General features: G+C 46.7%; 4 protein-coding genes across 5 annotated transcripts in view; 3 read left to right on the forward strand and 1 right to left on the reverse strand.

Moving 5' to 3' along the window:
• Positions 1–3675: 3675 nt before the first annotated feature.
• terb1 (telomere repeat binding bouquet formation protein 1) lies at positions 3676–27148 on the forward strand. The gene is made up of 21 exons (XM_061246621.1): positions 3676–4094; positions 4377–4487; positions 5126–5254; positions 6025–6153; positions 6678–6738; positions 6852–6967; positions 7565–7693; positions 9316–9468; positions 10150–10281; positions 12448–12573; positions 13558–13715; positions 14720–14974; positions 15907–16160; positions 17529–17599; positions 18163–18261; positions 20017–20181; positions 21590–21670; positions 21780–21821; positions 25243–25334; positions 26346–26501; positions 26883–27148. Exons 1-21 carry the CDS (start codon positions 4061–4063, stop codon positions 26916–26918), a joined length of 2529 nt encoding a protein of 842 aa, XP_061102605.1. The 5' UTR covers positions 3676–4060; the 3' UTR covers positions 26919–27148.
• A 1673-nt stretch (positions 27149–28821) lies between these two features.
• On the reverse strand, positions 28822–34349 carry si:dkey-56m19.5 (cell surface glycoprotein 1). The gene is made up of 2 exons (XM_061244966.1): positions 34186–34349; positions 28822–31007 (listed from the first exon to the last, which is right to left on the reverse strand). The coding sequence occupies exon 2, from the start codon at positions 30997–30999 to the stop codon at positions 29425–29427; it is 1575 nt and encodes a 524-aa protein (XP_061100950.1). The 5' UTR covers positions 31000–31007; positions 34186–34349; the 3' UTR covers positions 28822–29424.
• Positions 34350–41757: 7408 nt separating this feature from the next.
• dync1li2 (dynein, cytoplasmic 1, light intermediate chain 2) lies at positions 41758–63407 on the forward strand. Of its 2 annotated transcripts, none has more exons than XM_061244968.1 (13): positions 41758–41895; positions 42679–42752; positions 43296–43412; positions 43974–44204; positions 52008–52174; positions 52620–52713; positions 53936–54071; positions 54359–54470; positions 54596–54655; positions 55723–55764; positions 56698–56815; positions 58986–59141; positions 59790–63407. In XM_061244968.1, exons 1-13 carry the CDS (start codon positions 41759–41761, stop codon positions 59897–59899), a joined length of 1554 nt encoding a protein of 517 aa, XP_061100952.1. In that variant the 5' UTR covers position 41758; the 3' UTR covers positions 59900–63407. The 2 variants fall into 2 exon arrangements, with proteins under 2 accessions (XP_061100952.1, XP_061100953.1); XM_061244969.1 differs by having other exon boundaries at positions 59795–63407.
• A 790-nt stretch (positions 63408–64197) lies between these two features.
• Positions 64198–70771, forward strand: part of cmtm4 (CKLF-like MARVEL transmembrane domain containing 4) — a 30809-nt gene continuing 24235 nt past the window's right edge. The window contains exon 1 of the mRNA XM_061245262.1: positions 64198–65174. Within this exon, the coding sequence (XP_061101246.1) occupies positions 64989–65174 (186 nt within the window). The 5' untranslated portion in view covers positions 64198–64988. The remainder of the gene's footprint in view (positions 65175–70771) is intronic.

The raw sequence follows: 70771 nt of genomic DNA on the forward strand, positions 1-70771 counted from the left end.
AGACATGTGCACACAAGTATCACATAAATCTGATTTACAATGCTATGTGCTGAATAAATGATATTTGATACATCACTCTGGATAACTGCCAAAGCAGTACTTAGACACTGCAAAATACACACTGGGCGAATAGTACATGTAATACCACCTTCAACTCTTTGCTATTATGGGCCAAATTATTTTAACAAATTTTTAGCATCTTTATGACATTAAATATTTCTGTATACTGACGTCACCATTTTTATCCCGTTCAGAATAAACCAATATACTGCAAATTAAGCAAGACAATACTTTTGTCCAAGCATTTAGAATCTCATATAATCATGTAGATACATTTCATTAATATTCATAATTGTCAGCATCACTTACTATTTATATTAAAAGCAATATTAAGATATGGCATTTGAAGTCCATCACATAGATAAATACGCAGCAAGATTACATGAAAATTGCCATTTTAAAAAGACTAAATGCAAATTACAGTTTTTCCCCTTTTCTACAAATCCCGAGAGACCATTTCTGAACAAGATATTAAAGTGCATATCCATCACACCACATCTGTCTACCTAGTATTTTTTATTTTTTTTTACAACTGACGTTAGGCTACCCTTTACGTTTATTTAGCAGACGGTCCTATCCAGAATTAATACAACTCAACAATGTAGAAATATGTGCCCTCTAAACGGTAAAGCCGATTCAGATGACGCTTATGTTTGTTTTAACCCTCATACAAATGTTGTATGTTTTACATTGTTTCATATCGTATTGTTATATCCTAAGATAAGTAATGTAGCCTACCACAAGGACCGTATTAAATAGCCCAATTTTATACACCAGTGTATTTAAGATATAACTACGTTACATGTAATTAATACAATAAGTAAAATTGTTAGCTAACCTGCTGAAAACAACAGCTCACGCTAGTTATTGAAACAGCTGGTAGCTGGTTAGACCAGCTCAACATGGTTTGACAGGCTTAAGCTAGGTTTTTAATTGAATTTGAAGCTGGTCATAGCTGGATTTTAAGATAGCTATGAAGGTAAGCAAAATGGTGTAGCTCTCTTCTGGACTTGCGTGTAGTCCAGCCATTTCATGGCGGTTAAACAAAATAAATGAATTTAAACCATTAAACATGATATGAATTACTTATAATTGCATGAGAGACCTGTGACTGAGGCTCACAGTCAACCTACTGAAAACAGTTCCCGGGTGCGAGCGGTAGCTATACGTCAAACTGAACAAGGTATAATAGCTTTGCCGCTCCCTCGTGGCGGAGACACATAATACTACAGAAAGACTAACGGACGAACTGACAGAGACCGATCCATAGTTCAGATCGCTTAACATGGGTCTGCTTTGCATGGTCTGACTACATTGTTTGTCTGCATGATGCCTCTGTTGCGTGTTTTATTGTTGTATAATTGTATTGGCTGCGCTAGCTTCAGTATCAACGCCAACCAGGGCTAAGGTAAACTATTTTTGACCTGTGCTTAGACTATTTGCAAAAATATAACTTCCCTCCTGGAAGAGATTAGTGAATTGTAAGTTTCATAGTATTTGCGTTGTGAAGTAAAGTCAGTCGGCGCAAAGGGAAAAAACACCTTGGCTATCAAACTATCAGAGATGAGTTACCTTTCACCCTAAAATAATTATTTGCCCCTCTTTGGCCACCCCATTCATACTTTCCTGCTGGCGGCTCATATGGGGTTGGATGTCCAGGTTATGGATTTGCTCACAACAGACATTTCATTATCCACTGGCAGGCTGATGAAGTGCAAAACAAATGTATGAGTTTTAAATGCCAAATGACTCATGTAATGCTCCCCAAGCAGATGATGAGATGGAGTAAAATAATGAACATCTGGTCTCATTGCCAACACACAGTTCCACAACATTTATCAATTTGAGTGTTTGTGGTGACAATATGGTGGGGTTTGAGCCACCACACCTACTGGGAATCATTTGACATTTGGAGAAAACATCTGTGTGATTCAGCTCTTTCAATAACTAACTGCAGTGGTAAAACATCAATAACATTACCTGCCTCCGACTACAGTATGCCTGTAGATATTCACAAAAAAAAAAATACATTCAGTGAGCACTTTATTAGGTATTTATTAGACTTCTACTGCTGTAGCCTATCCACTTAGACTTAGGATCTGTGTTGTGTGTTCAGAGATGCTCTTCTGCATACCACTGTTTATGTGTGGTTATTTGTGTTACTGTCACTTTCCTGTCAGCTTTGACCAGTCTGGCCATTCTCCTCTGACATCTCTCATTAACACAGCATTTCTGTCTGCAGAACTGTTGCTCACTATATTTTTTGCACCATTCTTTGCAAACTCTAGAGACTAGTGTAGGTGAAAATCCCAGGAGATCAGCAGTTTCTGAGATACTCAAACCACCCTGTCTCCCACCAACAATCATTCGGTCAAAGTCGGTCAAAGTCACTTAGATCACATTTTGTCCCCATTCTGATGGTTGATGTGAACATTACCTGAAGCTCCTGGCCCATATCTAGTGATTGTATGCATTACACTGCTCCCACACAATTGGCTGATTAGATAATCGCATGAATAAGTAGTTGAATAAAGTAAAAAATGTTCCTAATAAAGTGCTCGGGATTTGCCAAAAGTGGTAGAAGCCAAGATAAGAACCTGACTCGGTGGAGAATACCCCAGTATTCTAATATATTGCCCAGTATTCAGGTTATTCAAGCTAAGGTGCATACCTGCAGCCTTCTTCACATCCAGTCCTTTAGACTTGGCAAGACTGCCTAAATAAAATCACTCTTGCAGCAAGACTTTATTCTACTTTTACTGAATAAAACACCAATAGGCCTAGGGCTTGGTTTTGTAGCATATTCTGCCAAATGGGCTGTCAAAATCATTATCTACCTGTTTGCACCCATTAGGAGGACACTCATTCACAATCGAGTTCTTGACGTTTGCCAACTTCCAGCGATGAAATTAAAGGTCTCTGTTGTGCTGCCAAGTTAATTTGTTCATTAATTTATTACATTTCTCAACAATGTTTAAATAGAAAAGCACTGAGCTTAGTAGTAAAAGTCACGCTGACTTGATTTATATATATATCCATGTTATGATATGCATTCGGTCCTGTCTTAAAGGGCATTTTGGACTCTGGTGGTAAATCTTGTATTGACGATGTGACCTGGAACATCATATATATATATATATATATATATATATATATATATATATATATATGCCAGACATGGAGCCAGGTGTTTGGTCAACACAAAAGTCCAGCTTCAAATATGTCAAGTGTTTGTACATGAAGAAAGTAGAAAACGTGCCTATTACAAAGGCTGCACAGGTTGTTAAACTCTCATTTCCTTGTTTTATTGGTGAAATTGGCCCTCTAGACCAGTAATTTAGTCCTACATCTAATGTACAGCTAGTGTGCAGTGGCCCATTTTTAGAAACACGAATGTTTTTTTTTTCCAGGTAGTAATATAATAAAAAAATATCGATTCCTGGCACTTACGAAATATTTAACTGTGCCTTCCTATTTGCGCTGGTCAAGGAGTTGATTAATGTATTGCTCTATTGGTACCATGATGGTACCTGTATGGTACACAACTTTCCAATCACAATGTCAGATGAGTGGATCGTCAAAGATTTTGTTTCAATGACGTAAGCCGCGCATTCCCCTATTTCTCTAGGTGTGAAGCGCAAACGTTTTTAAAGGAAGTTAGTCAATGTTTTTTATTGCTGTCATCAAAATCCTGCAAATTAATCTTCGTAATGGCCTGTTCACTTTTCTGTCAAGTATAATTAGTAAATACGTGTGTGTAAGCCTTGGTCAAATTCGGTAAGCAACGTGAAAAAGGGGTGTCAGATGTCGGTGATTTAGTTAGCTTGCTAACATTTAGTTTACGTTAGCAGTAACGTTAGATGGATAACGACGTTGGCTAAAGCCCACTTGCAAAGCTTTCTTTGCTAGAACACCTGTTTCCTTCTAAGCAGACAATTAACATTCTTCGAGTTAGACTAAGTTAGCTAACTTTGCAGAGGAAACGAAACAAATCGTGTAAATGGATGGATCGGACGCAAAGATGCTAAATTGTGGTAAGTTGGCTAAGAACATCTCCAATTTACCGAGTTAGCTAGCTAGCCTAGCCTAAGTTAGTAGCTAGCTAGGAGCGAGTGCTATAGGGTTGTGTGGTTAGTTTATTATTATTTTTTTAATCAATAATATTTTTTGATATTAGCTGTCGTTTAAAAATGACTCCAGCATATAATGACATTTTAATCTCAGTGATCGCTCTCAGTTGCCATCTATCCTGTTTGCCAATTAGGTGGCCTCTTCTGACATGAAATGAGTTAAACTCTTTTTCATGTTGATTACAGCGATGAAGACCGACCTCAACTTGCTGCTTGAGTGCCTCAAGTATCAGATGAATTGTCCTGATGCACAGAAGCAAGCTCTACACACCATCTACTCCATATGTCAAGAGAAAGGTCCGTTTTTTCTTGTAGCTTTGATGTGATAACATCAGTCAACATCGTGAATCTACTGTTTGCTTAAAGAAGGCATAGTATAGCATTTTCTAGATAATTATAGTTGGCTGTACATGTAGGGTGGCGGCACGGATGGCGCAGTGGGTAGCACTGCCGCCTCACAGCAAGGAGGTCCTGGGTTCGAATCCCCGTCGGCCGGGGCCTCTCTGTGCGGAGTTTGCATGTTCTCCCCGTGTCTGCGTGGGTTTCCTCCGGGTACTCCGGTTTCCTCCCACAGTCCAAAGACATGCAGGTTAGGCTGATTGGAGAGTCTAAATTGCCCGTAGGTATGAGTGTGTGAGTGAATGGTGTGTGTGCCCTGTGATGGACTGGCGACCTGTCCAGGGTGTATTCCTGCCTTTCGCCCAATGTATGCTGGGATAGGCTCCAGCCCCCCTGCGACCCTGTTCAGGATAAGCGGGTTCAGATAATGGATGGATGGATGGATGTACATGTAGGACTATGGATACCCAATTTTTAAGGCTCTTAGCATTGTGCCACTTACTAAATTAAGTCAGCAGTCAGACCAGGGGCTTGTCTTTGTAGGAACAGCACAGTGGAAGGCCACCATGGATGTGTCTGTTTGCTTCCTTCCTCAGGAGAAGTTATAGACTATTTCCGGGAGATGGGTGGCGTGCTGTTTGTTTACAACCTCTCTAAATCCAGCCAGCACTTGGAGGTGATGGAGGCTGCCCTCTTTACTCTGGGCGGCCTGGCAGAGAACAATGGTGCGTTTGTCTGTGTCTGTGTGTGTGTGTGTGTGTGTGTGTGAGAGAGAGAGAGAGAGCGCGCGCGCGTGCGTGCGTGCGTGTGTGTGTGTGTGCGCATGTGATATGTGTTCGGTCCTGTCTTAAAGGGCATTTTGGACTCTGGACTGTTATCTGTGGTAAATCTTGTATTGACGATGTGACATGGAACATCACATATGTGAACATGAATTGTTTTCTTGAAATAAGCCCATAATGCAATAGTTAAAGTTAAAGTTTAGAGAAAGTGGGAAAGTGGACACACACACATACACAGTAATTCAGTAGAGCCTCATTGGACATAAGCACGGTATTCTTTTATCTCACCAAACTGTCAATTATAAAGTTGAATTCAAATTCTTTATATGACCAAAAGGACACTTGGTCTTTGGTTTATTTTCTCAAAAATAGTTCTTGTTAATATAGATCGCCTATATATTTTTATAATGTGAAGATGTACTTATGTACTCTTGATGGGTTGTAATTGTGCACAATTTCAATAGGTGGCACTGTTTTCCTTGTTTGAAAATATTCTCAATACTCAATCTCTCAGTCAACATGAAGTACAGTAGAGACAGTAGATCATTTTTCAATGTAGTTTATAGCTTAGAGTAATTCAAGTTTGATGCTGTCTACATGGATATGGTAATGAGAAGCTTTGACCCCTCAAGTTTTCAGATATGTAGATAAAGATTATGTAACCATATTATATCACACAAGGCAATGTGTGTGCGTGTATTTTTGTCTTGCAGTGTTTTGCCAGCAGGCTCTGTGCAGAGCGGACATCTTCACATACATGATGCATTTGCTTGTGGAGGACTCCCCGCTGACCCTGAAAAGGGTCGTGGTGTACATGGTGTTGGTCCTTGTCACCAACAACAGTAAGAATATCTGTGAATGTCAAATATAAACCTCTTTCTGCAACATCTTTCCTCGACCGTTTCGTGAACTGTAGTTCTAAACGGGGTGTTGCATGTTTGAATTCCGGCTGTGACAGTCCAATTGTAACCTCATACCCTTATATAATGTACAAAGCCTAACAAAGACATGCAAATATGCAAAATGTTACATTTGCAACACAGGTGCTTAGTATGTGTGTTTTAATGTGAGTGTTACATTTATTTTTTAATTTTTTTATGTTTGAAGATGGAACTTTGAATCTACTGTGAAGGCAGGAAGGAAATGTGTGTGCCAAGACAAGATCACCCGTGCAAGCAGCCATATGGCCGAACATGTTTTGACCTTCACCCTTCCCCTGTTGGCCTGATAATCAGCCCTGGTCTATTATCATTTCATACAGTGTTGCAGCACAAGTCCTACAGTGGAATCAGTGAAATCTCTTTTTTTTAACAACATAACCATATAATCATTATCAAGTGCACACAATTTTGCACTGCTGTTACAGGATCCGGTCAGACGCTTGCCAAGGCTACAGGCTGCATTGAAGTCCTTCTGGATTTGTTCAGGTACAGGCAGGGTTTTATCACAGTTGATGCTGCTTCAGTGTCCTGTAATCTCTATGGCAGCTGTACCCCCCCTCCCCCTCCAATAAATAAATTGTTTGTTTATTTTTGTCAAGGACAAGTTTTCCCATCTCGACTGAAGACATGAGACTGGCTAACGTCGCTCAGCTTTGCCAGCTTTGGACGTCTGTGTCGAGTGCTCTGTGCGGCTGTGTCAATAACCCGCAGAACGGTACAGTGGAACTGCAGCTATGGGCACGAACACCAGTGCAAAGCCCCCTTATGTTACAGTACTGATCTTCCTGTTTTGGGTATCCATGTGCCTGTCAGTCATCTCAGTGAGCTGTTGTTATAATCACAGGTCAGCATAATGGACCTTCACCAGTAGAACGCAGTGAAGTAATTTTTAACATGGTACCCTTTACAAATTTCCATGACACCTGAGTCTGTGGGCCTCCTTGTTAGGTAACAGCAGGAGCCTGTGTCTGTCCACACGCCCGCCCGCATGCATGCGTTTGTGTGTGTGTTCCGGTAAATTGAAGTTTTGTGTGTGAGCCTAACCGTTTTGTGTTCCACATGAACATGTGCTCCCCCCCTCAATGCTACGCTTCAGCTGCCTGAACGCTTCACACTCTTCGTGTGTGTTAATGGCCAACTCGCTTCTGACACTTATTTTAAAATTAATTTTTGCCGGTTATTATTTTAACCGATTTCCTTTAGTTTCAGCACTTAAGTCTTCAAAGACCGAAGACTCGAATTGTGATAAATCATGCTCTCTCTTTTTTTTTTTTCTCTGTTGAATCTGCTTTTCTGTAAATTTGTCAAACAGAAGAGAACCAGTTGATATGCATGACCGTCTTCCCTGAGGCGAAGACGTGGCTGGAGCGACTCGCACTGCCGAGAGTGGAGATCATGCAGCCAATCACGTCCTTAATAGGGATGATCGTGGCTAATAATCGTGAGTCTGCTGCGCTGGCTCATTCAATCACCGAATAATGAGTCCTAATCTCATGTAATCTGATCAAATCGGGAAAAATCCAGAAATTACCAGAACGTGCGGTTTCTTGGTCTTAAATCCTGGAAAGCAACAGAGTTATAAGAAGCATAAAAATACCTTGCTTCTGCACCTAAATCAAATTTTCTGTGCACTGAGTTTTTAGTATTAGATTGAATTTGTGGCCAGCAACCCACTAGCTGTGGATATGGTAGACAGAATAGTTTATTATTTTGTGGTGGTGCTAGTATTGGATCTCAATAATATCTTCAAGCCATTACTGTATGTGGGCTGTTCACTTGTTTGCATTATTAATTTATTTAGAAATGTGGTCATGATAAATAATCTTCAGTCCATCTGCGAGGAAGTGGTTGTGGAATGGTAAATTGGGATATTCAGGTGACTGAAAGCCTCACTTCTTCACGGGTAATACTCAGTGCCCCATCGGTCTCAGCTGGTACCGGAACGGTCCGGTTTCCACCCACAGTGGGTCATGTCACAACACAAAAAGGGAGTCCTTAAATCCTGACCCTATCATTTCACGCCTGATTTTAATGGCCAACTCGCTTCTGACACTTATTTTAAAATTAATTTTTGCTGGTTATTATTTTAACTGATTTCCTGAAATCCCTGAAATGACACGGCGTACGAACGGAATTAAGGCGGGAAGCGTGTGCGGGGTCTGTAGTGCCGTCCAGCCTCCGTGTGTTTCCGCGCACGTGACACACGCACCGTGCCCCATTCAGGCCTAATCTACATCAGCACAGCCGCTCAACACTATCGCTCTCCCCGCAGAGAGGCCCGAGACAAAGGATGGCTCTCTCCCTGCCCGCCGGGCCTGTGTGCCTGGCTCCTTAATGTAAAATCAATCTGCCCCAGAACACTGACTCTGCACAAGCACCAGGCCACAGATGATGGGTTATGAGACGGAGAGGGACTAAGGCCCTGCTGATGGCTGATGAATGCTGCTCATGGTTTCAGAGTGAGGGGGGGGAGGGGGGTGGGCAGGTCGGGGCTTTCCGTGTTTAAAGAAACCTGCGTTCTCCGCATTGATTCCCTGCGTTGTTCCAGCTCTAGCTGAAATGAGAGCGTTTTTCAGGGCGGCTGGCTGACGGCCTCTTAGGCATCTGTGTAGTTAGAATTCTGCTTGGCGTAGCACATTTCTTTTGGAAGTGTTCTCTTTTTGTGAGTAATGTTGTTACCAGTCAATTTGAAACCGGTTCACAAATGCATATGAAGGCCGTCCAGTGTACATAAGAAAGCCAAATAGGATTTGGAGGCGTTATCGCCATGGCATAATGACACCAAGTAAACACTAAAAGTCTATATTCCATTGTGAGAGTAATAAAAGATAAAGAAAGTGTTTGTAAGTGTTTTCTGGGATTAAATTATTTTTATCTTGCATATTAAAGATTTAGTCTGAATCTGTGATTACCTGAAGGTCATGAATGTTGGTGAAGGAGAATGCGGTTCCAGCCAATGATTACAGCAGTCTGCGGTTGTTATGGAAACTGGCCCATTCCAGCTGTCCTGGAGCTGTTGTCACCTCGTCACGTCCGTATTCGATGTGTTCTCGTGTTTCCCAGCGTCCGCCCAGGAGGGCTTTGCCTCGACGGGGGCCCTGCAGACCCTGGCCCGGGCCCTGGTGAGGTTTGCTGCGGAATCCGGCCGCAGCCCCCTGGCTCGCGACCTGGCCGTCACGGTGACCAAGACCCTGAGCGCCTGCATCACCGACAAGGGTGAGCTGACGGCTAACCGCTAACGTCCTTTCCCCTGTGTCTACCCAGCGTGGAACCGCCATTCTCCTCTTCACCGCCCGCACATACATGGAGAACCACGGCTGAAGTGTGTGCACTCCTTCAATTTACTCATTCTGCTCTCGTTTAGCACTGTCTGATGACGAGCGGCTCTCGTTTACTGCTGTCTGATGAAGAGCGGCACTCGTTTAATACTGTCTGGTGACGAGCGGCTCTCGTTTAGCGCTGTCTGGCGACGAGTGGCTCTCGTTGAGTGCTGTCTGATGACGACCGGCTCTCGTTTAGTGCTGTCTGATGACGACCGGCTCTCGTTTAGTGCTGTCTGGTGACGAGCGGCTCTCATTTAGCACTGTCTGATGACAAGGGACTCGTATAGTGCTGTCTAATGACGAGCGGCTCTCGTTTAGCGCTGTCTGGTGACGAGCGGCTCTCGTTTAGCACTGTCTGATGAGAAGCGACTCGTATAGCGCTGTCTGGTGAGTGTGCTGTATGCGGTAATTAACTGCTCTTCTATTTGGTTCGGCTCCCAGATGGGTGGAGTCAGCGAGCGTCCAGCTGCTGGAGTGGATGATCTGGGACGGCAGGGGAGGGCCTTTCATTTCCTGTCCCAGCGCCCAAGCCCCAATGATTAGGTGTGTGTGTGTGTGTGTCCCTCCCCCTCAGCTCCTCTGGCCGCAGGACTGGCTGAGTACCATCTGGTGCCTCAGCTGCTGACCCTGCTCTCCTGCCCCGGCCTGGACCTCCGGAACCGGCTGTGCATCGTCCTCACTCTGGGCCACTGCACAGAGTCCTGCGGTGAGTCCCCCCCCCACCCGTGAGCTGTGCGCCACGCTGTCTGTAAGGTACACCACGCTGTCTGTAAGGGTCTCTCTCCCCCCTCAGCTGTGAACCACGCTGTCTGTAAGGTACACCACGCTGTCTGTAAGGGTCTCTCTCCCCCTCAGCTGTACACCACGCTGTCTGTAAGGTACACCATGGTGTCTGTAAGCCCCCCCCACCCCTCAGCTGTACACCACGCTGTCTGTAAGGTACACCACGGTGTCTGTAAGCCCCCCCCACCCCTCAGCTGTACACCACGCTGTCTGTAAGGTACACCACGGTGTCTGTAAGCCCCCCCCCCACCCCTCAGCTGTGCACCACGGTGTCTGTAAGCCCCCCCCACCCCTCAGCTGTGCACCACGCTGTCTGTAACGTCCACAGGATTTACAGTACATTGAGTCTTGGGCCGTGATGTAACAGGATACCTCTGTGTTTTATTAAACGGGTTCCTCTAAGCCGTCATGGGAAAAGGCGAGGCGCTGTGATTGGCCAGCGCCGGCGCTGTGCCTTCCTGTCTGCCTCCCTGTGCATTTAATGTTTTTCGGAATGTGGAAGACGCTGTTTTTTGTGCCGTACATTTTCCCCCTCGCGTCGTTATTAATGTACACAGAGGAAAAACGTGTGATTAATAAGTGTTTTCACAAGTGCTCTGCCACCCACCCACCGACCCCACCCCAAGGTTTACTTTACACTTTTTCCCCATCAAAGTTGTGATTTAAGATTCTGGAAGCCGTTGGAGAGTTAATGTAATGTGCAGCACTGAAATGACAGGGATTCTCCGGACAACAGAAATAATCAATTAACATTTACCCACATTTTCCAGTGTGGGCGGAGCGGCAGAGTGGGTCTTGGTGCTTTGCTATGTACATGTACACAGACTGATCCTCACTTCCTCCGTCCCATAGCACAGTGTACACACAACACCCAGAGGAACTACAAACTAGGGAGTTTCATGTATATACAAGACTCCCCTTCCCACACTGCACAGTGAGACCGGGCTTTGTGACGGAGAGGCTGACCCTCTGGACTGTCGACCCCGGGGCCTTGAGTTCACCGCATTAAAGGTTTACCCAAAGTTTCTGCAAGCAACAGAGCATGGAAAATGATAAGAATGTATTTTCTGCACAGACAAAATGTTCTCTGGTAAATCAATTCTGGAGTTCAATTTAGTCTGCATTTGATCTCTCTGAAAGTCGTGTAGCCATGTTAAATTAAGGCAGTGTTTTTACCGTGAGGGGGGGTGCGGTTTGTGAGCACACAGGGAGTGTAAATAGAGCGAGTGGTCAACGGCACTTGATACCATTGTGCTGTTTGCACTGGGATAACAGAACCGTGCTGTGCATTAGCCAGCAGCTTATGGGCGGAGGGAGGTTTTGTCTTTTTGAGTGGCCTTAGCCTCTGTGCCCAGCCACTGTTCACTCCAGGTTCTGTTCCTCTGAGGGAAACAAGGTTTTTTATTTTTTATTTTTTTTTACCAGTCTCTGGTGTGCACCGTCACTGAATCAATACCCCCGCCTCTCCACTCTAATCCTGCCAGGGTCTTCTATTCTGAGCCAGTAGCAGAACATCGATCTGGATTTTACCCCGTGTGACGGTTATCTGCTAAAAGTCCTGTGAACCTGGAGTCTGGTGATCCAGGTGCATAGCATTAGCGCCTGACAGCTTTCTGCTCCGAGTCGTTTGGAGAGACCCAGTGGGGACATTTGCATCATTAAACTTTGAAGCATAAACTTGTCCAACTTAACGATTAGCTTGTGCCTTAATGTGCACCCCTTGGTTGTTCTATGATAGAATAAAGCGCTGTCCAAAGAGTTTCATCGAGTCTGCTGTGCGTCTGTGCGCTTACAAGGGCACAAAGGCGTTAGAATGCCACCTTTTTGTTCGTTCAAAAGAACGTTTATATTTAACTTCCGATTGAAGAGGGCTGTATCGTGCTCTAATTAGATGTACATAATCGTGGCGCTCTTGTGTGTTCATCGGAGGACGGCCCTAGGTGCAGCTTAAGCTAATGAGCGGTTGTGATGAGTGTTCGGCTCATAAATACCGCGCTGGAGCTGAGGACAGCACGCGCAGCGGGGGGGTGGTAACCCGGGGTTCGGGAGCGCAGTGTTAGGCCCCTGATGAGCCCCTCTCTCCCCCCAGAGGAACACCAGCTCCAGCTGCTGCGCGCGGGCGGGCTGCCACTCATCATCCAGCTGCTGACCCAGACTCAGGACGAGGAGCTGAGGAGGGCCGCCACGTTCGTACTGCACACCTGCAAGCAGATGAGTGAGGAGACTGCGTGTGTGCGCGCATTTTTGTGTGCACACGCATGTGTGCTTGTGTGTGCGTGTGTGCGTGTGTATACGTGCGTGTGTGTGCGTACGCGTGCGTGCGTGTGTGCGCGCATTTTTGTGTGCACACGCATGTGTGCTTGTGTGTGTGCGTGCGTGTGTATACATGCGTGTGTGTGTGTGTGTGTGTGCGTACGCGTGCGTGCGTGTGTGCATGCATTTTTGTGTGCACATGCATGTGTGTGCTTGTGTGTATGTGTGTACACGTGCGTATGTGTATGTGTGTGTCTGTATGTGTATCCATGTGTGTACGCTTGTATGTGTGTATGTGTGTGCATGCTTGCAGTTGTGTGTGTGCACATGCATGTGTGTCTGTCTCCGTGTGTCAGTGTGCGCGTGTCTGTGTGCTTGTGTCTGTGTGAGCGTGTCTGTATGCGCGCGTGTCTGTGTGCGTGTGTCTGTGTGTGTGTATGCTCGTGTGTGTGTGTGTGTGTGTGTGTGTGTGTGTGTGTGTGTGTGTGTGTGCGCACATGCATGTGTGTCTGTCTCTGTGTGTCTGTGTGCGCGTGTCTGTGTGCTTGTGTCTGTGTGAGCGTGTCTGTGTGTCTGTGTGCGCGTGTGTGTGTGTCTGTGCGCGCGTGTGTGCATGTGTGTGTGTGTGTGTGTGTTTGAGAGATCCATAAGACCGGTGTGGAAAGACCAGTAACAGTGGAAAGCATGAACGTGCCCCTCATGCCTGCATTCTTAGCATGCCTTCATTATCACACTCTCTCTCTGAATTTCATGCCTATCTCTTCGTGTGCTGTGGTGAAGATCGGTTAGATGAGGCCTCCAGAAACGAGCGTTCGAACAGCGCTCCAAACAAGTCTTCACACTGAAAACAAGCATTCTGATGTGTCGATAACATGGTGCTGCGGTGAACATGGCACACACCCAACAGAGCACCTTTTGAAAAAAAATAATTTTTTTCCTCTCGAAGCTTCGACCCTTGGGACAGACGGAGCGAAGCGCTCTCCCCAGGTCCACCTCCACGACCCCGCGGCCTGGGCGGAGCCCCCCGGCGATGTGCAGAGTTACAGGAGGTCAGCGTGGGAAATGCAGGCCCGGATAGAACAGCTGGAGAAGCTCCAGAGAGAGGTGGGGTTCACTAGGGCAATGTTACGGGTGTCAGTGGGGATTCACTGAGGCAATGTTACGGGTTTCTGTGGAGTTCAGCGGGGATTCAGTAGGGCAAAGTTAAGGGTGTCGGTAGGGTTCAGTGGGGATTCACTAGGGCAATGTTACGGGTGTCGAGGAGGTTGGTGGTTTTCCTGGATGGAATGTAAGAGATGAGGGAGTGGCAGGGCTTTAGCAGGATCGTGTGAGGGGCTTCCATAGAGCAGAGGACGAAGGGGGATTATTATTGGAGAGAAGAGTCGATTGTTATTGTACCACAAAGCAGAGCCAGAGCAGTCATTTCTGTTCCCCGCCATTGGTGAGAATGTGTAGAGTCTGTGGCATGGAAGCAGCACTCCGGAGATGCTTCCCGTTTTTGTTTGCGGTTTGAGTGTGTTTATTTTGTTGTGACATTCCCAGCGGGATAGCGCGGGGGGCGCAGCGCGGAGTTATCCCAGGCATGCACCACACAGAGGGGCGCCGACGCTCCCAGCTGCACCCTGCCCCCCCCACACTCTGCGCCCTGCCCCCCCCACACTCTGCGCCCTGCCCCCCCCACACTCTGCACCCTGCCCCCCCCACACTCTGCGCCCTGCCCCCCCCACACTCTGCGCCCTGCCCCCCCCACACTCTGCGCCCTGCCCCCCCCCACACTCTGCGCCGACTGGCTTTTGCAAGCAAGCAGAGGTCATGGCTGAGAGTCTCTCAGCCCAATAGTGGAAGAGGGGTTGGGGTATAACAGGGCCTCTCTCTCTCTCTCTCTCTCTCTCTCTCTCACTCTGTGTCTCTGTGTCACTCTCTCTCCTCTCTCTCTGTCTCTCTCTCTGTCTCTCCTCTCTCTGTCTCTCTCTCCTCTCTCTCTGTGTCTCTCCTCTCTCTGTGTTTCTTCTCTTCTCTCTGTGTGTCTCTCTCCTCTCTGTCTCTCTCTCTCTCTGTGTGTCTCTGTGTCTCTCTCTCTCTCTCTCCCTCCCTCTCTCTCTCTGTAGAGTGCGTTGGGAGGTGTGAGTGAGGGGGAGAGGGAAGGGGTGAATTCCTCAGATAAGTGCCGCGGGCCGGGGAGGGATGAGACGCCGCCAGCCTCCCGCTCCTCCCGCACGTTCTGGGAGGGGGCTGGTGCGGTCCGGAGGCACGCAGGCCGGTCTGAGGCCCGCACGCTGGAGCGCACCCCGGCCCGGCCCAGAACCCGGCCTCCCAGACAGGAGCCCCACGGAGACTGCGGGGGCCCAGCCAGGCCACTGACGGTAAGGACACGCGCTCCAACAACAAAAAGCCTTTATCATCCCTGCGCCAGACAGGCCAGTCTCAACCACCCCTCCCCCCCGGCGCACAAAGCCCAAGTCACTTGTTTTAGCTTCCGCTTTACGCCGTTCTCGGTTCGCTTTTGGAGTCCCACCGTGGACGGTGTTTTTCAGTGTTGTTAAACTGCTGACGTTGACTTTAGGCTTCTTCCCTCTCTGGCAGTCACGGTGGTTAGCTCTCCATAACAGTGCCTGTTCTGTCACTGAGGATAGCCGGGCGCTCTCAGGACTGTGCCCAGATCCCCAGCGGAAAGGGTTAATGAGTCACACTGCTCCTGGCCTGCTGCTGTTTAGAGGACCTATGCCACTGTAAGGCACTGTAAGCCCCTGCTAATTTAGCAACGCTAACTGAAAGCAACATGCCTGTGCGTGTGTCTGTGTGTGTGCGTGTGTGTGTGTGTGTGTGTGTGTGTGTGTGTGTATGTGTATGTGCGTGCGTGTGTGTGTTTGTGTGCATGTGTGTGTACTTGCGTGTGTGTGTGTGTATATGTGTATGTGTGCGTATGTGTGTGCGTGTGTGCCTGTGTGTGCACGTGTGTGTGTGCGTGTGCGTGTGTGTGTGTGTGTGTGTGTGTGTGTGTGTGCGCGTGTGTGTGTGTGTGTGTGTGTGCGTGTGTGCGTGTGTGTGTGTATGTGTGTGTGCATGTGTGTGTGCATGTGTGTGTGTGTGCGTGTGCGCGTGTGTGTGTGTGTGTGTGTGTGCGTGTGTGCGTGTGTGTGTGCATGTGTGTGTGCATGTGTGTGTGCATGTGTGCGTGTGTGTGTGCGTATGCGTGTGCTCGTGTGTGTGTGTGTGTGTGTGCGCGCGTATGTGTGCGCGTGCGCGTGTGTGTGTGTGTGTGTGTGTGTGTGTGTGTGTGTGCGTGTGTGTTCAGGGCTCGGTCAGGAGGCAGATCTTCCAGGCCAGCGCTGCACCACAGAATCCAGCCGCACAGCAGTCGGCCCCGTCCAGCCGCAGTACCGCCGCACAGCCACCAGGTGGAGCGTCTCGGCCAGGCCGTCCCGTGCGGCTGGGGGGCAGCGCGCGTTCTGCATGCGGCAGGATGTCCCTCCGCTCGACCCCTCCAGCCACGGGGCGTCCCGGGGAGCTGCAGGGGGCGGCCCACCCTCCAGCCGCGCTCCCGGAGAGGTACCGTCCCAGACTGGAACACGCCTCCGCGCTGAACACACACACCGCGCCGCGGGCAGAGCAGTACCGCTGCACACGGAGGCGCACACACACTCACACACTCTCCGCTCCTCTGTTTGTGCTGAGCCTTTGAAAAAACAGGTTGTCTCAGCACACAAGAATGTCTTGCATTCCCAGAGCCTGTCGGCGTCCACTGTACAGCCCCGGGGAATGCGGGCCAATGTCGGCGCACAACGCACACGCTTGTTATTAGGGGCTCGGAGCCCGTCTAAGCTCACTGACCACGGGATCAGAATTAGACTCTAATGAAGTCTACCAGTTTACCAGGGCAGAGACGGAGGTTACAGCTGAGACCCCCCCCCCCCACTACCCCTTAAACCGCTCACCCCTCAAAAACCCCCCCCAGCCATCAAACACCCCCCCCCACCCCCCTACCCCTCAACCCCCTCACCCCTCAAACCCCCCCCCCCCCCCCAACCCTCCAACTTTTCAGGGTACAGCCGTCCACAAAGGAAACGGCCTGTTGTTGTGTATCAGGCCGGAATGCGAGCTACTCCAGGCAGGCTCACACACCAGTTGAAAAGGGCATTCTGGGTAGAGCCTGCCAGTCCGACTCGCTTTTTAAAGAAATTTATGGTGCAGCCTCTTCTTTTTCTTCCTCTTTTTTTTTTTTTTACTCCTCGAGAGTAGTCCCACACGTTTTGGAATGTGGTTTCGGGGGGAGGAGGGGCACGGGGTCACCCGGTTTTCTCCCTGGGGTTGTCTCCTCGCCGTGAATTTTGGCGGCTTTCCCACAAAGAGCCCCGCTCACGGGCCCAGTTAGGAACCCGATCGATCCCATTTCCCTGATCAACTGAGCGGGATTCCAGGGGATTCTCCCGCGCCCTGCCCCCCCCCCCCCCCCCCTTCTCTCTCTCTCTCTCTCTCTCTCTCTCTCTCGGCCCCCCCTCTCCTCAGACCCAGACAGCCTCTGCAGAACGTGGGGGTCCTTGCAGGAGCGGGGGGGTCTCCCAGCCTCCCAGAATGCTGTTCATCAATGTGCCCGTTCCCCTCTAAGTCACTGCTGCTGCATCTCCATCGGCACCCGATTGGCCCCTCCAAACCCCACCCCCCTGGCCCGCCTCCCCACACACACACACACACACACGCATACACACTTGCACCTTTAAACGCATCATGTTCCACACGCTTTTCTCTCCCTGTTAAACACCAGTGTTCATTCTGGGCTCTTTTGAAGCTGTGTGGGGGCAGACAGAGCTTGCGGTGTACTCCTGCAGCTGGGCTTTATGGGACAGGAAAGTCCTCCTCACATAAGAGTTGCTTGCCGTGATTAATTTCTTTCTCTTATTTTCACCCTTGTGTTTTCAGCCCAGTCATGTTCAAACGTCCTTATCCAGCCATGGAACGAGCTGGACGCTGTACCAGGCCAGCATGCAGAGGTACCCAACATGTCTGCCTTACACAACTACTCATGCACACACTGTCTGTGAAAGGCGGGCAGCAGTGTTGATTGGTGGTGGGAGAGTAGCCGGCATCCAATGGTGTATGCGTGTGTCTGTGTATGCGTGTCTGTGTGTGTCCGCATGTGTGTGTGTTCTTGTCTTTGTGTGTGTGTGTGTGTGTCTGTGTGTATATGCGTGTGTGTGTGTGTCTGTATATGTGTGTCTGTGTATGTGTGTGTCTCCGTGTGTGCTTGTCTGTATGTCTGCGTATGTGTGTGTGTCTTTGTGTGTGTGTGCGCGTGTATGTGTCTGCATGTGTGTCTTCGTGTGTGTCTGTGTGTGTGTGTCTGCGTGTGTGTGTGTCTCTGAGTGTGCCTGCATGTGTGTGTCTGTGCGTGAAATGTATTCTCTGAGAAGGTGAAGGAGACTCGTTGCCCTCCCTGAAAGCCATAAACTACGCCTCTGTGCTCAGGTGACAGCCATTCGTGGGCGTGAAATGAAAGTAATGCTGGGGAAAGGGCCGCGCCGAGGCTCATGGGAAGGGCGGCTTTTCTCCGCAGATCACATGTCCCTGTGTTCGGACGTCCTGGAGAGCGAGATCAGGAGGATTCTGCGCACGCCCCGCGCCGCGACCAAGCGCGCCTCCTTCCGATGCTCAGGTTGGCAGTAAAAACATCAGAGGGCTTTGTGCTCAGAAGCCACCATGAAAATTATAGCCATCTCACTTAAGCTGCTGTTATTGGTTCCTACAAAGTAGGCGGGACACGGTTTCAGAAGGCCAATGGCCAACGGGGGGGGGGGCGGGGGCTCGGAAAATGATATCCACACATTCTTTTGTGTTTTCTTCCTTCTTTCTGTTTAACTGAAGATCTGACTGTTTCAAAGCAGTAAAACCAACAGGGGGCCGTCCAGCTGTGCATACCTCCTTATTAGGAATGAATTGCGAGTCTGACCTGAAATGGTCACTTGTGGGGTTTGAGGTGTTCCCGCCTGTACACTGCAGTGCACCTGCATCCCAGAGGAACTCCTCAAACACCAGCAGTGATGGGGAGGGGGTGAAGCTTCTTGGAGTTAATATTTTCCCCCACTGACTCAGTGACCCAGTATAAACACTCCCTCGTAAAAAACGCTTGCAATCGGTCCCGATTGGCTTTAACAGTCACTGGCGTTCAGGTGCAGATAAGGGGAGAACTTGTTTGACTGGGTTCCTGGGGCCGGTTACACCACCTCGTACAAAAGTTGGTCTTAACTGTTATTCACACCTGTTGCACCGTGTAAAAATATGACTAGGTGCACTTACGTCCAGCCTAGACGATGCAAGTTCACGTTGATGTATCATGTCGTGCATTTGTTGCTAAGCGGTGTGCATTGCATGGCTACAATAGTGTTACTTCTACTGTTTTATTTATTGACATTAATCCTGTGTTGTTATATGTCCAAGACGGCCCAACTTTCCGGGGGTAAAACAGAGCAGGACTAACTCCGTTAGCTTGATAAGTTCACAGAGAAAAACCCGTAACCTTTCCAAAAGTGGAAGATGAACTGAAACCGCTGATTAGGATCGTCTACAGCTAACTAGGGTTTGCTGCTTTGTGATACAGTTCCGGCTCAGAGACCTGTGGATTAATTGAAATAGCTCAGCCCAGCAGAAACAAAAGCGGCCCGTTAGCTCACTAACGTCTGAAAGTGTGCTGATTAAGAAGACATATTCAGAGGTTGTTGCTTTTAATTTAGCAAAGAGCGTTACCTAGGAGAATCACCTGAAAAGATTCACTGACGCCTACTCCATAGTAGGCGTATAATTTACATCCTAATGCAGCGATACGCCCAGTTGATGCGACAGGTATGTTTTTTGGGTCTGACTTTGCGCCCGTTCTACGTCGGACGTTACGTTAAGACCAGGCGTACGTCCAGTTGGTGCAACCGGGCCCCTGGGGGAGGGAATTTAACCCTTCGAGTAAGTTTGAGTAGTCTTTTTCGTAATTCAGTCAGTGGCTGATTAAGACTGCTGAGAGTCTGGTGTATCCGGGGAAGGTTCTAGGCACGAGGGTGACTGCTGACACCCAGCGCCGTTGGCAGGACAGCGGGACAGCCACTTTTCATTACTGTCAAACGTGTGAGGAATTGGAATGTCCAACCGGGCAGCTTTATAGTGTACTTTGCCTTCTGTCTGACAGTGTTCTGATCTGAATTATTGATATACGTCGTAAGCAGATGGGTTTTTACGAGGGGGGGACATGTCTCCTGGCTACGCTGATTGTTACACGGAACCCGAGTGGTAGGCGGCAGATATCCTGTCAGATCGCGTTTGTTTTACATGTTTCTGTGACACGAGCCGTGTGTCCCCCGGGGTTTTTTTTGGGGGGGGAAGTGTAGAGGGTGTAGAAGGAGCTCTGTGTTTCTCTCCCGGGCAGGGTGCGCCCCGGGCCTCTCCGTGCTCAACAGCCGCAGTTTTGGCCGGATCCTGCGCTCCTGCCGGCACCGGTGCGACCGGCACGCCGCCCTGCTGGAGGCCGAGACCCGGCTCAAACGACGGGTCGGAACCGAGCCGGGACACCGCCGACGGGACCGCGGCGCGCGTAAGGACCCCCGGCTGACGGTCTTTCACCCCCACCCCCCACCCCCACCCCCCGAAAACCTCTTTTCAAACACCATGCGGCTGGGCCCGGGCCCGGGCTCCGGCCTCGCTGACTTCGGTTAGCAGGTAACCCTGGGGCCGCGCCCAGCCAGGGGCCACACGGGGGGGCCCCGCTCTCTCCGCGTTCCTCGCCTTCCCAGCTGACGTTCCTGGCGTTTTAGAAGACGGGCGACATGTCCGCGCATTGGCGCACTGCAGCGCGGAGAACAGGAGTCTGGCTGAGGAGCAGCCGGGGAGTCATATTGCTGTGGCGTGTGTGCGGCATGCAAATGAACGCCGCACGCTAGCCTGGGCTCACAGCCCTGCATTGTTGGTAAAAAAAACAACAAAAAACAAAAACATGAATTTAATGCTTCTGCTGTTTTTTTCCACGATATTGCAGAAATTCTAACGGCCGATTAGCCCATTACACTGTCAGTATGAACGGCGCAGATAAACAAGGCTGTTTACTGGTAATATGTTAATTCACTGAATTATGTCAGGAGTGTGTGTGTGTGTGTGTGCGGTGTGTGTTCGCCTGTTAACCGCGATGGAAATCTCATGGTCGAGGCCTGGCGCATGGTCGTTGGCTGGCGCTCCGTATGAGTGCTGACACGCCAGTCTTAAATGGAAATTCACACCGCTTTCTTATGCAAAAACCTTTTGAGGAAGTCTCGCCTGTTAGCCGCACTGTTCCCTAAAACGCTCGTTATTTAGACTCACTTTGTTCACTTGTGTGCAGTTAAGACGTGTTCCTCGCACAGTTCACAAACTGAGAGCATTTTGAAGCCTGAGAGGAATTCGCCTCGGCAGCGGCGGTTGAAGGTGTGGAAATCGGACCGGTATCTAGGCATCGTGGCCCAGCGCCGGGTTTCTGAATCTCATTAAGGGGGCTTGGCACGATTTTGCCGCGTAGCTCCGACGCAGTCCCGTAATCGCACGCTCGAGTGTGTCGTGTGTTTACAGGGAGTTTGGTATTCCGGGCACGCCCTGTTCCCCTGGCTCTTTCTGCAGGCTTTTTATCACAATGGCTGTGGGGCTGTTTGGTCACGCACTGCTATGCTCCTTCTCGCTGTGTGAGTGTCAGATCAAAGTTTGCGCCCGGTGACGTCGCGGGTAACCGAGCCGCCCCCCCCCCCGCCGCCTGGCCGCAGACATGAAAGATGAAAGATGAAAGGGCCCCCCCGTCCATTAGAGGCGTGTCGCGCTTTCCCCTCTTGTCGTTATTTTATCTGTATCTTTTTCCTCCAGCGAGAGGCGTGAGATTGCCCTCTCGGCGCTGTTCTGTAATAACTGTTCCTTTACATGGCAGACGCGAGGTCGGAAATGTACTAACACTCCTTCCTTCTGCTACACCCCCCCTCTTACAGAAATCAGCCTGACTCCCCTCAGCAAAGGCTCCTCTCTCTGGCCAGGCTCCTCAGAGATCTGGAGTAAAGCTGGCCCAGCATGTAAGATCCATCTGAACACATGTTCATATTCACATTCATATTTCTCAGCTCTTCAACTGTTTGTTTTTTTTAACCCGGTCATATTTCTTCTTCTCCTTTCCCTCCGCAGGGATAACTCTCACTCCTATTAAGAAACGTCAGGAGCCTGAAGGTACAGGAACAATTCCGCCCTTTCACCGTGTAGTTTCACACCACACGCCCAAATATTTCTGCAGTACACGGACTTCAATATTTATTTTATTTTTTTTGTGTATACATTCTATCCAGAGGTACCTGAACATCTGAAAAAGTTTGAATCGTAATAAAAATAACGTCCAATGTAGGGCTTGGGAGTTTGGAGCCTGAAGCCAAAGCTTCGAGTATTCTGGAGAACAAGGTGGAAGGTGGGAGATGACATCTCTGTCTTGTGACAAAACATCCTTTTGAAATGTAAACATGGCCGGCTGATCCAGAACTGCAAACATTTGCAGTGGGTGAAATCCCGTGGCCGGCAGCGGGGAGAGGACTGTGGGAATGCGCTGTACTGAGACGCAGGGAGCCGCTCTTTGTGTCTGTCAGAGCCGGGGCACACAGACCCTCCTGTTACACCAGCCTCCTCTGTGGGGGCGTGCGGGCGGGGGCTAGCGCTGGGGGCACACGGAGATAGAATTATAAAATACGCTCTGTCACCGACAGTCTGTCATTGCCATTATGTTCTTTCAGTTTCCATAATCTGAATCCTGTGTGTGTGTGCGTGCCGGTCTATAAATGTGTGCATGCGTCTGTTTAAGTGTGTAAATGTGTGTGTGTATGTGTGTATGTGTGTGTGTGTGCGCATGTGCGCGCCTGTGTTGCGCAGTGCTTGCGCAACATGAAAGGGTCTTTTTTGTTCTTCGGGACCAGTTCTGCTTGTGAGGCCTATCTCTTGTGTGCATTGCGACACGCGCACACGCACACACGCGCACACACACACACACACACACACACACACACACACAGACACACACACGTGCCGACGCGCTGAACCTGTGGACCTGTGGAAAGAGCTCGGGGCTGGCTGTGTGACAGGCTGTGATGGAGCGTGGTACTCCGCCTTCAGCAGCAGGGCAGCTCGCCGCAGCACAGGGGGCGGGTCTGTCTCTGTCCCCCTCCCCCCCTGCACTCTCTTCCACCCTTTCTCTCTGTTCTCTCTCTCTCTCTCCCTCTCCCTCTCCCTCTCCCTCTCCCTCTCCTAATCTCTATATCTTCAACTGTCTCTCTCTCCCCAACCAGCTCATGCCGTGTTCTTTCCTCTCTCCCTCACCAGCTCTCTCTCTCTCTCTCTCTCTCTCTCTCTGTCTCTCGCTCTCTCTCTCTCTCTCCTTTTGCTCTCACAGTTCCCCCCTCACTCTCTCTCTCTCTGCCTTTTGCTCTCACAGTTCCCCCCTCACTCTCTCTCCCTCTCTCTCTCTGTCTCTCGCTCTCTCTCTCGCTCTCTGTCTTTTGCTCTCACACAGTTCCCCCCTCACTCACACTCTCTCCCTTCCTCCCCCTCTCCTCCCAGGCCCCTTTCTCTCTCTCCCGTTTAGTCCCTCTCCCCCTCTCCTCTCTCACTCACCACCCCTCTTCTAATTTATAAATAATTCACGAGCTCAGCCTTTGGCGTGCTTCTCTTAAGTAACCTGGGCCTGGGATTTAGCAGTGTCACCACGACAGGCCTAAAAGCCAAGGGCATTCAGTATGGATTTACTATTAAACGCAGGATCCCCTCTCAATGTGTTTTTCTCATGCTAAGGTTGTTTGCTCTAATTGTTGCATTCTCATTGAACTGGCCGGCAATCGTGTCTTGCGTTGTTAAGAGAAAAGGACCTTCTTAGTCCTATCGAATTTGAAGCAGCGGAAAGTTGTTTCATTTAACTGTAAACAACGGTCATAACTGGTGCCGGGAGCAGCTGGCGGATAAAATCTCTGCAGTGTAGCAGATACTCGTTTTAAAGCATGTTTGGTGCATTACGGAGGGTGGGCATTTTTTAATTCCCTGTTCCTCATTAATGTAAATGGGGTGGTTTCCGTGGCGCTAGTTGCCAGGGCAGCGTTCTGGCTGCCGAAACGCCAGCCTCGGGCTTGCCCACGCCCGAGTTCACCGTGTGACCGCGCTGCTGGACTCAAGGTGACCGAGTTGAAATGTTCTCGAGTCCGGGGCTGCGAACACGCCCGTTTGTGTATTTACATACGTCCGGCGCGGCTCCCGGCAGAACGGATGATGTCATTCTCGCCCTGAGAGTTATTGCTTTTGATTTGGAGCGCTGGCCTGGCCGTCTCCTCCTAAAGGACCCGCCAAGGGGAGCAGGTGGCCCTTTGGAGGGTGAGCTGTAAATGCTGTCTTTTATTCTGTGTGTGTGTGTGTGTGTGTGTGTGTGTGTGTGTGTACGGGTCCGTGCATGTGTGTACGTATGTACACGCATGCATATGTCTGTGCGTGCCTGCATGCATGAGCTGTGTGTGTATGTGGGGGGGGGGGGGGGGTGGATGGATGCATGCACACACACTCATTGAATTCAACACACTCATTGAATTCAATATAAATGAAACCGCCATAACCCATCTACACGTGGTTTCAAGGAAATGAAGAAAAATCTCGAGTGCGATTGGAAAGGATGACCATTTGTTTGTTGCCAAGGCTTCTGGTTCCTGCTTTGGTTAATGGTCCTGAATGAATGATTGAATTCTTCTTTTTTTTTCTGTAACCTGATGGCAGCCGGAAGGCAGGGAGGGGGGTTGGGTTGGGGTGGGCGGTGTGGTTTAGCCCTGTGTAAAAGCCATAATGTCCCTTGTACAGGCTCCAAGCTGGGTCTGTCAGCAGCAGTCCACACACACACACACACACACACACACCACAGCCCCGCCACGGTTCAGGGCTGCAGTTGTCCCACACCGCAGATGCACGAGACCCGGCACGTCATGCTGAGGAAAGCCACGGCCTTTCTGCTGCCATTAAACTAACCCAGAAATCAATACAGTTCTGCACCGCCATCAGGCCCCACTTAACTGCCTCTGCAATGTGCCTTCACTGCAGGCTTTAAAATGGCCGCCCGGGCCGATCACGTTTCCAAAGGCGAGGAGGAGAAAGTACACAGTGGCCATGTTTACAGAGCCCACGCCTGCAGAAACCCCAAATGCTTAATCACAGTGCGGATCGCACCGCACATAGCGTGTGGGCTGAAAAGGAGCTGAGAATGTCCTTTTCTGACGTGACTGCCGCTTCGGTTGGTCAACGGAAAGTTGATCAGCCGGTCATTAGATTTGCGGAGATCATAGCGGGGCGAAGGTTTCCTGGCCCGTGTTTTGCGTGTTGTTTTTCGCACAGAGACGAATCATGAGTTGTCCATTTCCAGTTGCCCGTTCCACCCCGGCCGCATAATAAATGATAAACTTGCCTGGTGTCCACCTGACAGTAATTAGCCCGCGGCTAAGCCGATGGAGAGTCTGGGAGCGGAGCGTTCGGCCCCTCGCTCCGTATACGCAGATTTTGTTCGTACTCATATTGTCGAGGATTAGCTTCAGGCCCACGTCGGCTCACGTTTCATTTAATTACGTATTTCTCCCTCACGCAGAGGAGAGTGCATACCACAGGGAGGGGTCCACCTCCGAGGAACATCAGGAAGCCCGGCGTGGAGGCGAGCATTGGGAAGAGCGCGCTTCAAACGTAATTACTCTTCCCCCCCCCCCTCTCTCTTGTTGTTTTGAAAGGCCGCAGGTTTTACACGCACACCTCCCTTTCAAACGGCGTGCTTGTTTGAACATCTTCACTTATGAAACCTGTGTTTGTTTTGTCTAGAAGCGGTCTCTTTGCCTTGTTATTCTGGGTCTCCTCTGTTCCCAAAAGCTCCGGTTGAAATTATTTACGTGGGCTCAGCGCATTCCTCCCCCTCTCTCTCTCTCAGATTGAAGTCTTTCTTTAATCTCTGAAGATAAGCCCAGTACTGCCTTTTCTCTGTATCACAGCACATTTTAAGTGGCCTATGACACACCGTTTAGCAACCACTATTTTCTTTAAAGGGATGGCTGAAGAACCAGCAAAGCGTGAGGCTGTATTCCCAAATGAAAGGGAACAGGAAGGCCTGCGGTGCTCCAGGCTGCTGGAGCAGAGCACAGAGCGCGTAGTGCTAGCGCAGAGCGTGTAGCACAGAGCGCGTAGTGTTAGCACAGCGCGCATAGCGCTATCACAATGCGCGTAGTGTTAGCACAGAGCACAAAGAGCTAGCACAGAGCTAGCACGTAGTGTTAGCACAGAGCGCCTAGCGCATAGCGCTATCACAATGTGCGTAGTGTTAGCACAGCGCGCATAGCGCTATCACAATGCGCGTAGTGTTAGCACAGCGCGCATAGCCCTATCACAATGCGCGTAGTGTTAGCACAGAGCGCGTAGTGCTAGCGCAGCGCGTGTAGCACAGAGCACGTAGTGCTACCACAGAGCGTGTAGTGCTAGCACAGAGCGCGTAGTGTTAGCATAGAAGGCGTACTGCTAGCACATAGCGTGTAGTGTTAGCATAGAAGGTGTACTGCTAGCACAGAGCGCATAGTGCTAGCACAGAGGGCGTAGTGTGGAGAGTTACCAGGCAATGTGGCTGGGGATGTTAAACTATGCCGCGCGCAGACTCTCCCCAAATGAAAATGCGCACAGGGGCCCCTCTCCCTCTCCCCTCGGTCTTCACAGAGGAGGAAGAGAAAGAACTTCACTCAGGACGAAGTCCAGTATCTGCTGAACGGGGTGAAAAGGTTGGGCCCCTGCTGGAACTCCATACTGTGGTCCTTCCCCTTCCAAAAAGGCCGAACCAATGTGGACTTGGCCAAGAAATTCACTCGCTTGCAGGCAAGTTTTTGTTTTTTATTTGAAAGGGTTTTTTTTTTTTTTTTTCTCTCTTTATTGGCATACTTGCGCAGTCTGAATTTTGAAGCCGTACCGCCCTGAGCTCGGATTGAGCTTGACTGCACTATATCTGGTCTTTTGTGAGAGGTTTTAAACGGCTCCCTCTCCCAAGTCTGGATGAAGGTCGTCAGACAGAATTAATTAAATTGAAGTGGCCGTTTCAATTTTATTTTTGGCCTGTCTTCAGAACTTGGCTTGTCTTTGAGAACGCTTTCTGAGTGAAACGGCAGCGCTGCCTCAGACCAGAGCGCTGAAACCGACCCTTTCACCAATGGCTGTGGGATACCGTGATACTCATCAGACTTATCATTTCTTGTTTTGCAGAAGGAGATGCCACAAGTAGAGTTTCCAAAAGCCTGATGTAGGAAAGCCAGAAACCCACGGGAAGAGTGATCAGTTAATATACCTTATTATATTGTTCGAATCATTTAATTCATGAAATATTTTGTATTGTTATTTCTGGTTTGTTTCTTGGACGTGTTGAGTCAAAAAATGTTTTTGGGAGGAATTGTATGATTGCCCTTTACATTAAAAATGTTACGTATATTTAAAAAGATAGTCTGAAAGTCAGACAGCTTTGACAGGAATCCACTTCAACTGTTCTATTGACAATGGCCTATACTGGTTTTAATATTTATCAGATTCTTTTTGAGCAATCATCTCATTCACAATAAAGCAAAATATCATTCTGCCAGCAATGTATTTGCGGAATTATCTTTGATGTATATCTACTGTTAGCATAGGGTTCATTCTTTGGATTCCACCAAATGAAGGGTGTAATCGCAGTGGAAGGTAAACCTGTTACATTTTCTGTATTCTTTGGTAATGTTTGTCACAGGACATTTTTTTGTTTTCTTTGGAAAGATTTGTCAGACAATACTGACCAACATTTCTTATTTCTTCCTCGTTCTACAAGTCCCAACCCCCTTTCGCAGCCCCGGAAAACATTCAAAACATTCTTCGCCAAGCGTATGTGTTATTTTAAAGACTTCGGAAATTCTACCCTCAGAAACCTCAACACAGGCTGCAAATGGAAAGCGTTCGGCGGCCTCGCAAAAGGGCGTCGATAATACGGCCTCCGTTCCTCTCCGGGCAGATCCGAGACGGTTCCAGGCTGCACCGCATCGAAATAGTATTTGCTCAAACGTGTGGTTTAGCAGCAGCTTCGCAAGAAGCGTTCGCTCTCGAGTTGTGCCATAGCCGCTTCGGAGAGGCCGGGGACGTGGGGGCGGGGGGTGTTTGATAAAAGCGTTTCCCCTATTGACATTGTAATTCTGCGCCGTTGGCTCATGGCCCTTCATCATCTACTCGGACCTCGGTTTTAAAGAAGCACTAAAATGTCTGAAGCCTGGAGAGGGATTATGCTGTTTTTCAGGGCAAGCTTCTCCCTTTCGCTGCATCAGAGGGCTCCTTTTTTCAGATCCCCTCCCAACCTCCCCTCAGAACCCCTTCCTCCATAAAGAATGCTACCCCTCCCCCTCTCCCCTCTCCCTCCCTCTCTCCCCGTCCCTGCCGGTTCAGTCAGGTCTGTGAAAGGTTGTATGTGTGTTTGTGCTGCCAGGGGGGTCAGAGTTGAACTGATATGTTTTTGTGATGTAACGGGAGAAACGGGAAACTGCCAGCGCAGAGTGAAGGGCGGAAAGACCTCGACGTGTGTTAGCACGTTAGCAATCTACCCGGCCAACAAAAAAAAAAAAGAAAACCCAACAAAAAAACACCACAAAGACGTGCTTAACCGAACCCCTTACATTTTCACTGAATTAGTTGCCTGTCTCATTAATTTACCATCCTTAATTTGTACACACGTTAGACAACAAAAACCATTGTAAATGTAAATGCTCCAGTGTATTGGTGAGGGATGATAATCTTCGGAAGAATTTACTGTGCAAATTTCTATCAGATTGTGTTTTAAGTAGCGTTAAAAGTAAATTTACGTGCACTGAAAATGTCACTAATGTCACTTTTGGCAGCCAAACGATAACACCGATGTTAATTTCTCCATCAGTTATTAACATGGGCGAAGGAGACGTAAAAACCTAGCGTGATTCACGCCACGGCTGTATACGATGTGCTGAGAAGGTCATTGAAAGCCTGTGTTTAGGAAACAACCGGCACGGCGCCCGAGGCTCCTCAGCGTGCAGTTTGTATGGACACAAGCGCAGCATCGGAGCGCTAAGGCTTATCGCAATCAAAGCCATATGGTACAGAACAGCAGACTCTCAGCCTTCCTGAAATGAATGCACAAAGACGAAAGAGCCATCCGTGTGATATAACAATCCTTTTTTATTTTCTTAGCCAAGTCATCAAGTTAAAATGCACATTCTCCCGCTGTTTTCTCCCATTCTGACAATGTTAAAAAGTTCCCCAATTTTTTTATTTTTTTTTCCAGAGTTAAGGGAAGGATATGCGAAAGCCTAAATTAGATTATATACTATTAAATGCTAATCCAATAACCATTTTAATACTCATCAGGCCGAAACACAAAGACAAGACTATTCATTCCATATGTCATTTCCAATGTTATTGTCCAGTTTCTGTTCTGTTGTCCAGTTTATTTTCCTTGAATTCTGTTACTGGTTTATTATTTTTGCCCTTCGGACGTGATTTGGACGTTACCTGGCCTTTTGACTTCAGACATTACAAACACCTGCATGCCCCTGTCAGATCAAGCGTTTATGATACAAAGACTTGGATTTCCCAGTTTATCGTCGCTCTTCACTTGAGTTGTTGTGTTGTTTTTTTGGTTAACCAGAGATTCATTAGCCTGAGATATCAGCACAGGCATGTCAATATTTTCAGAAGAGAGCCTGTGTACTTAAAATATTTGAATCATTATTGAATGTATATATATATATATGTTAGTTTTTCACATTAAGTCAACAACCTGACTTGAAGGGGCACTTATGACATCGGCCATCTCCGCAATGGCGTCAGGCACCTCCATGTTGACAATCGGGCTCAAGTCCTTCTTAAATTCACAGTCGTGCTGGTCTTTGGGGGGTTCCTCGGGCAGGCCGTTGACACATTCTTCTTGCTGCAGTTCAGTGGGTTCCTCTGGAACTGGGTCGGGGAGGAGGTCCAGAGCATCCCCGTTTTGCTCTGGCCCTGGGAGCTCTCCTGTAGAGTCAGCGATTTCACTCTCTCCGTTCTCTGCCTCTGCCTCCTTGCTCACAGCTCCGCCATCATCCGCTGGCGCCTCCTGATTGGCTGCGGACTCTGTCTCTGGAGCTGCCTCCTCTGGGGTGGGGGAGGGGGACGGGGCGGCAGGTTCCTGTTTGCATGCCTCGGAGACTGCCTCCTCCACCTCTCCGACGCTCTCTGCTGCGGAGAACTCGTTATTGGAGACTGACTCTGAAATGACAATATCTGGGATTGGCTCAGCGGGTGCGTCTTCAGTGTCTTTGGGGTCTTCTGGAGCCTCGGCGCTCACAGGCTCTGTGACCTCCTCCAGTAAATTGGGAGCCGCTTCGCCCTCCGGACCTGCGGCATCTACGCCCTGCGGTGCCACAGGCTCAGGTTCGGGTTCTGGTTCTGGCTCTGGCTCGGATGCGAGCGGGGCTTCTGCGGGCTCGGGTTCGGGGGCATCTGATTGGATTAAACTGTCCGGCACTGGCTCCTCTGGGACGGGGGGAGGGGCTTCCTCCGGGATGGGTTCTGGAGCTTCTTCCTCTGCCTTTGCCTCAGCCTCCAGGACGGGCTCTGGCACCAGGGTCACAGCAGGCTCGTCTGCTGGCTGAACGACAGTCTCTGGTTCGGGCTCAGGTGCGGCGATCGTGGGCTCTTCCACAGCGGGCTCTTTATCTGTAGCTTCTTCTGCGGCTGCAGGGACCTCCACTGGGGCCTCTGCGCTCATCACCTCCTGGACGACCGCCTGGACGACCTCCTGTACTTCCGTCTCTTCTGTTGCCGGGGCCGACTCTTCTACTGCTGCTGCTGGCTCTTCTGCTACAGGAACTGGCACTTCAACTGCAGGAACTGGCTCGTCTGCGACAGGAACTGGCTCATCTGCTACCGGAGCCGGCTCCTCTATTGTGGGAGCCGGCTCTTCGACTGCAGGAGCTGGCTCCTCTGCTACAGGAGCCGGCTCATCTATTGCGGGTGCCGGCTCATCTATTACAGGAACTGGCTCTTCTGCTGCAGGAACTGGCTCTTCTATTACAGGAGCCGGCTCTTCTGAGGGTGCCTGCTCCTCGGCCTGTGCTGGCTCTTCCACTGCTGGTGGCGCCGGCTCTTCCCCTGCTGGTGGCGCCGGCTCTTCCACTGCTGGTGGCGCCGGCTCTTCCTTGGTCGCCTGTTCCACCACGGCTGCCGGCACTGCTGTCTCGGCTGCCCCGGGAGTGGGAGCTTTCGCCTCCACGGCCTCCGGGGCGGGGGTCGCCTTGGCGGCCTTAGGGTCGCTGACGTCATACCCCTTCTTTCTCTTGCTCAGCTTGCCTCCCATGGTGTTTCCTATAAGCAATAATTAACCCAGAATTATTTACAGCAGAGGGGGGAGCCGAGTTCTGTCGGTACCTGGTGAAAGAAGACCCGCCCGTTACTCTTGCCACTTCCATTTTGAGTTAAGAGTGCCACAGCGCGTCTTTCTGTCCTCACTGACATGCATTTAAGTGCCTGACAGTGTGGCAGGATGAAAACCAAGGCTCTAATCCCCGGAACGAAAAGCAGAGTACACGTCACTGCGCGGCCATCCTGGCTCACCCTGTCCATGAATGCCACCCACTGAGGAACTCAAGGGCCATTTCAGCTTAAGGTGCACTCTGCCAATGTGGGAGTTGAAATGGTGTCAAATAACTAATGGGAACTGGGCAGAAATAACACTGAATGTCTTCACTCCCACGTGAGCTGCATATGTACGGGGCTTGGGAATCTTGGGTAATAAATGGCACTCGTCCACCCACCCAAACTCCTCTGTCCCTTTATATGGTTATATGGGCCCATTCAATGTCACAATTATCCCCATGCGTACAATCTCTGAATGACAAACTGGAGGAGGTCCCAGAGTGGGGGGTGGGGGGTTGGGTTTGGTTTGAGAGAACCAAAATTGCAACAAAAAAACACTTATGCTCTTAGCTGAGTGTTCAGGGAATTTGGTGACCATACACTTGTCTAGTCCTGCAATAACATTACTTTTTCCTGCACAGAATTGCAACAGAAGGAGGGACCTGCTCAAAGATCTGTTCACATAGTCATAGTTTAACAAACTGGCTTCTCTTTACATGTACTGTGTTCCAGTAAGCAAACAAGTACTGCGTACCTATGAGAAAGTACCTGGCTAATGGTTAAGCACACAAATAGATGGCTTTAGATTCAGACTAGTTTCAGATTTGAAAAAAGACCAAATAAAGTGGAAGAAAGATATGATTTAAACAATCCAAAATACACACTGAATTGTTACACTGAGGTCAGATTGTGGCATACTTATGATGCAAGTAGCTACTACATTAATTGAACAGTTAGACCAGCTCTAAATTCAACATGGTTTGACCCGCTCAAGCCTTTTTTTGAAACGGCTGGCCATAGCTGGATTTCACACCAGGCCAATGAACGTCTTGTCCATTGATGATGGTAGTGGGTTGTAGCTGTAATCACGTGCTCGCCAAATGAGTTCCCCCCCCGTCTTTCGGGTGCCTATTAAAAAAACATTTCTCTAACTGCTCTCACTGAATTAGAGAAGAATAAAACGCCCATCGAATTCAGGTGTACAGTAAAATAACACAGATGACACTAAACTCAATTCAAAACCAGTGATGTACGAAGGAACTAAATAGTAGTGACACTATTGCTTACAGATGGCTGTGATGCACCAATATACATTTCCACGACCCCAGAAAAGAAACGTGTAGAGAGTGCTTCATAACCAGCGTTTGGTAAATCTTTATTATCTCTACAGCCAAAAAAGCACACCATTTGGATGTGTCCGGCAAATGGCCTATCGAAGGGTATTGGAAGCGCGCTCAACATGTAGCGGACACCAACGCGTAATACCAGTGGTTTCATCAATTGGCACGTAGGGGGAGGGGATGGGCTGGATTACTCCACGTTGCGTAATTATTTATGCAGCATGGCATGATTATAATGGGAGCTGTCCACAGTGCTGCATTGGGGGCAATCGAGAAGGGACTCCATGCTGCGGATCAATCCATTTGTTAATATCCACGCTTTAAATATAACGAGCGTTACCTTCCAGTGAAATGGAGGTTTGACAAGACAGCCTACAGTAGCCTACTTAAGATATAAGTGCTTATCACAAAAACGTGTAAGATGCTGCAACATCCGAATCCCAGGACATTTAGCCCTGCGGCTAATATTCCAATTAGTACAGATAGAGATTGATTCAAAAACCATTAACAAATGCATCATGGGATAAATATGCATAGCCTATCCACGTTATGTAAATAAAAAATGTTACATGTCAAGAGAGAAAATGTAGAGGCTTATTGTACGACTCTTTTAACAGAATTTACCTATAAATACATCAAAGAGCGACAAGAACATGTGGAATTCTCTCCAACCATATTACATTCTTAGTGGGTGCGCTGTAGGGGGTATGCATGGGAGCAAAGTAAACTTGGCCGCGTTTCAAGAGTGTAACGCCAAAACCCACGTCGAACTAGCTAGGTTTTCCACTGCCATCCAAAGGAAATCAGAATCGCTAATTCGTTTAAGCATGAAAAAATCACCACAGTAAAGCGCAAATGTTAAGATTCCGGCTCCCTACCCCATCCCCCGCTCCTCCCATCTCTTTTTGTTCAGGATCACTTAACGATCAACAGATGCTCAACCAGCCTACGTGCACAATATGAAAACATTAAATGTGGTACAAGGGCGTCGTAAAAAAGAAAACTATAGTCTAAATCACGCCTGCCAGAGAAGCGTAATGTATTATTCAGCGCCACAAAAACGCAAGCTCCATAACTACAGTTCAGCCATGTGGACGCTTATGTACCCTATCTAAACATCCACCGTGTTGCTTTATTATAACCCTTTACTTTGTGATCAGGATGATTGTTAAAATTAAATCGCTGTTCATTAACATTGCTACAAAACATGAAAGAAATGGGCAGGTGCGTACATCTTTACACGTTATATTGTTTCTGTCCAATTGACCGAAAACCCCCCAGAAATTGACATTTTAAAACTCAGCATTCAAGCAAAACATAACGGGCCGACTATTAAATATATCACTATTTGCTCCAGTTCAGTTCTATACCAGCGGGACCCCCACAGCGAAACGCCCCTTGGTGGTTTTTATTTATTTATTTATTTGTAGCAACGGATGACATTGTTTCGCAAGAGTAAGGGAAAGCTCTCCATGTCCAACCGTGATGATTGGACACGACTACCCGGAATTATTTTGCCCAAAACAGCAACGATATATTATTTAGTGAATAATTACAACCAATTGCAGCAAATTGCTGAATGGGTCAATCTCCTCATCGAGCAAAAAAGTGCATACGCACTGGAGAACAAAGGGGAGCTGATCCCAGCTCCTCAATTCAAGATGTCCCTTCTCTCGCTCTTTTTCTCATTTGCAAACAACATACCAAAAAAACACTATCAACTGTGTATTCTTTCAAAATAAATAAAATAGCTTCTTATAAAAAAAATATTTAAAAAATAAACCAACCTGGTTTGCTGCTGAGATTAGACCTTCAAACCCGAGAGGTTGGGAGAGTAGGTGGTCTGGTCTTCTCCCCTGCGAGGCTGAGCACGAACTGAGCTAAGAGCGAGCTCGCGACTGACAGCTGCAGCGGATCCTGCTCACTCACCAAGGTACGATCTAAGACTGAGCGTTTTTTTTTTTTAAAGTAGCTTACCCCTCCTCTTAAACTTGCTGTTTGCAAGACATCTGTCGCTATCACAATTTACTGTGCTCACACCCCCCTCCCCCTCTCCGTCCACCTCCTCGCCACCCTCCCCCCTATCCTGTTGCATATTTCTGTAGATTAAACAGGCTTTATTCGTTTTAGGAATAATGCCCTCTTATTTTCTTTTTTCTTTTTTTTTTTCTTTTTTCTTACACGGTCACTATAGCAACTGTCTTCGGTGAACTTCAAAGTTGGTGATTTAGTTTTTCCACTCCCCTAAAGCATTTGCATAATTTCTCAGCGAACTGTGGTGACCTATTGGTTGATAGCCCCCCTCCTCAAAAAGGACGGAAAGGTACGCTGGATAATGAGTAGCGTTCCTCTGTTCCGACCAAACGTGATTTCCCCTCGAAGGTGACATTTACACAATGTTGTAGCTTAACTGGTAAGTGACCCCCCTCCCCCCGACGCAAAAGCACTACACTAGACCATTCTTCCACAATAGAGTTATGCAATCCTACCCCCCCCCCCCCCCCCCCCCAAAAAAAGGTTGGGATTGTATGTATTGTACATACATGTGTATGTAAAAACATTATTTGGATTTGAGATTATGTAACTTCCACCTTTACACTATGGCCCTGGATAAGTCAACACAGCTGAATGTCATCCACCCCCTGGCCTGTGCTTTTGGAGTGGCCCCATGCTGTTCCTTGTGTTTATTCATTGTTTGAGAAGGTGGACAAGAAGGTCATAAGAAATATTGCTTTCCCTTTAAAAACACCCTGACCCATGCCACTTTCATGCCATTCATCCTCTGCGCATTGCTGGTCGGAACTCACAGAAACGTGGGGAAGTGTACTAGAGGAAATGACTAGAAAGCAACAGATTCACAGCTAGCCTTCGGAAACATACAGGGGAAAGTGTATGTGTGTGTGTGTGGTTGGGGGTACAGTTTAAGTGTGCATGTCCATTGTTGATTATGTGTGTGTGTGTAAGCATGCGTCTGACACGGGACAGATTCCAGACATTCCAGGTATTGCCATTCGTTATTATGTTAAATATCCAAACACAATGTACAATGTTGTGTTCTCATGATGAGCTGAGAAAATTGCATGACCAAAAAAAAAGTTAGAGTAGACATTTGTGGCTGTTTGCAATACCTAGTGCCTGAGAGCTGTAAGGAATTTGTCTACTGAGCAGACATATACCTTCCCACACAAATGGGCCTATATCACAATTTTTTCTGGGTCTTACTGATTTATGAGGTATGATTTCTCCCAACATGCAGTGAAATTTAATCATATTTGGAGACTGAGCAGGGCTGTTCGTGCCACAATAGCTATATGTATCTGGCAGAAAAACATCAATAGAAAGAAAAGGCTGACCACAGTTACCTGTGTGAGTATTTAATGCAATCAGTGTAAATCTGCAGGGGTGAGCCATAGAGAAAGGCAAAGGGAGATAGTGCTAGCCCTGATCAGTGAGGGAACTCTGTGTAAGAGATATGGCAAGAATGAGCTCCCAATATGGCTATGAGGGCTTTTAAAATGCATCATACCACGGTATAACATTTTCCAACTATGTTGATAACTGAGACAATCAGAGATTCTGAGGAGTGACTTTTTTTCCATTAATTAATTATTCATATTCGTTCATCGACTTTCATTTTTCAGAATCTTTACTCATTGAAGTACCATAAGTTAAGCGCATCAAAATCAGCTTGGTGTCCTTTCAGGGTGAATTATTCATAATCCAGAATTGTACTTATCATCTTTTGAGTAGCATACTTTGAGATTTCACGAGAATAACATGGAGTCAATCTCGAGTTCCCATGGCTTGCTATTTGGGGCTGAGGGCGGGTCCTTGGAATGCTGAAGATTTATGGTATGTGTGCATTGTGCCATACACTGGACCCAACAAATATAGCATATGTAAACAAGCTTACAAAAAAGGGTCCTCCAGTAGGAGTAAGTTTGCAAAACTGAAATGATATTTTCAATGTATTTTACTGTGACGAGATCGCCCCCTTGTGCTGTGCCAGTCTAACTGCACCAAACTTTGCGCACACTGTACTACCCTTTCAGTAATGCCACAATTCAATGGCCATATTTCTTTAGTGCATGTTTGTGAGAGAGCATAAGCCAATCCTCCTTTATGCCCTTTAGATTGTGGGTTCAGTTGTTATGCAGTAAGTCCATGGATAACAGAATTTCACATTGATTCAACATGACCTGATACATCCATGAAATGTGTATGGTTTATGTATTAAAAAAAGCAGTATACAACCTATCTATGAGCTGATTAATCATGTCCAGAAGAGGGCAGGAGACAAGAACTCTATTTAAATGACATTATCATGTGCTGCAAGTGAGCAATGCTCAAAATGCAAGGTTGTTTTTTTCGTGTTTTGTTTTGCACAACATACTCAGTTTAATGTGACCATTAACAGTGAAAAGTGACCCACGTTTTTTCACCTGGGCGTGGTCATTAAAATGACTAGAAATATGCAGTATGTAGTGAAGTTGTTTTTCCTTCTCTGGTAGGCTGCAGTGTTTATTATTTTTTGTCCTAACAGCAGGACTCTGTAGTAAGGAGAAGTAATGGAGACGATGGTGTTTCAGGGGCATTCCTGTGACTCATAGTTTTGGTATGCTAGCACTCCCCAGAGCAGGACTCCCCCGTCTACCTTAAATCTGTGGTCATGGTGACCCTTCAGTCATATGGAGGACCCTTGGGGAACTGGGGGAGAGTGGTCTACGTGTTCCTCTTCCCGCAATGTAGGCTTTGGAGGTATTCAAGGGAAGATGCCTATTGGTAATCTCATCCCTAATTCCAAACCCCATTCAGGTTGTTGTGGGCTTCGACTGTTTTACATTGATGGGATGTTTTGTTTTTTTTCTTCTTGCAATAAAGATTTCTTTGTTAATTGTGTCTCATCTGGCTCTGGCTTAAAAAAACACACATGAAAGGGTTTTATAGTTTCTGCTTTATCATTTCACCTTGTTTGTGCTATAGGAAAAAATGTGTGCGTGTGTGTGTGTGTGTGTGTGTGTGTGTGTGTTGGCATGAACACTAATGTGTAACCAAGCTTTACTGATTAAGTATTTTTCCTTACCAAAGAATTGGAGGTGGGATAACATCTGTTTACTGACCCGCATCAAGTCCTGTGTTACAGCCTCTGGCAGTTAGACTTTCACAACGCAACTGTTCCAAAGATTAACAAGGCCATCTTATGCAATACTGTCAGCTGTCCAGAATGTTAAAATCATTTCTATCTCAAAGGGCAATGATTGATCGACACATCTAGTTTTTCTAGAAGAGTGTGAATGAAATGGATTTATAATAATGCATTTGTGTTTTTCTCGTGCTCATGCCATACTGTCTCAATTCAGTGAAAATGATTTGGTCATCACTAGTTCACTTTTCCCATAGAAATTGAGAAAATGGTTTTAGAATGCTGTGTCCTTCTGGTGAGTTTCCATGGAAAAATGTAACTTGCATTCCATTAGTTAAAATAGAACCAGTTATATTTGGTTATAAGATGGATGTAGTATGTAGTTCAACACAATGCACAATGAATTGCAATAAGTCAGACTCAAAGCACATTTTCTTGCTTAAGAATCCCCGGATATCAGATAGACATACGTTGTAAATATCGTTAATTGCACAAATCTGGGCCAATGCAAAATGCACATTAAAACTGGCTCTAACCAACAGCCTGCAACCCTGTGCCTGGAGAGTCACAGAGTCTACTGGTTTTCATTGTTACTATGCACTCGATTACCAGTTCATTACACAGGTAACTTCATTTTACTTGCGTCTAAATGTGGTGATTTGAAGGTGAAAGCAAAAACAGCAGCTATCCTAGTCTTGTGGAACTAAGGTGAGTCTTTTTAATCTTTGAGCTCAGTGTTCTCATCTCCAGGAGCCTCTATTTACTGAAACAGTTAGTAAGTTTAAATATACCTCCCATGTCACATTTGATTTTACATGTTAGGCATTTGTCAGATGTTCTTGTCCTAAGTTTGTATTTACAGTTGTTCATCTTTGCTGGATGCACAAATATCTTTACTTCACTTCCGGTTTGTCCCAAATTGACAATTTCAACTTTTCTTTAAAAGGCCACTGTTTGGTTTATCCTGGGTAGACTAGGTCTGCAAACCTTTGCCTGTGTGAATTATTGATTACTTTGATTTCCTGAATGACCATATTTTTGTTTGACTCTCACCTAGCCCTTTTGATTGGTTTACTGAGCGGATGTTGTGTATGACCATTCAAACTTATTCGAAGGGGTTACTTTCACCAAGCCCCTTTTTAATTGTTTGTTGGATTGGATTTGTATTTTGACCATTATTTCATCCTTTACACCTTTGATTCTTGCCTTATCTCTTTTTGGTTTGTTTACCCCAGTGTATCACTCATACTCAACCATGTAAGCCCATACCCACCCCAACTGTGACTTTGCTTTGCTCCTCTGCTCACCATACAGTGGCTCTGGTCATTCAGAGTGTTTCCAGCTTGATTGCATCATTCCATCAAGACATTCATTCATTTATTCATTCATTCGTTATCCTAACCCGCTTATCCTGAACAGGGTCGCAGGGTCCATCAGGACACTATTTGTTATTTTGCTTTATTATTATGATGTGATCTCCGTTGGGGGTTGGCTACATGCGGCTTCGAGCCCGATAGCTGCTTCGAAGACTAACCAAGGTGTATTTAGACTTTGTTCCCACTCCCCGTTCTGCACTCCATCTCTCTATCCTTTACCCTGTTACAGCCTGACCCCAAACCGGGTCATAACGAGAGACTTGCACAGCTTAAATTCTTTACATACAATCCATTTCTAAGGCTGAATACCAAAGAAGTTCAGGTTAAATACCTTGCTCAAGGGTACAATGGCAACGCTCCCAACTGGGAAAACTATAGCCGTGAATTGCAAGTCCAGTTCTATAACTATAGTACATTACGTCACCCCTCTTTCTGTTGCCAGGTTTGCGTTAAGGGCAGAGACAGTCTCTTCCCTAGCGAATGTTATGTTTTCCTGGAATGCAGTGCATTCTACCATATTAACAGACTTATCAGACAGTATAGTGCACTCCTTCAGTAGCTCTCTGAAAAACAGACTGTGTATGGCTTTGGCCTCCCACTATACAAGGCTATTATTCAGACAGCTACAATAAACTTTGGTGGATGCCTACAGTTCTGCACCAAATAATGCATTTCTTTTCAAGCAAGGAATCTGAGTAGGTCAGCAATTTACAACATGATGATGTGGCCCATGGCACTTGGCATGGTTTTCCTTGGGTCCGGATGGAGTCTCATTTACTTCAGCTTGTGTCCCCTTCATAATGATATTTGGTATCCACTGAATAGATGCTGCAACTATAGCCAAGACATTATGATCCTAAACTTTATTTGCAATGGTATTTATGCAAAGGCTCTCATTCCTTACAACAGCAGCTGCCTGGACAGTGCTGTGCTTCGTGTGAATGTTGTAAACCAACACCCACTGCTGCTCTAGAAACATGTTGGAGTGATGCAACCTGCTCTGCGCTTACCTCACCTGCAGAGCTTCTTTGAGGAACCTCCTCTTACATTTTACATTTTTACATTTTAGTCATTTGGCAGACGCTTAATCCAAAGCGATTTACAAGTGCATAGGTTCTTCCACAAGTCAAAGCATCACATCCATAACTAGGAAAAGTGCAGTGGGTAGCACTGCCGCCTCACAGCAAGGAGGTCCTGGGTTCTAATCCCCGTCAGCTGGGGCCTCTCTGTGTGGAGTTTGCATGTTCTCCCTGTGTCTGCGTGGGTTTCCTCCGGGTACTCCGGTTTCCTCCCACAGGCCAAAGACATGCAGGTTAGGCTGATTGGAGAGTCTAAATTGCCCATAGGTATTATTGTGTGAGTGAATGGTGTGTATGCCCTGTGATGGACTGGCGACCTGTCCAGGGTGTATTCCTGCCTTTTTCCCAATGTATGCTGGGATAGGCTCCAGCCCCCCTGCGACCCTGTTCAGGATAAGCAGGTTAGGATAATGAATGAATGAATTTACAGTTGATTAGATTAAGCAGGGGCCTTGCTCAAGGGCCCAACAGCTGTATGAAAATATTAAAATATCTCACCTTTGACTCCATTTCCCCCTAGCCAGTAGAACAAGGTGCATCTAACGCTTGCCAAAGGTCTAACACCTAAATAATGTAGAATTAGTTAATTTGATGTTTGTTTAATTCAAATCTAATTATGATCTACCACCATCAAAAACACTCACCTTGCCTTTTAATGAAGATGCCTGCCACCCCCAAGACTGAAATGAATAGTAAAGATTAATGGATGAAGATTGCTTGTTTAAGAGTTGCAGTTACTTGTTTCACATCCACATTTTTTCTTTGTGGATTATGTCAGTCCCTTTAGAGTTCCTGGCTGACATCACCTTTCAGGCTGTTCTGAAAAAGCAGCGATTTTAACCGTATTCAGCAAAGTATCCCCTGCAAACTGTGTCCCGACAATCGCACTCTTTCAAAATCACTAAGGTCTGGTCTTCTAGCTGTAGGCAATCAAGTCTGGCCAGCATTTTGTACAGGAACCTGAGCATGCTGGGGTGGTAACTGCTTAAATAATTCACAAACGACTCCTGTGTGGAAGCATATGTTTTCACTCTGTTGTTGCCTTCATTTAGGCAATTGTTTCCATCTTTTTGGCCCAGGACCGACAAAACGGTTCGTGGCAACCGTCGACTGTCAAACAGTACTGAATTTATACCACCAGATGGAGCCAATGCGTATAATAACATCGCCATCTTCTACATGAGGTGATAAACGAAAACCTTCCGTTGAAGTAACTGGCAACATTTGCCAGCAGGACCTGTGGTGTAAAGCCCAATCGCCTTTTATTTTAAAATGTCAAAATGCTACTTAGTGTAATATTTATCTTTATTTTTAATGCGGGCGTTATCAAAATGTAAAGAATATATTACCCCACACAGTTACGCAGGCCATAGACTGTATAAAAATAGACATGCATTTTATTTATTAAGAGCCAGCAGATTGATTGGACACACCCAAGTAGCCGCGCCCCAAATAACTGTACGAACGATTCCCCATTTCCTCACTAGGTGTCCTCACTGTTCCCTGACAGTGGAGGCTCCATGTGGCTACATCCACGGTGGCTCCTCCGGACGATGACATCATTTTCAGAGAAGTGACGCCTTCTGAGATGTCTATTTCGTTGCCTTATCAAAATATAAAATCTATCGGCGTAATCGGCTAGCATTCAATAACATAACATAATGAAATAATACCCATGGGATAAATATTATTTTACAATGAGGAATATATATAGACCAGCCGATTTTGACGGGGTTGTAGTGCTTTCAATCCGGGGTCCTTAATGCGCCCAGGTGATGCCTCTCTTTGTGGCGACAGAAACAAGATGGCTCCCGTGCTGGAGAAGAAGCTCCTGGGCGCAGCCGGGGCTGGCGACACCCTGGAAAATAATAATGAGGATGAAGAAGGACAGAACTTGTGGCAAGTACCACCAATCTCCGCCAATAGTGTGTTTTAGTTAAGGACAGCGTGGCAATCTTTCTGTTGTGTCAATCCGGGAGTCTGGGGGCATCCTATTTCTGAAACCGACCAGCCCAAACTGTATTGCAAGTGAGCGTTAACTAGCTAGCTAGCTGTCAGTAGACAAAGGTTTCTTGCTAACCGGCACGTTAAAGAGGCAACGACACACAGGACTGCAAAGACTGTGGGTTATTGGCTTACTCTGCGATCTCTGTAGCTAGTGCAGAAAGCCTTCACCTAACCTGCTACTGTAGGTAGCAGTTAGAAATCCATGTTTTCTTCCTATCGGTCAAGCTGGCTAGCTGGGCAGGTCCATGCCAACAAAGCACGGGCCTGAAGATCAGTCCAATATTAAAATGTTCACTTAGCGAACTTTTATTCCAACACTTGTTCATTTTTACTTTTAGGATTTATTCTTGGTACAATCACACAGGGATACTGGACGCAAGCAAGCTAATGTTATTGTTTGGGCGTACGCTGCCAAGCCTTTTAGCTTTAACGTTAGGTGGCTAATGTAAGCGAGCTAGCTGTCAAAGAGCATGTAGTAAGCTCTTGGACAAAAGCGAGTCTGGTGTCATTGTGCCCTTAAACCAAAATGGCACAATGTTGCGAAATGTAAAATATATGTATTTAAATATTTTAATTGTGCTTGTTTATAGCTGGTGGATTAATTCTGCGGAGTCATGTGGACGGAGAATCGATGTCTGGCTATCTATTATTAATGCAGTGTCGCTGTTACTTTAGGTCCTCTATTCTAAGCGAAGTTTCCACCCGGTCCAGTTCCAAATTACCATCTGGGAAAAATATTTTGGTTTTCGGTAAGTGTGAAGTCCAAACGACCTGAATATTATTAGTCTTGTCATCTAACTCTAATCTCGAGCATCAAATGGCATGTCCAAATGATATGGTGTTGTCTCAGTCCTGTACTATATAACTGATATTGTGCTTATGCATTACAGCACAATATCAGTGACTTTGTCCATTGGCCTGAACGCATGATTCCTGCTCTGTAGGAATCTGATGATTATGATCACACACACACACACACATACACACACACACACACACACACACACACACATTGTTCACTGTAGATAGCGCAGCAAGCATCAGCTATTGTTTGCAGGTGAAGTCATAAACAGTTTTATTCCAATACTTTTTTTTTTTCCCCTTGCCTACAATTGAGTCCAAACCCAGCTTGGGACCCTGAATATTTGGTTGCAGTTTAACAATGCAGAGCACATTGTGAATATGTGGTTTGGGAATCCCATGCTGTGGAGCGGTGTGTGTGTGCGTGTGTGCGGGTGCGCGCGTGCGTGTTTCGTGGTTGCTCCTTCAGTGCGTCTCCGTGCTCTCTGCAGGGGAGGATGGCTCGGGAAAGACCACCATCATGGCGAGGCTACAGGGAGCGGAACACAATAAAAAAGGGAGGGGCTTGGAGTACCTCTACCTGAACGTTCACGACGAAGACCGAGATGGTGCGTTAAGGTTTTTTTTCCCAGTTTGTTTGTTTGTGGGATAAAGAATTAACTGTGATGCTTCCTGAAGTGTAGAAGCCGAGTGAAGCAAGTAGGGCTTCTCGTTTCATTTTCAAAATGGCTTCTTGATCCATTACTTTCATTAAGTCGTGTCCCATATGAGAGACGTTCTCATATGCTGTCAATGGTGAGTCAGTCCATTTAGGTTATGAACCTAAATCCAGTAAATTTCCAGCAGATGGCAAATTCCGCTTCCTTTCACAGATGTGATGCTGTTGACTTTTGAAGCTGTGTGTGAATTTCACCTGCAGAATCACATGGTTTGATTACTAAGGTCTCTTCTCGGGACTCGCTGAATTTTTCGCACCCTGCTGATCTGGCTTCGGTCCAAGGTTCTGTTTACATAGATGGGCATTCACCGGCGAAGATATGTCTGGGAAGAATTTCTGCCATGTTCTAGAAAGGCTTCGGTGGCGCAGTCGATAGCAGCTGTCGGCCTGGTATTTTGCGTGTGTTTTTGAATTGGCCTGCCGTGAATAACGCCACTTCCCCCCCCTGCAGACCTGACGCGGGGGAACGTGTGGATCCTGGACGGGGACGTGTACCACAGGGGCCTGCTGAAGTTCGCCGTGTCGGCGGAGTCTCTGCGGGACACGCTGGCGGTGTTCGTGGCGGACATGTCGCGGCCCTGGACCATCATGGAGTCGCTGCTGAAGTGGGCGGGCGTGCTGCGCGACCACGTGGACCGGCTGAAGATCCCGCCGGAGGAGATGAGGGAGATGGAGCAGAAGAGTGAGTACCGGGAGGAGACGGCCCGGCGTCTTTCTGACGCTCGGAGCTCGCTTCGCACGGCTTAACGCGAGTGGAGTGGCCATGTTCGCTTGTGTGTGGAATAGCTGGCTTGTGTGCGCAGTTGTTTGATTTTGGAGCCTTAGACCGCTGTTGGGCTGAGGCATGGGCATTTGTTCGCTTTCATAGCAGGACAGTGAACCGGAAATCATGTGGTTTCTTACTGGAAGTGTGAAGAGACTTCACGGTCCTGACCGACAGTCCCAGCCCTGGCTCTGCACATTGTATGGGCTCAAGTCGCCTTTATGCATAATGGTAGCCTGTTGCACAAAATGGACAGCATCATGTTGACCATCGCATTGGCCTGTGTTGCAGTCTTCTGATGCTTTACAGGGACCTGCCAAACGCCTGCCAAGAAATGTGGCTCTTGACCGGGAATTTTGATCATGTTTAGAGGTCACTGACTTGAGTTCCAGTGGAAGGGAGTTCAGTGTATATGTGAGAGATCCAGTGTCGTGTCCTGCTTTCTGTAAAGGACAGCAACAGGTGGAACTGGCCCTGTTCATTCTTCATCATAACCTGTCCGCCATCACCATGGAAACCTTTGAGGGCCCTGGATGGTTTGACAGCAGATCTTGAGTGTGGAGGCGGGTCTCATTGAAATGGGATTTTATTTTATTTTATTGGAAGTCATGCAGTGCAAGGCTTCTGTCATCCACATTGTGCTATGTAAAATAGAGAGCGGTGTGATTTAAACCAGTCTTAGCAAAGTGATCAGGGCAATGTACAGCAGACTTCTCAGGAATGCTGTGCTTTAGGCTAAATGTCTTATGTTATTTTAAAAGCTGTAGCGGCCTGTAGCGTAGTGGTTAAGGTAAATGACTGGGACACGGAAGGTCGGTGGTTCTAATCCCGGTGCAGCCACAATAAGATCTGCACAGCCGTTGGGCCCTTGAGCAAGGCCCTTAACCCTGCATTGCTCCAGGGGAGGACCGTCTCCTGCTTAGTCTAATCAACTGTACGTCGCTCTGGATAAGAGCGTCTGCCAAATGCCAATAATGTAATGTAAAAATCAAGGAACTAAACAATATCTTCCTTATGAACTGGCTTTTTGTGCTTTGGATTTGCATGATCTGTATCTCCCTGAGGTGCTCTAGAAAAAGGCCATCCTAAAATACCTTCTAAAGAGTCCCTGGAGTTGCAATTTTTTTGATAAAGCAAGCGAATGTCTTCTGTGTGCCTGGCCCCAGGGTATGTGCATTTTGAAAGCGAGAGGCATTAACTTGGAAGATCATTCAAAGTATGGTTTAATTTAACTTTCAAAGGTAGTTTCATGTGAGGTTTAAGTGTTGTTGATTGACCAGTGGTTTACTGTTTAAAAATGGTTAGAATTTTTTCAAGCGGAAATGTTGTGTAAGAGGCTGCACACGAGGGGTTAATGCTCAAAGTGCTGGTGAGAAACCTGACCCCTGTGTAAGAAAGAGGAAGGGGAAGCTCAATGTGGATGGTTCACTGTTTCTGTTTTTTCACCGCCTTGCTGTGGTTTCACATTTTAAAATACCAGCAGTGGGGGTTTTTTTTTTGTTGCCTTTTAAGCTTTAAAAATTGTTGCAGGTGACACCCTTCTCTCTGGGCCAGATGGCGACTTGGTGAAATGCGCTAAACTGGCCTAAACGTGTGTAATCAGAGTGGAGTGGTATTCCTGCAGGGGAAGTAATAATACAGGGTTCAGTGGGGCACATCACACCCTCTGTGTCACTCCGCTAAAAACCCGCCCTATAAAAAGTCCCGATTACTCAAACAACGTAATGACCAAAGGTTCCCAGGCGCTTATCTACAGGCATATGGATATCACAACAGGCTGTGTCAAAGATAGTGGAAGTTACTTTGTGAAAACTACTTTAACATTTACTTGTGGGTTGCACGCATCCATGCTTAATCAAGACACCTTTTTACATAGATAGACATTCATTTTCCCACACATTGCAATCAAGGAAGGTGTTGAAATAGCATTCAAATTGGCAGCATATTAGCGGCAGTATAATTGGCAGCAACATACTGTAAGCCATTCTAGGGTTTCCCAGAAGCAGGTTAGTATTCATTAAACCTTTCAAGTTGAGGTATTTTGGAATGTTTTTAAAAATTGGCATTTTAAAACTCCATTGCTTTTTTTAAATTACCAGTAGTGATTGTTACATCAGCATTATATGTTCAGTTAAGAACACTCTAATCACATATTTGTGATCTTACACCTTAAAGGTATGAGTTAGTGTAATGCACCCTATTAGTGACCCTTCCAGTCAGTACAGAACCGTGCCCAGAAGCACCGGGAATGGTTTAAACTGCTGATGGTCAGACTGCTATTTCTGTCCCTGGCTTTGAGCCTTTTGAGCCGCACAGAAGTGACATGGCACCCCGTTAAGTCCTACAGGATGTTGTGTGGTGATGGTTTTGGGCTGCGGGACTGCAGGACGGAGGGGGCACCTGTGTCTGTGTCGTCTTCACTGAAACCGGAGTGGCCAGGTGAAATTATCCCTTCGCTAGTTCAGCACGGCTCCGTGCGTTTAGCTGAGCTAATATAGACGAGGCTTTATCTTTAACTGTGATTCAGGGCTCTGTGCAGTATTCACCCTGAATGACGCTCCTTGTCTGGGGGGGGGTTTGCAGAAATGTCCTTATTTTGCCCTTACAGCCTGTCTGTACAGCTGGACTGTTGCTCTGTCTGTGGAGGTGAAGTGCTGCCCGGCTGCTTTTGGGATAAAAAAAAAAAAGATTGGTCCACCTGGGACTCAATCCCACAATGCTGTGCTGCAGAGGCCAGTGGCAGTGATATGCTCTATAATGTGCTGGTCTGGCGTCGCTGTTCAGTATAGCATATGTTTTTATATGACGGGTGTAATTATTAACATATTAATAAGGAAGTATTGATGTTCCGATGTGTTGGTTGAATGGAAAAGTCTTGATGGAGATTAATCTTTATCAGTTGTGCATAAAAGGCTTTAATGTGTGGTGCATTCGCTATGGTCAAATATGCAAAGCAAGACATTTTAAATAATATTTTGTAACGTAACGTGACGGTACAAACTACATGAACTGAGTATTGCACACATGTACGAGTATCAAATATAGAAGTGAATGTGCAGTCTTGCAATGCAATGTATTTAGGCACCACCCCTGTTTGCACAGCATTAATAATAGGCAGACAGTGATGAAACAGTGGCAGTGCAGGTCCTGTTGAGCCGTTATGGATGACAGACGGTAGATAGCACCACGGGAAATGGGGAAACTTGTGACCAGAATACCGCCCATTCAAATCCTGTTGTCATCTGAATTTCTTTGTTTATTGTTCTTCAGAAATCCGAGTTTAGTGTAAGCTACCTGGGTCTTGCAGCATCCGTATACATTTAGGAGAAAAAATCATTCTATATTGTTAAATACACATTGTAATTACTTATTTTTCATGTATGTATACCAAATTCGGTTTGTATGTATGATTGGAAATCACAAACATTAAGAACGTTCGCAGAGAACATAGCACCAATGCTTGCCTTTTCCTACCCCTAAATTTAAAAGCTAAATCGTATCTAACATCGTATCAAGCCTGGTCTTGAAAACCTCTAGTTTTTCTGCCTCCACTACATGTACTGGCAAGCTAATCCATACATTGACCACTCACTGTATGAAAAAATACTTCCTAATATCTGTACGGAATTTCTCCTTTGCCAATTTCCATTTGTGCCCTCTCGTTCTGCTAACCAAACTTTCCCTGAAGAATCCCCTATAATTCACTTTGTTAATCCCTTTAATGCATTTAAAAGACCCCAAAATCCCCCCCCCCCCCTTAAGTGTCTTATCTTTTATACATGGAATCAATCTGGTTGCCCTTCTCTGAACTTTTTCCTGCGCCTCTATATCTTTTTTATAGTGCGGTCCCCAGAACCCTAGAACATGAATCCCAACATACATATACTTTTCTCTGTACACATATACATGTATATGTATTTTTTTATTTAAACAATGACAGGGTATCCCATCTTTGTGGGCAGTAACACAGGAGTAATTATGGTGACATATTGACATTTGGATTTCTCCGTTTGCATCAGCAGCTCCGGTAACAAAGTGAGGGCTTTATGAAATATCAGGCCAGGAGGTCCGTGTGTATCACCATGCAACCAGGAACAAAGCCATGTGCCACAGTGCGAATAAAGGACACTGCTGTTTTCGGCTGGGACATGGCATCTTCCTGCAGGGCCCGATGGTCATGCTTAACTGCTAAATGTAAGGCCTTATTCAGCGTTTAACGACTGGGAGAATCACGCTTTTCACACACCACAACTTTCTGCCTCCTCAAAAATGTTTTATTTTCATCCAACGCTGATGCAAGTAGCATTCAGTAGATTCCGAAAAGCATGGTTCCTCCGAAAATGGGAAGTAAAGTGGCACAGTTTCACATTGTTAGATGAAAGGCAGGTAGTTCCCGCCCAAACATACAGCTATTGCATCTACGTAAATATCTCCCCCGATTTAAACCCCTCGCCTCACCGATGAATTGAAAAGGATTCTGGGATAGAAGAGTGTGTTGAATGTTGTTCGTCTGTACCGTGGGACTCTAAACTGGAGCTCGGAATGCAGCACGTGGGAGGTGTCATCAGCAATATTATCTGCCAGTGTCATCACTGTTTTGCTACACTCCCTTTGGGATATCTGCTCGAGTGGCGGCTCCCCCATCTTAAAGCACGCTTAAGAACTATGAACAGCTTTGATTTCAGACACTGAGAGGCGTCTCGGGGAGAAGGCTAAGGCTGTAGACTTGCCGGAGGACTAAGGTTGGTCGCGCTAGTCTTATGTAATCTTGCGGCAAGGACTAAGTTTGGGTGCGCTGGTCTTGGATCAGTGATTTTGGGCACAACAGCCCACTGCTGATATCATGCTCCAGTTATAGCCTGGCCATGCTGGTAAAACACTATGACAATGATTGCACAGGAATGTGGGGCTTAAGCATTCAAGCTCCTATTGGCTGGCTTCTCCCAGCCTCACCGGGGTCTGGTGCCTGCTGCCCAATGCTGTCACAGCCCGCTGACACTTTGGCTCATTTCTGATTGGACAGCGGAGGAGCAGGTTTACGTCACAACAGAGGTTTTACTTGTGCATAAATCATCCACAGGTCAACCCAAGCTCTGTGAGCCTGCTCTGAATCTGGGCAAGGCCTCCGTATACCTGGACAAGGTCTGTTTTCGGCCGCAGCTACACTCAGCCGCTAGAGGGGTCGGTCCTGACACGCCCTGCAGCAGCCCCGTTGTGAGACACGCCTGTTCTTCTGCCCGTCTCCTTTTGGACACAGTTGTCCAGCCTGACCAGTGCTCCTGAGTCAGACAGGCAGGCAGTGCAGGCCAGCATGTGGCGTATCGCCGTGTTTACAGCCAGACGAAGGCCGGCCTCGCATCCCTCCACCGCCTTCATTGCGCTCAACACACACCTGCACACTTACACCTCCTGGCTCAGACACAAACCCTTCTGGCTATGGATTTCTCACCGCCAAGCTTTCCGTCCTCCTGCCCGTCTTCCTGCTTCCTGAATCTCGCCTCGGCGACTGCTCCTCTTTTGACAAACCTGTTTTTTTTTGCGCGGTGAATGAACGCGACCAGAGGAAAATGGGTGGTGACTCACCCGTGGGTAATTTTAAACGTCAGAAAAGACCTCAAGGCTGCTGGCTTATTGTGGCATTTGAAGCTCAGTGTTCCCAGTGTGATTTGCCACCCTTATCCCCGTTAGCCGGTAATATCACCGTAGTCTATCACAGTGATGCGTTTCACCCTGGCTCCAGTAAAGGTGCAACTGTTGGACGACTGCCAAGCCATGTTCTTAAAGTAACATTACAAAATGTCACCATGTTTTCAAAGCAAATACTTTTTGCCATTTGTGTATTCTGTACTATAGCTATAAATCTGCAGGTGAATTCCCACACTGTATTCTGCTGTGCCCTGATGTGCAATAAAATGGCTGTTTTCAGAACATATTTTACAGTGTAGAAGAAAAGCAACATCAGCACAATTCCACTGCTACGTGTTTTATCAGCTGGAATACTGCTTTCCCTGAAGGAATTAGTCAGATTCAGTCAGAGTGTTTTTAAAGGATCATGCTAACGTAATGATTGAGGGTTTTGCCTGTACATGTCTGTGATCGTACCCTGACTTTCACCTTTCCCTAAACAGTGCAGTCTTTGATCTAAATCCACTAATGACCAGCTTCAGTATTCATGGGTACCATGTGACGTCACTGTGTTTTACCGCCGCCATCTTTGTGTCCGGTCTCAGCTGCGCGCCACAACCAAAACGACCAGAGAAAACGAAGGAAGATCCACGATAAAGTTGATAAAATATGCCCGGGATATGTTGTGCTGTTGGCTGTGACAACAGTCGTCAGAGAAACCCTGGACTACAATTCTATTCGATCCCAAAGGAGTTAGATTGGCGAAATAAATGGTGAAACCCTTTATTATTTATTTATTTATTTAATAAATGAAACCCTGCCATACATGTGCAATGTGCCATCACCACTGTCCCGATCTCCTGCACCACTATCCATGGACATGTTGCTTTTGTGTTCAGAGCCTGGGAATGATTGACCTGTTAAGTGAAAAATGCAGCACTTTATTATAATTTAGGGATGTTAGTGGTCAGCCAGTTAGTCACAAGATAAAAAATATTGTTCCACATTTTGTTGACAATGTTACTTGGTTAAATAATGGGAGCGATGTCATTATTTTAAACAAACTCAAGGAGGCGCAATTACGTAGTAGACTAGGCTATGCCTAGTTTCAGACCCGCGGCTGGTTGTCCTGCATTTCTGATCAGAGCGACCGAGAACTGTGTAAAGTCTAACGTTAATAGCCACATGTAAATGAAACGCACGAAGCCGAAGCAATCACTATCACTCTAGACTTAACCACCACCAAAATAACACGGTTGATGATTGTTGTTGAATTACTTAGGTTAATTGGTGACTCTAAAATGACCATATGTGTGAATGTGTGTAACTGTGTGAATGTGAGATCTCGTATCTCAATGGGACCTTTCTGGATAAATAAATAAAATACAAATGACCCATCCTGCAACTGAGTATTGATAGGCATCCGTACTCTTGAAAGCCTTAAGGCTGTCTCCGGTGTATGGGGATGGATTATGTATCAGATAAATGTAGATGTCGGGGGAAAGTAAGTTGGGGCAGATTTTAAGGGACAAAATAAAGTTAAAGGTAATAAATAAGGATCACAACCAATAATCGCCGTTTTTTCCAAATATCGCTTTCTTTCTGTCTCGCTTAGATGCGCTGTATTCGCTGCCGTGACGGTCCAAAGGTGTCAGTCGGACACAAATATGGCGGCGGGCATTCCGGAAGTGACGTCTTTGGTACCCATGAATAATACTCACTCAGTCAAATTGTTGCCTGCCAGCTTCAGGGCTAGGTGCTAGCAGCTATTCCTTTATCACCTGTGCACTGCTCTGAGCTCCATTTACAGTGTAATTCATTATGAACTTTAACCTATGCTACCTGTCTTAGGAATGACATCATCAATGCACTGTCAGTCCCTCATAGCTGCCTACACTATGTAAAAATACTGTTATTCTGCAGCTGCTTCTGATCCAGATTTGATCCAACCTGCTCCTCTTGTTTGCATAATCTGGCTAACTGCACGCTCTGGTTAAACGTGTAATGTCAGAACATTCGGATCATTTGATCAGGCGGTGCTGCAGGCTCGGTGATTGGTTCTGACCGCGCTGATGCATCTCCCTGTTCCCCCTGCAGTGGTGAAGGACTTCCAGGAGTACTCAGAGCCTGAGGAGGCGACGCAGGGCTCTCCCCAGAGACGGGCACCCGCCGGGGGGGCCGAGGACGAGGAGGTGGTGCTGCCGCTGGGAGAAAACGTACTCACACACAACCTGGGCATTCCAGTGCTAATACTCTGCACAAAGGTGAGTGCACACACACACACACACACACACACACGCACTCACACACAACCTGGGCATTCCAGTGCTAATACTCTGCACAAAGGTGAGTGTACACACACACACACACACACACACTCACACACAACCTGGGCAGTCCAGTGCTAATACTCTGCACAAAGGTGAGCACACACATATACATACACACACACACACACACACACACACATATACATACATACATACACACACACACACACACACACACACACATATACATACACACACAACCTGGGCATTCCGGTGCTAATACTCTACACACAGGAAGGAAGGAGGGAGAGCGTGAGGGAGAAAGAGACTGGGTGGGTGCTGAAAGAGAAAGAGAAAGCGTGGGACCCTTTGAAGCTTGCGTGTTGTGTGTTTAATCCTGAGCTGTGGTAATGAGCGGCTCCTCCTCTCTGTCTCTCAGTGTGACGCTGTCAGCGTGCTGGAGAAGGAGCACGACTACAGGGAGGAGCACTTCGACTTCATCCAGTCACACGTCAGGAGATTCTGCTTAAAGTGTATCCTTCACTGCTCTGCAACCCTCACCTCCTTACAGGACAGCTCTCTTTACCCCCCCCCCCCCCCCCCAGTACAGCTCTCTCTACCCCCACCCCCCCTCCCCAGTACAGCTCTCTCTACCCCCACCCCCCCTCCCCAGTACAGCTCTCTCTACCCCCCTCCCCTCCCCAGTACAGCCCTCTAACCCCCCTCCCCTCCCCAGTACAGCTCTCTCTAACCCCCCTCCCCTCCCCAGTACAGCTCTCTCTAACCCCCCTCCCCTCCCCAGTACAGCTCTCTCTAACCCCCACCCCCTCCCCAGTACAGCTCTCTCTAACCCCCCTCCCCTCCCCAGTACAGCTCTCTCTAACCCCCCTCCCCTCCCCAGTACAGCTCTCTCTAACCCCCCTCCCCTCCCCAGTACAGCTCTCTCTAACCCCCCTCCCCTCCCCAGTACAGCTCTCTCTAACCCCCCTCCCCTCCCCAGTACAGCTCTCTCTAACCCCCCTCCCCTCCCCAGTACAGCTCTCTCTAACCCCCCTCCCCTCCCCAGTACAGCTCTCTCTAACCCCCCTCCCCTCCCCAGTACAGCTCTCTCTACCCCCCCCTCCCCAGTACAGCTCTCTCTAACCACCCCCCCCCTCCCCAGTACAGCTCTCTCTAACCCCCCTCCCCTCCCCAGTACAGCTCTCTCTAACCCCCCTCCCCTCCCCAGTACAGCTCTCTCTAACCACCCCCCCCACCCCAGTACAGCTCTCTCTACCCCCACCCCCCCTCCCCAGTACAGCTCTCTCTAACCCCCCTCCCCAGTACAGCTCTCTCTAACCCCCCTCCCCAGTACAGCTCTCTCTAACCCCCCTCCCCAGTACAGCTCTCTCTAACACCCCTCCCCAGTACAGCTCTCTCTAACCCCCCTCCCCAGTACAGCTCTCTCTAACCCCCCTCCCCAGTACAGCTCTCTCTACCCCCACCCCCCCTCCCCAGTACAGCTCTCTCTAACCCCCCTCCCCAGTACAGCTCTCTCTAACCCCCCTCCCCAGTACAGCTCTCTCTAACCCCCCTCCCCAGTACAGCTCTCTCTAACCCCCCTCCCCAGTACAGCTCTCTCTAACCCCCCTCCCCAGTACAGCTCTCTCTAACCCCCCTCCCCAGTACAGCTCTCTCTAACCCCCCTCCCCAGTACAGCTCTCTCTAACCCCCCTCCCCAGTACAGCTCCCTTTGCGGTCCTTAACCCGTCTCAGACGGAGCTGCCTTGATCTACACATCGGTGAAGGAGGAGAAGAACCTGGACCTCCTGTATAAATACATAGTGCACAAACTGTACGACTTCCAGCTCACCACGCCAGCCTTAGTGGTGGAGAAAGATGCCGTGTTCATGTGAGTCATCCCACCGCTAGTCCCTGAGGTTACTGTGAACACGGGCCTCCGTTAAACTTTAATCAGGTTATTTATTCATGGCAATGAAATTAATAGATGTAGTAATAAAAAATAAAAATAAAATTTCATTGAATAGAAGATTGCTAGAAAGCTGACCAGTGAATAGCTAGCACATAGGACTTGTGTATTTTGAGAGTTTATATTTTTATGTCTGACATACAACTGAGTTCTCTGATTTCTTTTTATTTTATTTTTTATTATTATTTTATTTTTTAAATGTGCCATAGTCCATCCGGTTGGGACAATGATAAAAAGATTGGGATCCTTCACGAAAACTTCACGACGGTTAAACCGGACGATCCCTTTGAAGACTTCATCACAAACCCTCCAGTTCGGAAGGTAAGGGAGAACGACACAGAAATCCTGTCCGTTCTTCACCTGGCACCACACTGGCTAACCCTCTCTTTCTTTCTCTCTCCCTCTCCCTGTCCCCCTCTCCCTCTCCCTCCCCCTCTCTCTCCCAGCTGGTTCATGATAAAGAAGTGAACGCGGAGGATGAGCAGGTGTTCCTCATGAAACAGCAGGTAAGGGCAGAGTCGCCTGACTCTCTGTCTTGGGTCAGCTCACAAACGGACACACCTTTAACCACTATGCCGTTCCTGTCACTGGGTTTCTGGCACTCCAAGAATTTAATCAAAACAAAAACAAAAAGGGACTTCCTGGTAGTGGAATCCAGCTGACAGCTGATAGGTCCACCCCACAGATCGAATCGTGGTAGAACCGCTGCTTGTTTTTGGCAGGTCGATGCATTCGTAAAAATGGGGGAGGGAAATATTGGTGTATAAAAAGTTACCACAAACCTCCCACAGGCATCACAGAGAACATGTCTTGATTCCCTGACCTCCGTATAGAAGCTTGACCTTGGGCACCAGCTACATTTTTATCCGTTTCTCCCAGGACTTCAGAAAGCCTGTTTCCATCAGGCGAGCTCATGGGGCAGCCAGAGAAGTCCTCTCAAAGCTCTAGTAATTGGCCGGAGGGCCTTGGTTCAGGCGTTTTTTGTGGGCCTCTTGCCTCGGGGCAGGCAGGGGGGCTTTTTGTGTCTGAGGGTTTGGCCGGTCTCCACAGGCCCGTCTGAGACCGTTGTCTGAAATGTGACCACGCGTGTGTGTGTGTGCCTGCAGTCTGAAACAGTAGCTGCGCAGTAAATGATGACCACTGCAGAGACACGCCCAGCTGATGCAACGTGATTGGCCTTTGAGTGCTTCCCACTGCCCTTGGGTCTAATCCAGGATGTGGTTGTCATTATTCAGTCTGAAGCGGGTGTGGCTGTCGGCTCTTATCTCTGATTGTGGTGTTCTCGGCGTGGGCTGGTGTGACGTTCTTTGGTTAGTGTTCAGAATTTCGCCTGATTTGGAACCCGATCATTCAGGTGATGTTCACTCTGATGCAAAATGCATTTCACGTTTTTATTTTAAGGTAAAATGCAGAGAACAAGATAACAGAAAATACGCCCTCCAGTCCCTATATTTAACGGATTCAAAAAAAGGCTTTTGAAAGGCAAAAATACGTTTTGCTTGTAAAAGTTGGCAACGCTGGCCGAGATGGCTCATTTACCTGCCTTACATGCCTCTTTTCTCCCCTCCTCTAGTCCCTGTTAGCGAAGCAACCGGCCACGCCTACAAGAGCTGCGGTAAGATTAATCCCTGTGTAAACAGGAGCCACAAGGGCTTGGCAGAGAGACCTTCAGCCTTTAAATTAAGAAAACGAATAGATATGTTGATGTTTTTATTTTAGCATTTTAATTTCCGTGCCGTCTTTACGTCACGTTTCTTTCCTGTGGCGCACGCTCTTATCCAGAGTGACTTAAACGGCAGTGAAATGTATTTGGCTTTGGGCAGCAGCGCTACAGGAAGTGATCATTTACACTGAAGACTGTAACACGCAGAGCCAGGATGCCTAGTGCCGTGTCCTACCACCCTGCTCCGGGGCGGGTCTTCTGTCAGGGCGCATTGTTAGCTTTAATGCGTTGCCCCGTTAGGATCATTGTGAAAATTCCTGTTGAATTTGGCTCCGTTTGTGGCCATTTCTAGAGTAATGAAACCAAGACCTCCCCGTGGTACTGGTCTAGGAGATCTGTAAATATGCTTACGTGGACCCTAGTGAGTTTAACTGCCGTCGTAATTACTTCTTATGCGAATGTCTGTAATTTTACATTGTAATTATGAGGGGCTGCAGACGGTGCCGGTTGCCAATGGAAACGGCACCAGGAATGCTGAGTCTGTATAACTGTCTCCGAGTATTAATGGTTTTTAACAGACCTCTGGACTGTGTGTGAAGATAATGCTTTCAGCACACACTGTGTGTGTGTGTGTGTGTGTGTGTGTGTGTGTGAGCGAGCAAGCAAGCATGTGTGCATGACTATGTGTTCTTGTGTGCCCGTGTGTGTTTGTGTGCCTGTGTGTGTGTGTGCGTGCGTGCGTGTGTGTGTTTCATGTGTGCGTGCGTGCGTCTGTGTGCGTGCGTGTGTGCGTGCGTGTGTGCGTGCGTGCGTGCATGCGTGTGTGCCCGTGTGTGTGTGTGTGCGTGCGTGCGTCTGTTCTAACACTCATACCTGTATTCTCAGGAGTCTCCAGCTCGGACTGCGTCTGGTTCCCCCCGCCCCACGGGTCGCACTGGACCTGCCAATGTGGCCAGCGTCTCTCCCATGACCGCGGTCAAGAAGCCAGACCCCAACATGAAGGGTCAGTCACAGGCTCGCTCACCCACATTACACCCACATAAACACAGAGCTCACACACCTGCATTACACCCACAGAAACACAGAGTTCACACACCTGCATTACACCCACAGAAATACAGAGTTCACACACCTGCATCACACCCACAGAAACACAGAGTTCACACACCTGCATTACACCCACAGAAACACAGAGTTCACACACCTGCATTACACCCACAGAAACACAGAGTTCACACACCTGCATTACACCCACAGAAACAAGCTCACACACCCCCATTACACCCACAGAAACACAGAGCTCACACACCTGCATTACACCCACAGAAACAAGCTCACACACCTGCATTACACCCACAGAAACAAGCTCACACACCCCCATTACACCCACAGAAACACAGAGCTCACACACCTGCATTACACCCACAGAAACAAGCTCACACACCTGCATTACACCCACAGAAACAAGCTCACACACCCCCATTACACCCACAGAAACACAGAGCTCACACACCTGCATTACACCCACAGAAATAAGCTCACACACCTGCATTACACCCACAGAAACACAAGAGTTCACGCACCTGCATTACACCCACAGAAACAAGCTCACACACCTGCATTACACCCACAGAAACAAGCTCACACACCTGCATTACACCCACAGAAACACAGAGCTCACACACCTGCATTACACCCACAGAAACGCAGAGTTCACACCTGCATTACACCCACAGAAACGCAGTTCACACCTGCATTACACCCACAGAAACACAGAGCTCACACACCTGCATTACACCCACAGAAACACAGAGCTCACACACCTGCATTACACCCACAGAAACACAGAGCTCACACACCTGCATTACACCCACAGAAACACAGAGCTCACACACCTGCATTACACCCACAGAAACACAGAGCTCACACACCTGCATTACACCCACAGAAACAAGCTCACACACCTGCATTACACCCACAGAAACAAGCTCACACACCTGCATTACACCCACAGAAACAAGCTCACACACCTGCATTACACCCACAGAAACAAGCTCACACACCTGCATTACACCCACAGAAACAAGCTCACACACCTGCATTACACCCACAGAAACACAGAGCTCACGCACCTGCATTACACCCACAGAAACACAGAGCTCACACACCTGCATTACACCCACAGAAACACAGAGCTCACACACCTGCATTACACCCACAGAAACAAGCTCACACACCTGCATTACACCCACAGAAACAAGCTCACACACCTGCATTACACCCACAGAAACAAGCTCACACACCTGCATTACACCCACAGAAACAAGCTCACACACCTGCATTACACCCACAGAAACACAGAGCTCACACACCTGCATTACACCCACAGAAACACAGAGCTCACACACCTGCATTACACCCACAGAAACAAGCTCACACACCTGCATTACACCCACAGAAACAAGCTCACACACCTGCATTACACCCACAGAAACAAGCTCACACACCTGCATTACACCCACAGAAACAAGCTCACACACCTGCATTACACCCACAGAAACACAGAGCTCACACACCTGCATTACACCCACAGAAACAAGCTCACACACCTGCATTACACCCACAGAAACAAGCTCACACACCTGCATTAGCTGCTGCTCATGTGCCCACCTCGGCTGGTCGCTCAGGGAGAACCGGCTGTAATTCCAGCGGGAGCATTTCGGGTGCAGAGTGTACTTGACAAACTTTACTGTGCAAACATCGCCACCCTGTGGAACCCGTTGGAACAGTTCCCAGAACAATAGACTCCAGCATGCCTCCACCAGGGCCTGTTTGCACAAAAAATATTGACACGTTCTCCATCATTAATCCCAGCGTGTGAGCTGGCTGCATGCCAGTGTGAGTGACTGCACATTGTGGGGACACACCCCCCCCCCAAAAAATTATAATAATAATAGCTGCGTCTCTATTAATCAGGCAAAGAGTCATCCCCAGGCCCAACAGATTGGATTGTTGGAAAATGCCCCCCCAACCTCTCCATCGCTCAAAAGGGCTTCCAAACATGTTTCAGTCAGATGGTGTGTGTGTGTGTGTGTGTGTGTGTGTGTGTATATGTATTCTACTTCCTGAAACGTGTGTGTGTGTGTGTGTGTGTGTTTGTGTTTGTGTGTCAGGTGCGGCGGCGAACGAGGGTGTCCTGGCCAACTTCTTCAACAGCCTGCTGAGTAAAAAGACGGGGTCCCCTGGGAGCCCCGGCACAGGAGGAGGAGGAGGAGGAGGAGGAGGAGGAGGAGGAGGCGGGGTGCAGCAGGGCTCAGCCAAGAAAGCAGGTACGGTCTCTCACCAAGCGTTGTGTGCACAGCGCGGTCTGCCCGCCCGTGTGCGCGGTGCTGGTGGCCTCCCTGTCCCGCCTGTAGACCATGTCTGGTTAACCCTTCTCCGGTTTAAGTGCCACACTCAGCCAAAGCGAGAGAACCCCCGGAGTTCGCCCTGGAGTCCAGACCCTCCACACACCAGGACCTTCTGAAAAGCTGTGCGCACAGAAACAGCCTTTTAAACATTTCACTTCTTCCCAACAGTGACGTCGTCATCGGCTGACATGACCCGTACTCCTCATTTCAATCAGAATCATTTGCTGCATGTTTATTGGGTTTGTTTTTGACTCTGTCAAAAAATCTAAACTCTTAACAACATGTGCTTATGTTATGTCATCGTCTTGGCTGAAGTGTTCATGCTGCTTTGCAGGATAAAATAATGTTGGCCTGCATGCACACATTTTTTAATATTTTATGTGTTTAATATTTAATTGCAGCGCATGCCAGCGTTCACCATGCTGCATCACAAGTTGCCTGAGCATGTAACAGCACGTGCACGGTTCACGCTAACAGCCAATCATCATGAGTCATGATGGTGACCAGGTGACCCACACAGACGCTACAGGAAATTACTTTCTGTCTTTTTTTATTCTTTTTTTTAAGGGCAGAAGCCGGTTTTGACTGATGTCCAGGCAGAGCTGGACCGAATGACACGCAAACCAGACTCCGTGGTAACGGCCAACAACACATCACTGACGGAGAACGAGGCGTGAACCCATCCACAGCATCGTCCATTGAAACCACAATTAAGAAACCGCACAAGGAGAAAAATACAAACACAAAGCAAAAAACGCATATATTTCTGTATATGACCAAATTCCCAATGTGTACATCGGTCGGCAAATGAGCGTAATACTGTCTACTATGGCCAGCTGCTATGGGGTATATTTTTGTTGTGGTGGAAAGGTGACAGAGAGGATGTTGGGAGAGGAAAGTGAGATTTTGAAAGGCATATCAGATTACGTAACGCGCGTGCACTTCCCGTGAAGTAGCCAAAAACCCTCGTCTCCAAAGTAGGTTGGCTTTGAAAACATTTTGCCCGCTGACTTCATCTCGAAAGCACCGTGGATTCTTGTTTAGCGGTGTCCTGCAGGGAACGCAAACCCTGAGGCCTGCGAGATTGATGAAACAAAAATCCTAAATGTATTCACTCAAAATGAAAAGTACTTTCACTTTTTGCAGAAGGATGTAGTATGTAAAAAAAGTTAGATATATGATGCCGTTGTATTTATATATAAATCAAACATTTTATTTTCTTTTTTTCCTCTCACTAAAATGTATAGGAAAATCCGCCTAGCTACTTGACTAATGTAAAACTCAATTCACGCCATGACACTAATGTGACAAAAAAAGATGCACAAGATTTGCCGTCAGATAAGCGCATTCATCGTTCAGAATCTTAAACAATAAACTGAAGACCAGTGTAGCAAAGGCAGCGTAGGTGTAAGTATTCTGTAAATACAAGCAATTAATTGGAACATTAGCTTTGGTTGTTTCTGTGTAGAACGCAGTTAATTCATGGTAATTATGAAATATCTCAAATCATTGTCAGGTGGTGAAGTTTAAGTTTGGAGGCTATTATTATTGGCTGCAGATGGGGCGGGGGTCTAACCTGCTATAACTAAGTGCCTGGCGCAGTGTACTGTTAGTGTCATAGTGGAGGTGCTTGCTTCCCAAACAAAGGCACTGTAGTACAAATGTTTTTTTGTTTTTTTTCCAGCTCTGTTAAACGAATAATTTATATATTTTTGTTTGTTTTTGTACTACAACTCTGTGGTCTTTGTTAAATATTGTTTTTAAAGAAACGTTTTTGCTTAACTTTGTGGCCTAGATGAAATTGTTCGACTGAGCAGCGGAGAGGATGCCTTTTTGTAAACTAGTGAAGCACCACCCGAAAAGCTGTCTAATCTCATGTTTTTAGAAGCTTTGATAATGACCCCTCACAACGAGCGCATGGCACGTGTTCATCTGAACACTGCGTGGCCAAATTCTGATCACGGTAATTACGGTTTTAATGGAATATCAGTGTATTCCTAAGCCTGGTCAGGATTTTTTAAAAAAAGGTAATGGAAATTCTATTTTTGATTTGCTTTTCTGCCAGTATCAGATTTTTAAACATGAAAATATGGCACTTGATATTAAACATTCCCTCTTTCCATGTGATTCAGTCATTGAAAAAAGACTTTACAGTCCCAAGTAAATGTTCACAGATTAAGTTGGGAACAGTGATACCTCTGTCCCCTCAGAATTTTTTTGGTCACTCCGTATGGTCTTTGGACTGTACTCCAGACTGATCACTGTTAACAAATCAGTCTAGTCCAAGTCTACAGTTTGACAGCAATGGTTCTGTGTGTCTTAATACTATATCACAGTTTACACTTAACATATCAAAATGTGTTGGGGAGTACAGAAATTCAAAACCTGCAGTGATTGGATTTGGGATTCATGCATGTGATGTTTCCAGCATGGGTTAAATTACAGGATTTACCCCAGTAGACATTTATAATTTAGACAGATCAGCTATACATTTGCTTGTAATTAACCCTCTATACCATGGGTGTCAAACTCCGGTCCTGGAGGGCCGCAGTGTCTGCTGGTTTTCGGGTTGTTCGCAGAACCTGTGGTTCATTTAAGTCATTGATTGGCTGAAGAATCGACACACCTTATCTGGAGGCCTTAATTGGCAGCTGATTGAAAGGAAACCACAAAAACCAGCAGACACTGTAGCCCCCTGGGAATTCACTTTGACACCCCTGCTCTATACCTTCAGGTGAGATTGAACAGTGATGTTAGAAGACATAAGTAGTTAATTGCTTTTAAAATGGAAAACATAATTGACAACGTAAATGTAAAGGAAAATGCATATTTGGAACCTGGAACCAAAGATGTAGAATCACTACTCTGTCTGTGTACAATAGTCTCCTATTTGTTCAACTGCGGTGAAAATCTCACCTGTCCTTACCTTAAGCACCCATCATTCCGAAATAGGTTTAGTGGATACTGAAGTGGCACATGTATGTAGTCTGGAAACCTGAGTCCTTTTATTTCTGTATAATTTTGCTCTTTAAGGGAAAACCACATGACCACAAGATGTGCAAAGTCTACTTTGTTGCATGAACTGATTTGTTGTCAGCAGAAAAAAACCCTGTCTGCACATACAAGTCAGTGAATGCTAAGCAGTTGTATGTAGGCCTACCACTAAAACCTGGCAAATTGGCATCTAAAGGCTGTTGCTTAATTTCAAAGCACAATGTTGGAAAGCTAGGAACATTTTCTCATCATTTTTAAACAATGCGCTTGTCGTGGAAGCCAGATCCACGAACTCAAGACGGTTCTGTGTATGTTGCTCTCTAAATAACTGGAGTCTGAAGAGTTTAACTTTGCCTCTTAAATTGTCTCATAATTGAACGCTCAAGGAATATTTCGTCCATTTGTAGTGGATTTTTTTAAGAACTGTTTGAAAGTCAGGCCGTCCTTTTTATACCTTTGTTTTATTTTACATGAGTCGATGCTCCTAGATCTTCTGATGTATTTATTCACTCGTCTCTAGCAGCGCACCACCGCGGGGTCTGAACAGTATTGCATTCTACACGCCTCCCGGGTACTTTTGTCTGCAAGCATTACTACCGGGCCGGGTGTGAGAAGTTCACCTCACGTACATCACAAGAGTTATGAGTTCCTTGTAATGCTAACGGCAAAACAAAAATGGTGTGTAAATCCACGTGGTCCTAGTTTATGTTTTTCGCCTTCCCCATGAAAGCGAAGCGAGTTCATTAATCTGGCTACCATAAAGACATCTGTATGTTTGGCAACTTCAAATAAAACTACACCCATGCTGCTTGAATTGATATTTGCACTTCATTTTTTTTTTTTCATTGATTGGATTTTTTAAAAGTGTAATGAGCAGGCTTTGTAAAGACTTTACTTTCAACCAAGTTGACTACTCTCTACAGCCTAACTATATGATATGCACACTGCTTTGTAACAAACTGAAAAAAGAAACTTGGAGAAAAAAAAATAAAGCTTTAGCTTAGTCCTTTTATACAAGATTTGAATATCTTTTTTGACTGCATATATAGGCTATGTCCTCAGTATAGTCCGATTGTGCGCCTTTAACCTGATGCGTTTTGCCGTCATGCGGAATCTTGCTTTTACAGCCGGGGAAGATAAGGACACGTGCATTTTCAGTCCTGGTTTCAATAAAGATGAATCCAGACTACAGATTACCTTTGTCTGTCCTCATTATTTTGACCGTGTTTTTTTGGTTTTCCCTTTTCTGACTTGTGTTATATGAGCTATTTGGTTAGCCAGTGCATTTCCCCCTAACAGTAGGCTAGGCTTACCATAGCACACCTCAGAGATGTTACCCCACACAGAGAAAATATATTGCCATACATTTAAAAATGTGACATATGTTGCTTATGTTTAAAATGGGGGCATCGATTTTCACAGATATTGCAAAATATATTTCACATTTCTGTTTGAAGGACCATTTTAGCATACTCGTGAAGAATGCACTTTTAAAATCTATTATCTATCTATTATCTATTTCTTCAAGATGCGGATTCTACAAGGATCAAACAGGACTTACACCTTCAGGTCTGACCGCTTTGCTTGTCACCTTGGGGGGTGGCTGTGTAGACTACCAAGCAGCCAATGTAGAAATGTTTCTTTTTTTGTTTGAAGGCGAAAGCAAGGTGTAATTATAAAAATATATAAGCTACATCGTCACATAGCCTACCCATCGACTTTGATACCGACATACACTCGCTAGACGTCAAAGGCTTTAGTTTGCTGTCGGGGTAATAGCCAGTATATTTTTATACAGGCTACGTTACTTATTTGAGGAAATTTTTGGGAAAAGAGGGAGGATACCTGCCATGGCGTCACCAGTGCCCACCTGTGTATCACGTCATGGTCACAGAACGACACTAGGGACTGTGCCAACGGCTGTGCTCGGTTTTGGCTTAGTATATTTCCCTTCTCCAGTCGACTACCAAGAAATACACGCCTTGCAACATTCTTTCACGCAAGTAGCAGGAGGGGAACTGCGCTTCATATTCCCAAACCCCTTTTAGTGGGGGGAGACGTGCGGTGGACTGAAGCTCTGGGTCTGCAAGATTTTTTCGGCTTTTTGCATTTTTTCTTTTTGGAGAATAGGCTACTTTGTCTCGTGCCTTTTCTCGCAGAAAGGAACGCGCAGTTTTCAGGGCGGAGACTAACACTTGCAACAACAGTGCGATCTGCGTTTTAGCCTTTTAACTCCAGAATAGCCTACATTGCGAGGCTGAAAACACGCCGATTCACCCGATATTCCTGCGGAATGGCATTTTTAGCATTTGCCGAATAGTTTCACAAAATAAACTAATGGAGCTTATTTTCCGTGTAGCTAAAATAATACCCGAGTGAACTGCCAACTGTAAGCTACGTACAGAACAAGCCACACTTCACAAACAGGAGTCGAGCTTTTATTGGTTTAATTTAGGCTATTGTGACTCTACAGGCGCAATTACGTTTTGAAAATAGGTCACGTGCGATGCTTTGGTGCGTACAATTGTATTTTGACAATGATGTACATAGCCTACCTTTAGGAAATTGTAACACTAATTCGAATGTAAGTAGCCTAAAATACAAACGGCATAGTAGCTTACACGACGTGGACCCCTGAATGAGCTGCTAGACTATTGTTTTTGGTCTGTATGTGGGATATTTCGTTGGTGGGCTGTGCACCCAGAGCTGTTTTTACCCAAGAGGGGCAATACTTCTTTGTGTTGGTCTACAAAAGTCTCTTCTCGTTGGATCATGAGGAACTCCGAGGAGGTGGATGGATTTGATGGCGAGGCCTCCAACACGTCGATGATCTCTGGGGCTAGTAGCCCATATCAACCGACTACTGAGCCCGTGCATGCGAGAAACGTCCTGGGGGATATCAGGTGTGACACGGAGTACCTGAAATCGAACTTCGGAATTTTAAAAATAACTGAAGTGGTAAGTAGGCTGTCGCACTTGCAACACAATTATTGCACGCCTGGGGAGAAAAAAAACTCGAGGCATATGTTGCCATCGAGGATTTATTTTGCGTTTATCGCGGTATTGGTGTAACACGTTGGATACAGATTTCCAGGTATTGTAGACTATTAACGTTAGCACACTAACGTTAAAATGAATTATTGTTAATTATCTTCGAAACACCCCCCTGGTTTCTCCGTAAATCATTTGGGGAGGTCTTCAAACTTCCACAACGTTATGTGCAACACCGTTACTTCGGTCAAATTGAGCGAAGAGTTCAGCTGCTCAGTTCCTCTCCAGATGTACAAGAATGCGAGCTGGCCCTAAGCTCATGTAGGCTATATTGCTTAAAGCATTGTTGCTTTAAATTCCCGATGACCGAACGCACACACGTCAAAACGAACAAAAGTTGTTTTTATTATATCTTTTCGTGATAGCCTATACTCTAATGTGATTGGATCGTCAATATAATTACTGACTGTGGTAAAATATTAGCTGAAATGGGGAAAAAAAACATACATTTCAGAAAAACTTTAAATTTATGAAAGTTCAGCGCCTACTCGTTATATTGTTTCTGTAAACTCACCTGTTGCTGTCTGGGAAGGGGAATTTGTGAATGGGAGCCAGGAATTCCGGAATGGAAATCGGTATGATAATGTAGCTTTTGAATATTATGGAATTTTGGGATTGTTGGCATTGCATGAACAACCTTGAGTGACATGCAACAAGAATGTAATGTTATTGCTTTGTCCATATCTGTACACAAATAATTAATGAGAAATACATCTCAGTATCATTATTTTCATGGCAGTATGATCTGTCATGACAATACCACTAAACAACATCAACTCCTCTGAACCGTTTTCTTAAGTGTATCGGAATCATCAGCACCTGACCTGAATCGGGTCAGCAAATAAACTATCATCTTAACTACATCTGAAGTGACATGCAAATCTAAAACATGATAGTATGCACAATGGCCATTTTAACTGATGACTGATGGTCACTTCCACCAGTGTCTTAACGAGATATATATTTTTGCTGCGTCATCTATAAAGACAGCATGTTTGTCTATAGATGTTTTAGTAGGTTGTTGTGTTTTCCCCATCTGCTTTTTGGCCACTCCACACTCTAGTTAAAGATGACACATTTTGTGTTACTTTCAACTCGGTCTCTGTTAAAAACACACACGTATGTATACCTCCTTTTGAGAGTGTAGGAACAGCCATGGCCAAGAGAGGAATCATTTTCTTAACATACTTGAGGAAAAACATCTGTCACAACTCACGCCCCACTTCTGCATCACATTTTGCAGCAGCCAAAGTTCATGTTTCATTTACAGTGTGGAAGGAAAAATATTCTTTCTCACTTGCCTGTGTCGGGTGTTGACAAGAACACTAATTTGTAAGATAATCACAGGGCTGCTGCTGTAGAAATGTATATTATGTTGTGATTTCTCAGCGGTTGGATTCCTCATATGTACACCTCAAATAAAATATGAATGATAATTTACACAGTTCTGACGTTCAACTAATGGTAATAAATTTGAATAGGCTACATGAGAAATATATTCCAAAATATGAATTTGAGCGCAGTACTCATGGGTAGAAATAGTTTTGCAATTACCCTGCTACAGCTGAGATCTGGTTTGGATAAATGCCACAAAAACCTCAGCTGAGTCTTCAAAACACTTGGTCTGTTCCACGAAGGATAGCCCCAGATTGCACATATCTGTAAACAAAGTAGAAGCCTTCTTAAAATATACCTATATAGCCATGACTTATGCTGTCACTAGTGGGAAGTATGATGCAGACCTGGACAAAGTCGCACATGATTAAAGGGCCAGGAGTAAGGCAGTGGTGGGCTTTCGCCCCCAATGTAATCACCCTAGTCTGACAGCGGATTCATATTTGTTATGGAGCTGTATTCAGTGGTTCCCAACCATATTCCTGGAGATCTACCTTCCTGCAGGTTTTTGCCTGTTTTGCACTGTTTTGTTTAAGGCTTTATAACTCCGGGTGTGCACATCAGACACACATGCATATACATTAACAAGCTCTCTATAGCTCACTGTAGCTCAGTGGTCTCCAACCCTGTTCCTGGAGAGCTACAGGGTCTGCTGTTTTGTGTCGTTACTCTAAATTAATTAATTGGAGTATTACAATTAACACACCTAACCTGGTTACCTGGGTCTCAACAGGGTGCTCAACTCTAAGGTGAAAACAAAAACCAGCAGACCCAGTAGTTCTGTTGAATGATGTGTGCTTCGTTAGGGTTGGAGTGAAATGTTCAGGATGGTAACTCTCCAGGAACCGGGTTGGGAACCACTGCTGTAATTGTTTCTGGTTAATATTCAGGGCAGATGGCCAATCATTTCATCAAGCTAAATTTGGTGATCCATGCATTAGAGCAGTGGAGTATGTCATTTGGCCCCAGTACCTGCCTTTCTGCCGGTGTTACGTATGCTGTGCCTAAGGCGTGCTCCACCCGGTCTGTCCTGTGGTGTAAGTGGTTTAAGAAAAGTCAGGAATGTTTTGCTCAACTTTACTGATCTGAAATGTGAATGCCTCAGGTGTTTCTCAACTACAGTCTTCGGGACCCACTTGCCAGAAGGTTTTTATTGTAACCAGGAACTCACACACCTGATTTAATGACAAAAACAATCAAATAACCAAAAATGCCCTTAATTAGTTCAATCAGGGGTGTGAGTTCCTGGTTACAACAAGAACCTTCTGGAAACAGGGTCCAGTGGACTGGAGTTGAGAAACACTGCCATATCCTATTTGAGTGCTTTCCAAACCAGGGTCCTTTCAATGTTTTACTATGATATTAGGACTATGTTCCGATTTAGATATACTGTACTTTGGTGTCGTGGCAAACAGTCCCTGTATTGTGACCTACAGTGGGTGTTGTTAAGTTTTAAGCTTTTTATTGAGGTGGTTGTTGCTCAGTCATATGGTGATTATTTGATCTGTGGGATCAATATGTGGGTAGCTGGTAACAGTTGCTATGGTAAAACAGGGTGCCATGTGGGGCGTGCAGTTCTATTTTAATGGAAATGGTTTTCCTCTCCATAGCAGAAGGTGTTAGGGCATCTATCAGCCCTATGTCTGGCACATGGTCACCCAATCTATTATAGAGTGTTGTGCATTCTCCTGTGGGACATTTTTGGAACTCCCGTTTCCGTTTGCAGTGCCGAGCTCCGCTCGAATATGGTTTTTGGTCCAGTTGTCTGTGAAAGCTTCTACTGATCTTCATTTTCTCTGCAGATGCACTCTTCATGACCGGCTTGGCTTAGATTTAAAATAAGACCTGTTTTCAGTTTATTATCTGGAGTTATTTAGATTTATTATTCTGTTGAAGGCTACTGTGCGGTAGTGTTTCTCCTGAGTTTGAGAAACTGCAGCCTTCACTAAACCTGTTCAGTTTCCTGATCACCAAGGTTCTCCTACCTGTTCGCAAGATGTCTATTTAAGAATGTCATTTGGTGAGGAAGTATTTTTTTTGTAGCTGGTTTCTGACTAATATGCTGTATGTTGCATGCTGTGCACAAAACATTACTGACCAATCTAACAGCAAGTAATTTATTTTCAAGACTGTGTTGTTCAGCCAGCAGCTGTTATCAAATTAGACTAAGCTTTCTTGCCGTAAAGCAGTTTTTCTGTCTACATAGTTAGAGGGCCTAGGGTGAGTGAATTGCATATTCCTCATGTGGGTTTGGGGCGGTACACCTAAACCAGATGTCTGGGATGAAGGGGGGGATGAAAAAAAGTAATGGCTCCCAAAGCTATGCTTCGCTCTGAGTTCACCCACAGAGGAAGCTAATTTTCGTCCCTTGCCTTTGTGATGGCCAGGGATGTTGCTTGTGCCTGTAGCTGACAGTACACAATGGAAAAACAGTGAAACTAAGGAATTATTAAATCAGTTTGGTATGGCGCCAAGGGAAATGACCTGAATGGCAGACCTGGTCATAGCACGTCTGTGTGAAAGCTGTCTGCTAACCCTGATGCTTTTTTGCCATTTTCACGGTTTTCCAGCCTCAGTGGTATGTCCTCCAAATAGTAAAGTATTTTCTGGTTTATTTTAAGATATAGGCTAAATACAATTTCACGGACAAATCCAGGTTCATTTGCATGTACGTTATCCAATGATAATCAGTGTTGGCTTTAACACTAGTCTTTGACTTTAATATGTGAAGCTTTATGGTTTGGTTCGAGTTAGCTTAACCTTAACCTTCATATTTGAAAATTATACTTGGTAATGTGTGTAAAAAGATGTCATGATAATCACTGAATAGCATCACAGCCTAGTCCTGCTCCACTAAGCATGTGTAATTCTTTTGTCAATTCTGTAATGTCACTTCCTGTTGTCTGGGAGGTCGGGATTTGATCCCAATGGGCCTAGGCTCCATTTGAACCTCACCCCTGTTGACCACGGGTAGTTTAACGGTTACTCTGATCTGATCTCGCCCGGTCCGAAGGCCGCGTCGCTACATATCGCTTGGCTTCCCGGCTGTGCTTTTCGGTCTGCCCTTGGAGCCACTCGCCCGTTTCACGTCTCTTGAGGTTGTCGGCTCCAGCCCGGCGCGCTTCTGCTGCTGCTCTGCTCCGTCGCAGTGATGTGTGACGCTTGCTTTTGGAAAACGGTCAAAATCGAGGTCAGACTATTCCACAGGTCCAGAGATTTGACGTTTGCTGACTCCCTGCAGGCGGGAGGTTTGGGCGGACAGAACTGCGCGACAGTTTGTCTCTTTAGGTCTAAGGGTGCTGCCATGGTTAGGCTCTCCAGACCAGCCAGAGAATACAAAAAGAAACCCAAAATCCCTGCTATTTCATATTTGATGAAGATTAACAGGGAACGTCTCAGTGATCATGGTGAGTCTGTGTGCATTTTGATGGGTGTAGCTCCACTCCCCCACTTTATTTCCTAAACCCCTTATTCTTTAGCTTTTTAGGCTTGTTCTTGGTGCAATTGAAATGATCAGCAGTGTGTAGGCCTACTGATCTTAGTCACTCGGCTCAAAATCTGACTGACCTCATGAAGCGGACTGGAATGGGCTGCAGGGAATCCCTATTGCGTGAGGATTCTAATTTCGGATTTTAATTCTACTTTTAATAACGGCAGGTGAGGTGGCCACCACAGTGCCGCTCAGCTCCTTGACCCTGGAGAAATGGATCCTGACCTCCGTTTAAACGGCAGGCAAATGATTTACCGAACGTCCCCCCCCCCGGGATCCGGTGGAGTCTGGATGGTTTATGGTTTAATCCCAGCTAAATGGCTGCCCTTGGTTATTCATCTCCAGATGTGTTCCATTTCTCCTTGAACAAGATGCCCCCGCTCTGTTAATGGATCCCCCGCTTTCCTCCCTCCCCTCCTTAGAGGTATGGTTACCGCTATAGTCCTTGTGCTTTCCTACTGCACTCAGGCCGTGATATAGGCTAATAGCCATCTGAGCATGACAACCAGGTACCTCATACGATAGTTCACAGGTATCGGACTCCGGGTGAAGTATCGTATGGTCTGTTTTATGTTGTGTCATGTGCTCTAATGTCCGTTTTCAAGCAAGACAATTGGAG

This window comes from Conger conger, chromosome 6 (genome assembly GCF_963514075.1).
Source record: "Conger conger chromosome 6, fConCon1.1, whole genome shotgun sequence".
Lineage (NCBI taxonomy): Eukaryota > Metazoa > Chordata > Actinopteri > Anguilliformes > Congridae > Conger > Conger conger.

Excerpts from the sequence above, each read along its gene's own strand:
- terb1 (XM_061246621.1), top strand. The coding sequence starts at position 4,061 with ATGGATGGATCGGACGCAAAGATGCTAAATTGTG. Across the intron at positions 10,282-12,447 it reads CCACTGCACAGAGTCCTGCG|AGGAACACCAGCTCCAGCTG; the intron begins GTGAGTCCCCCC and ends CTCTCCCCCCAG. Across the intron at positions 18,262-20,016 it reads CGCCTCCTTCCGATGCTCAG|GGTGCGCCCCGGGCCTCTCC; the intron begins GTTGGCAGTAAA and ends TCTCCCGGGCAG.
- si:dkey-56m19.5 (XM_061244966.1), bottom strand. The coding sequence starts at position 30,999 with ATGGGAGGCAAGCTGAGCAAGAGAAAGAAGGGGTATGACGTCAGCGAC.
- dync1li2 (XM_061244968.1), top strand. The coding sequence starts at position 41,759 with ATGCGCCCAGGTGATGCCTCTCTTTGTGGCGACAGAAACAAGATGGCT. Across the intron at positions 42,753-43,295 it reads GAAAAATATTTTGGTTTTCG|GGGAGGATGGCTCGGGAAAG; the intron begins GTAAGTGTGAAG and ends TGCTCTCTGCAG. Across the intron at positions 54,072-54,358 it reads GAGAAAGATGCCGTGTTCAT|TCCATCCGGTTGGGACAATG; the intron begins GTGAGTCATCCC and ends AATGTGCCATAG.